General features: G+C 33.0%; 1 protein-coding gene across 1 annotated transcript; it reads right to left on the minus strand.

The window, feature by feature from the left end:
* Nucleotides 1–26,248: 26,248 nt before the first annotated feature.
* LOC114327479 (menin) lies at nucleotides 26,249–52,687 on the minus strand. The gene is made up of 5 exons (XM_050655983.1): nucleotides 51,878–52,687; nucleotides 43,844–44,081; nucleotides 41,202–41,469; nucleotides 36,887–37,139; nucleotides 26,249–27,308 (listed from the first exon to the last, which is right to left on the minus strand). Exons 1-5 carry the CDS (start codon nucleotides 52,650–52,652, stop codon nucleotides 26,989–26,991), a joined length of 1,854 nt encoding a protein of 617 aa, XP_050511940.1. The 5' UTR covers nucleotides 52,653–52,687; the 3' UTR covers nucleotides 26,249–26,988.
* Nucleotides 52,688–71,823: the final 19,136 nt, after the last annotated feature.

Below are 71,823 nucleotides of genomic sequence, written 5' to 3' on the forward strand. Positions count from 1 at the left end.
ATGTAGGTACATTTTGATTTGTAGATTTGTGATTGTCAATGCTGATTGAAAAATATATAAAATTAACTAACAATTATTTGAGAAACACAGTTTATATTGTATTGGTTACTGTTTTGGATAGGTCTACTAGGCTACAATGATACAGCGATAAAAGACTTTTGACGTTTCGATTTCCACTTCGGAAATAGTTCGATTTCTTCCGAACTTTTAAAGTAAAATTGTGGCTTATTCCCATTGCAAATAGTAAATTGTATTAACATGTCACAAGAAAATAGCTTCAGAACAAAATATATATATTGCCTCATTTATATCATACCTGACGAGATCAAAATACACACTTTTAAAGAAACCTTTTTGGCTCGATTTTCAGCCCAGCTACTGTGAATCCGACTGAACATCCGTGTTCAGGGCTCCTACGTGCAACGCTGTAACTATTTAAATAATTCTTCATCAATAACACCCATCGTTAGTTATAGTTAACCGTTAGGATCATTTTGAAAAGGAGAATCATAATTTGTAACAAACCGTTGATACATCGGATATACATAATTTCGTGTTTTGGATCTGTGAATTGGCCCAAAGATAACAATTTGGCAATCATTTTATTTTTTACTGTTCTACATAGTCTGGTGGATGTTGCAAATGTGATAGTTCTTTTGCTTGCAGAATGTATTTTAGTAATTTATATTTAGTTTCATTTCTCACAATGTGATGCAACTATTATAATTTTATATGGTCTACTTTGTACATTATTTTTTCTTCATCTACTTTTATAGTAAATTTCTGCCTTAGACAAAATTTACAAAACACTAATCAGAGCTATAATGGCAGAAACATGACATGATACCGAAAGGACAAAAATAATGCTGAAAAGAAACAGCAGAGATAAAAATCCTTCGGAAAATCGATGGTCAGACACTATGGGATAGAGCTTGAAGTGCAGATATACGACGGATATGCAAGGTGAACAATATTAATAACTGGGTAAAAAACAAGAGTAGAATAGAAATCTCGACAAACAATTATAGAAAAAACTTAGTCAAGAAAAATAAATGGATGACAGACATCTTGAAATTGATGGAACAATGACGACTGATCAAATCTAACGAAACAGAATATAGACATCTAGAGAGAAGAATAAAAAAGGAGATCAAATTAGCCAAAGAAAAATGGATGAGAGAAAGGTGCGACGAAATGGAGGATGTGATATCTAGACACGACTTATTTAATGTGCACAAAAAACTAAAAGAAATAAGTAACATATTTAAAAAACGAGTTCCCTCTGTGCTCGTTGGCAATAATAACAAAATTATTGTAAATGAGCACGAAATATGAAAAGAATGGCAATAGTCCAGAGAAATAAGATTTTTCTCGTGACACATCCCCCTCCAGGCCGAAACCAAATTTTTTGAGTAGTATGGACATCTATATTATTAACCTATATCTTTCCTGCAGCCAATTTTGATGATATACATAGTTATAAACAAATGAAGATCAAAAAACGCTAAATTTTCGCTTTTTTCGTCTATTACCAAAAAGTTAAGCACTTTAAACAAATTTGAGTGTAAGAAACTCATAAATCGTATAAAAAACTTCAATATGGCGTTCGCTTAATATGTCCATCCTTATTGGTTGCTTAGAAAATTGCCAAATAAATCATAAATTTTGAGTTTTTAAAAATATTCATAACTTATGTAAAAATTAACTTAGACCTTCTTATTACACGGAATGCTGATACTTCTTGTACTTAAATTATATTTTAAATTTCAAAGCAATTGGTCAAATAGTTTAAAAGTTATTTAATTTGTTTATCCCAAATTCATTTTTTTTTGCAACACTACAAGTCAGAAAATTATGAGGCTACAATCATACTTCGGACAGTTTATGAAAGAAGAACATTTATACTATTACCATTATTAAAAATAAATGACAAAAAATAATATTAAACAGTATAAAATTATTTTGAAAGAACATGTCGATTTTTTGCTTACTTATAAACAATTAGAATAACTTTTTAACCATTACCTGTAGAAAAATTATTTTTTCATATTTAGAAAGACTGAATTTTTATACACATTTAGAAAGAAAAACAACTGTCCTAGGACAATTAGGGACAAAGTTAGCCCCCCCATTTATTTAATTCACATGTTTTTTCAAAATAATTTTGCAATATTTATAATTGTTTTTTGTAATTTTTTTTTAAATAAATTAATACTGTAAATTTCCTTCTTCCATAAACTATCCAAAGTATTACTGTAGCTTCATCATTTTCTGACTTACAGTGTTGCAAAAAAAAATAAATTTGGGATAAACAAATTAAATAATTTTTAAACTATTTGACCAATTTCTTCGAAATTTAGGGTATGAATTAAGCACCATAAGTCTCAGCATTCCGTGTAATAAGAAGGTTCTAAGTTAATTTTTACATAAGTTATAAATATTTATAAAAACTCAAAATTTATGATTTATTTTGCAATTTTCTAAGCAACCAATAAGGATAGACATATTAAGCAAACGCCATATTGAAGTTTTTTATACCGTTTATGAGTTTCTTACTCTCAAATTTGTTTAAAATGCCTATTTTGTTAGTAATAGACGAAAAAAGCGAAAATTTACCGTTTTTTGATTTTCATTTGTTTATAACTATGTATATCATCAAAATCGGCTGCAGGAAATATATAGGTTATTATTATAGATGTCCATATTACTCAAAAAATTTGGTTTCGGCCTGGAGGGGGTTGTGTCACCAACCGGCTATTTTTTTTCCTTATTTCTCTGAACTACAACTGTATATATCAGAGTTGTTTGAAGATGACAGGAATAATATTGCCGAATTCTACCAAAACTGTACTGACGGCCCAGAAATTATGAAATGCGAAGTAGAACACGCTATAAATAGTGCTAAAATTACAAAAGCTTGTGGTCCAGATGATACACCAACTGAGTTGCTGAAACTAATAGAGGATGATAACATAAAAGTAGTAGTAAGACTTTTTAATTCAATATATAACACCGGAGTGATTCCCACAGATTGGCTCAAGTCCATCTTTGTCGCAATACCTAAAAAACACAATGCGAGAAAATGCTCAGAATATCGATTAATTAGCCTAATGAGCCACACTTTTAAGATTTTCCTAAGAATACTTCACAAAAGAATTAGACGCAAATGCGAAGATCTCGAAGATACCCAATTTGGTTTTAGAAATGCTATGGGTACCAGGGAGGCACTTTTTGCGATTAACATCCTATTACAAAAATGCCGTGATCAAAGAAAAGATGTATTTGCATGTTTCATGGACTTCAAAAAAGCATTCGATAAAGTACAGCATGTAAAATTAATGCAAATACTGAAAAATATCGGAATAGATGACAAAGATATTCGTGTCATTAAAAATTTGTACTGGAATCAAACTGCTACGGTAAAAATTGGAGATAACTACACCGATGAAATCTCCATACAACGAGGAGTCAGACAAGGTTGCATTTTGTCACCAACATTGTTTAATGTTTACTCGGACCAGTGATTTAAAAGGCACTTGAGAGACAGCCATATGGAATAAAAATCAACGGAGAACTACTTAATGTGATAAGATATGCAGACGATACACTAATTCTGTCAGATAATATTGAAGGTCTCCAAATTCTGCTTGATCGTATTCATGAGGTAGGAGAGGAAATGGGCATTAAAATAAACTCAAACAAAACCAAATTTTTAGTGTTTAGTCGTGACCCACATCCCGATGCAAAGCTTCAATTAAACGAAGTTCAAGTTGAGAAACTTCACAACATGACATATTTGGGAACTGTCATAACTAGTGTGACCAACTCCAATACAGTCGAATTCGGGACAAGGCTGAAAAAAAATGCCTAAAATCCGGGACTGTTGAATAAAAATCGGGCTATATTTTTATATATTATAACTTTAATATCATCTTTTTATTGATTATTTAACATTTTTATGTTGACAATGATATTTTGATCAGATTAAGCCACAATTGTTTGTAATGATAATTATTACATTTTTGATAGTTTATGACGTTTCGACTGGTTTCGACTTCCAATCCGGAAATAGTTCTCAAACACGAAAAATTAGAAAATCAACTGATGTTGGATTTTTATGCAAATATAAACTTATAGGTCTGGATCCCGCGTAAAAAAAAAGTTGATTAATAGCAAGCTGAAAATTTGTTAATAGCTTAAGAGTGTCTAGTCGGACAAACTTCGATATATGGGAACACTGGAACAGGGGAAGTTTTAATTGTGGAACAGGTTAAAAATTTGGAACCGTCATACCACGAAAACGTCACATGTATTTTGTCCGACAGAACTTCCAATTGATTTGTTACCCTTTCATTAAACTCTAATGCAAAAATCAGACTGGTATTTATCACCAAATGGGCATTTTAATAAGTGGAACACGTAGAACATGTCAAATGACAAGAATTATGACAGGTGATAAATAGTTAATGAAAGGGTAACAAATCAATTGAAAGTTCTGTCCCACAAAATACATGGGACGTTTTCGTAGTCTGACGTTCCAAATTTTTAATCTGTTTCACAATTAAAACTTCCCCTGTTCCAATGTTCTCATACATCAAAGTTTGTCCGACTAGATACCCTTAAGCTATTAACAAATTTTCAGCTTGCTATTAATGAATTTTTTTTTCATACGCGGGATCCAGACCTATTAGGATAATACAAAAATGTAATTATCATTACAACCAATTGTGGATTAATCCCTTCAAAAATATAATTGTCAAACATGCCACAAGAAAACAGCTTCAGAACATTTTTATGCTAATTCCTTGTTACTATCATATTTGTCGAACGATTCAATTTGCTTAAAAATGAAAAGAATTCGATTTGATGTGAATTCTTAGATGAGTATCGTACCTGTTCAAATTTGAAAATAGAATTTTGAGAAAGCGTTGAAAATTCGGATGGCCCTGAAGCCTTATCCGGGACGCCGGGACACGACTTCGTAATTCGGGCCATGTCCCGGATTTTTCGGGCTAGTTGGTCACACTAGTCATAACGGACCAACTAGATCCAGACATAGAAATAAAACGTAGAATAGCAATGACTAAAACTACTTTTATGAAAATAAAGTCATTTGTTTGCAATAATCATCTCAGTTTAGAACTAAGACAAAGAATGGTCAAGTGCTATGTTTTGTCCGTACTTTTGTATAGTGCACAAGTGTGGACGCTAAAAGTATCGATCATGAACAGAATTGAAGCATTGGAAATGTGGATTCATAGATGGATGCTGAAGATACCCTGGACAGCAAGAAAAACTAATGAAGAAGTACTAAGGAAGGTCAACAGAGATAGAGAACTGCTAAAGACTGTTAAACATCGAAAAATGTCTTATCTGGGACATATAGTGAGGGGAAGTCGATATAAAATTTTACAACTGATCCTTAAAGACAAAATAGAGGGCCGTAGAGGTGTAGGAAGAAAACAAGTTTCTTGGTTAAAAAAACATTCGTGAATGGACTCAGATATCAAATGCGGCACAATTATTCCATATTGCAGAAGATCGAGAAGCCTTCGCAATGGTGATCGCCAACGTCGGATAATTCTGATATGGCACGTGAAGAAGAAGAAGAATAGAAATGCCACATAAGCTAATGACAACAAATAGAGTAGTAAGGACGGCGAGAGACGGTTTCCAATAGGAACACGATCAGTGGGAAGACCACGAAAACGATGGAACAACTTACTGGAGGCACATTGAAAAACAGACAGAGCCATGTCTACACAAAAAGAAGAAAACTTTTAAGTAAACTGTTGTTTGTTATTTTGTACATCCATGATATTTTAAAGTTGTGCTCACAACGAGGCGCCGACCCTCGCTCCCTGGTATCCCTCGTACTGCTCGTACCATATTATCGATCGCCAGATGCATTATTTTAAATGCGAGAGTTCACCAAAATGAAGAGTAGGATACTAAGCTCGAGGCTAGGATACAATCCTTTGGTCTCCGTAGTGAGCAAACCCTAACAATCCTTTTAATTTCACATCACGAATGTTTCAATCTGTTTCCTGTTGCCTCAGTCAATATAGGGCTTTTCATTCACAGTCATTTGTTTCGAGCTTCTGTCATATGTCGTATAATCCGTGTATATAAATATTATACACAGATTATACAACATTTGACAGAAGCTCGAAACAAATGACAATCGATGAAAAGCCCTGTTCAAGACTTTCCTTTAATAACAAGATGAATAATATGCAACATCGGAGCTGTCTGAGTTTCAACTTTAAATTCGGGGAATGGCCCACTGTTTTATGGCCCAATTAATGATGTACGGGTAAAGCCTCGTGGACTCAACTGTATGTATGTTGTCATTGTTCTACCATTGTCTCATGTACTCCACTGTAAATTGTATCCAACTAATTCTCTCTTTGCTAATTATCTTAATTTTTGTTTTTTTAGTGTTAAGATCTAGACTTATTCCTTCCTTTCTGCTTCCGTGTATTCTAGGGCTTATCGGAAAATTGCCTGTGATTACAATTTGATTACAAATAATAAAATTTATCTATGTAAATGTCATATGTATATATTTTAGTTACATATTTCCCCCCTCCCAAAAACACCCATTATTAGAAACTATCGTATTGTACCGGAAGTTTTGTTTCATCTGGAATTATTTAGACTATTCTTTATAACGACTATTTCCTAGGCTCTCAGTAATGATCCACACCCCCAACTGTAGTTATTGTAAAATCTATTTTACACTGCGACAATGCAATATCGGGCCATATGAAATTTTAATAGAATGCATGTATCCCATTTGTATTGCCTTGATAGAATTACAATATGTTCAAAAATCCTTGCAATATTTAATTAAATTTAACATTCTATGGTGTGCATTTGTATATTATGATTCTATGATCGTTTTGATTTAACATTTGATTTTTGAAGTTATACTTCTTTACCGGCGATAGAGGGTAAATTTTTATATGGGAAAACCTAGCGACCGGGCGCATGCGCATTATAACTTTGTTCTGATTGGATGTTCAAATGACATGTCAAAAATTATTCAATATGGTGGCTGTGGCACAGCTGTAGTTAGATTATTTATGGTTGTTGCGTTTTAAAATTTGTGTGAAAAGAAACAACAAACAAAAGTTAGTTAATAGTTATACTGCCTTTTTAAATAGTTTTCATATACCTATATTTTTGGACTTTTGGACTATTTTGGACAAGGAAAACTCATTCTAATTTGGTAAGTATGTACCTAGTTTTTATTATAATCATATTGTAATTATACATTTGGATTAGGTTGAAATACATACATTTATTTTCTCAAGAATGCGGATTTTAGAGAGAAATCCCAAATTAGGTTCGATTTTTATTTTTAAATTATGATTTTTTGGCGTAGATTTATTTATCTAGTAGGTATGTAATGCTTTGATTTACATACTTAATTTGATTACCAACAAAAGTTCTACCAATCTTCATCTAATATATTGTTTTCTTACTGTTTTGTTATATTTTTATATTTTCTTCCACAAAATTTAACCTACATAATTTAATTTTCAAAACAACTGTCAAACAGTAAAACGTTCAGTTACCGTATTTTTCCACATGATAAATAATGTGGGATTGGACGAGTGAGTCTACGCTTCGATTACGAGTCAAAGCGGCACGAAATTCAAGGGTTCAATTCCCGATGCAAGTTTTATTTTTTTATTTTTTTATGCATATTATGATTGTAAGTATATTTGTTATAATTTTTTTTTTCAGCAAATGCGTATTTAAAATTTTTGCCAACAATTATTATCGTCCAGAAATAATTTTTTCTTTGTGGCATTTTTCAATGTGTTTGTGTGCGTTTTATTCTTTTATTTTTTTAAATTTTTGGTATAGTCTTAAAAATCACATAATATGTAGTAGAAGTATAACTTCTTACGTGCGTACAAAGTACACACACATTCTTGTTTTACCGTTACAATTTCTGATGGACATTACAATTTAATTCAAATTTGATCAAATACCTAAACGACTTTTAAAACGCTCTTTTTAAACGTCTTTTTAAACTCCTCACTTCATATAATGTCAGGTATTTTTTTACCTTTTAATTTTTAATTGTTCGTTCAGTGTTCGTTCGTTTGTGTACAATAATTTTTGGTAAATCTTGTTAGGGCTTGTTTACAGTTCCAATACAAATAGTAGTTAAAAATTAAATGTAATCGAATGACGTAAAAAATATACTCTTTCAATCAGCATTATGTCTTTACAAATAAAAATTGCACGGATCTATAATACACAAAGTGCTGTAACATACTGGAGTGACTGCTAAACAACATTTATGAGGTAACAGCGATTTTTATCCTAATTTGTTTCTTTAGGACTTAATTATTCAACTATTATGTGATGTATTTGTGTTTTGATACTTATATGTACATTTATTGTGAATATTACAGAAAATATAAATATTTTGTTTAACTTCATTTTAAATTATTACAGCGATGGATAAAAGCGAAAATACTATATCAGCAATACTTTTTTTTGATTTTTTACTTGTAGTTTTTATATCGAACGCAAATTAATGGCGGCGTTCATTGTTATTGATACAATTCTGCGAACAAACACATAATTGTACTGGCAAATTATACAGAGCACAAAGCAAAGCCATGTCAGACTTCTATATTATTGTATTTCCACAAAATATTTAATATTTTCAATAATATTTACCAAAACAAAATAATATATTATCCTATATAAACACATCACTTCGTAAATCAAAAGTTCTTTCGAAATATATCAACTATAGCTCTTATAAATTTTAAAACAAATAAAACAAAGAAAGACGATGAACTTGCTTTTGAAACAACAGCTAAAATTTGCAGTTTTTAAAGATGCATTTTTATGAGAGATAAAAATTATAGGTACGGTGCTGATGGCATTAAAACTTAAAGACAGATATAGTTCTTCCATTATACATTTGCACATGCATGAAATTATTCACGAATTACTTTTTATCATAGGTATCTTTTTTACTCACAGAAACTAGTATCACAAAATTAAACCGCTTGTTTACTATGAATTGTGACGTTTATCATTTTCAGTGACATTAGCGCATTTGTTATATTTATTGGAATTTATAAATTATATTGTGTTTATTTTAATAAGTTATATTGTGATAAATATATTATAACAGAGTTAAATATAAATGTACCATATTACTTTATAAAATACGTCCACCGATAATATCCATTTCCTAATTATTACCTTGACAGTACATATCAATGATATATAATACATATCGACGTATGTTTCACTTAATGTTTTGATTCAACTTGTTTGCAAATGAATCATGACGTTTGTGCAAAGATATCATGGAACAACTATACCAACTTATTTCCAATACGAGACGTGGATTTTGTTGACAAATTGCAAGTAATGTTTAACCCCTAATTATATAAATAGTATTTAGTAATAATATTAATTATACTAAGTATGTGTTAAAAAAATTCGTCCCCTAAAAAATCTGAAGAACTTTTGAGATCTGACTATATTATGTCAACTGTATTAAACAGTCAAATGAAGTGATTGTTATTGGACATTAAACATATTATGTATATCAGTAGTGTTTAAAATTTAAATTCAAATTTAAAAAAATCAGATCCTAACAATATTCCTTTTTTTTGTAAATATCTTTAAAGGAAAAACATTCCTATTGAAAAATTCTTAACGTAAGAGTAATAATAAATAGCAGTAAAGCAAAGATCAAACGTATTATTTTAAAACTGGATTTAACACTGAAATACTCACAGTAGAATACATAAAAATCCCTTCTAGACAGGATCTCATAAACTGATATTAACATAAAATAATATATTTTAATAAGTAATCCATAAGAAGCGATTTTTTGATTCTCATACACAATGTACCAATTAGTAAAACGTTTATGGAACCAATAATTTTGTTATCATTAGATTAATTTATTTATAAGAAAAGAAAACTACATATTTTTCCAGTTGTAGACTTTTTTTTTAGATAAACTTACTACAAGTGTACCTTTTAACGTTAAAAACACAAATATTCTCATTTGAAAGCTGTACAATTATTTAAGCAATCTGTCTTTAAATAAATTAAAATTTTTTGTTATAATAAATAAATTAATTTATTATAACAAAACAAAAAGCAACTTTGACATTCAGTAATGCGTTAGTTAGTATGGCTCTACTCGAGTTACTTGGGAACAAAAAAAGAACGAAGAATTGCTCCATGGGAAGCCGAGAAAATGCATTTTTTTTACGTATACCGATTTTGAACTTGGAGATTACATTTTCTCCAACCTAATTTTTGATTGGAATTTTGCTATTTTTGTAAATTTTCACTCGTAATATGGATAGTTTTTATTATAATAAAATATGTTATGAGTATTTCAAAGATATGAAAATTGGTGTGGAGAAAGAGGACCGAAATAAAAAGGTGATGGTTTGAAAATTATGATCCTGTTGTTTATATCTTTGCCGTAAATGCCGGTCAACTTGACGGGTTGTATCTCAGGAACCACTCATCACAATTAAACGTTTTTTCTTTTAAAAGAAGCGCCCTGCCACTTTCCAATACCGTTTTCATGATTTAATTTAATTTAATATTTCCCGAGATATTCTATTTGTTTATAAGTCAAAAAATTGTTTATAATTTTAAAATATTCCAATTTCAATTCTGTAATGTACATTAGATAGGTACAGTGTCTTTTTATACAAAAATCATAGTTATTCTTATGTATCGTAATTATTGTGGTTATTATAGCGACCGTAAATTTTTAATTAACAATTCAATTGTTGCTAAACTGTTCATTCAATTTCCATTGGCTTCTGGAATTATAATCTATACGAAAAGAGCTTTTATATTACCAAGTTATTTAAATATTGATAAACAATTACATCTAAAATTTTAGTTGAAAATTAAAGATTTTGTTGGAAAAACCCGCATTTTTCGGGGAAAATTTTCATCGAAGTAAATCGGGAAAAGCACGTCTCTATGCAGAATTTAATTACGGTGAATTTTTATTTGGGTGTTTTTGGTGTAAAGTTAAAATCTTTGGAGTTATAGAGCATAATTGAAAAAAAAAACGATTTTCGGGCGCCATTTTGTTTATAAAAAAAGTAGCACACTATCTGCGGACTTTGCATACCCATATTATTAATATATAGAATCATAAGATTCGATTCCAGCAATAAAATTGCTGGTAAATAACTTTTCCCAAAAATGACCTTTTCTCCGATAATCTGTCCAGACTAGATGTTGAAAACACGAGACGCCAAATTATGATAGTTTGAAATTTGTAAGGTTGAAAGCGAAGTGATTATTACGTTAAGTGGTTGAAGGAACCAGATGATAAAATATTTTTTGAATAAGTAATGATTTTCATTTCAAGGTCAGAATTATTTATTTTTTCTTATTGAAATTATTAAAAAAAAATGAATAACCATTTTCATTGCACTCTCTGATTGAACTGGAATAATGATGCGGCTGTAGTTTCGTGTTGCAACGAAATTGAAAATGGTTATTCATTTTTGATTAATGTTTACTACCATTGGAGTACGAAGGGAACCATTCTCGTTGGAACTTTACCGCGCTGAGCAGATGGGACGTGAATTATAAATTGTAAAATTCCCTCATCTTCCTTAGTCTCAGCATCCGATATGGCTTGTAAATTGTAGAAGCCTCGGAGGTGTTACCAGAGAAGATTCCCATTGTTTTCAGTCTGGTGGGATGTAGAATGACATTTTTGGATGTTGTTTTATGTGCCATTAGATTGAAAACTTAGTTTTTTTTTATTTTTTTTTAAATTTCTTAATCTCTTTTGTTTTAGCCAAAACAGCAATTAAAGTTTATACCAAAAATCTGGCAAATAAGAAAAATGTAATATTTTATAAAATGCGCAAGGAAAGAATTTTCCTGTAGCTGGCTGTATACCATTAAGGTGATACAGTAGCGATCAACAGGTAGCAAAAACGCGTTCCAAGATTGCGGCTGTAATTTTGAATATTTTTTCGAGATATTTGGCACACGTATTCGTAATATAATAGAGAATGGCGGTACAGAGCCCAATTTAAAAAATATATTAATATGTGGAAATTATTAAAATATTAAATGCCAATATTAAAAAAACGAGCCTGTACTGCCATTAAGAAGAACAAAAAAATACACTTTCTTCAAATAAACTTTTTTATCCAATGATTAGATTTTGTGTTATTTTGGAACTACTAAAATTTTTTATTTCATTAGTAGTTCCAAAATGACACAAAATCTAGGCATCGGATAAAAAAGTTTATTTGAAGAAAGTGTATTTTTTTGTTCTTCTTAATGGCGGTACAGGCTCGTTTTTTAATATTGTATTTAATTACAGAGTAATTTCCACATATTAATATATTTTTCAAATTGGGCTCTGTACCGCCAATCTTTATTATATTACGAATACGTGTGCCAAATATCTCGAAAAAATATTCAAAATTACAGCCGTAATCTTGGAACGCGTTTTCGCTACCTGTTGATCGCTACTGTTTCCTCTTAACAACAAAAAATAGGATTGAAAAAATCATTTATAAAAGATATATAAATTTAGGTCAGTCAGATGGCTCAGTGATTTACGATTGAGGTTCGAGCCCCAGCCCGGTCATTGAAAAATAAAAAGGACAACGTCGTAGTCTAAAATTCTATAGAATCTACGACTTGGTCTGGAATAAGCTGGTGTCTGATCGGCCTATGGAGGAGCGGTACGGCAAGTGATAAGGGCTTGCGGCTTCGTGATACTCCTCCGTAAATCCCTACCGAAGGGAGTTGACGCATAACAACGGTGTATACAGGGTGTTTGGTAGGTCGATGGAAATTTTTTAAGGGATAATAGGGGACGCAAACAAACACCCTGTATATATAATTTTATTAAAATTCCTTCAAGTGATACATCAAATCAGAGAACGTTTTAGATATAAAAATATCATCATCAGTGTTAATCACATGCTGAGCCACCAAAAATACCTGGGTATAAACCCTTTAAATGGTATAAAAATGCGGTAAATTTACATTGTTATTTAAAATTCCAGACGATGGATAAAATTGAAAAAAATATGGTCCTTAGGCACCGCATGACTCCCTCATTATTTATTACTTTTTGAGTTATTTGTGAAAAACCGTCTAAAAACGTGTTTTTTTTTTGTTGAAAAATGAACATGCTAACTCGAAAAGTGTTGACTTAGTAAAGATTCTCTTTAGAATAGTTAGAATTAGTCAGTTTATCGACTTCCGGACTTATTTTGAATGTATGTTTTAGGGCAAAAGCACACATCGGCACAACATCACTTTTATTTCTTTGACATGTTACCTATGTGTATACTAAATTTCATGTCAATCCAAGCGGTTCTTTAAAATCAGGATGTTTTACAATATTTTACCTTGATTGAATGGACCAACACAACTTTAAATAGTAGACTAATCTACGTGGTGTTTCCAATGTCCAGATAATAAATATATTTGATAACCATAGATATAATACAAGAACTTCTCGCATACAAAAAAACTAAAAAATAAAAGTTCTTCTTGACTAAGATAACAGAACTATTGGTTCCATTTAAATATTTACGGCACCATAAAACATTTATATGCATCAAAATGCATTAACAACCTAAAGAATACTATGCGATCTAATCGCACACGGAATGTATAACAAACATGACCTAACAACTAAAAGTGAAGAAATATCATACTTCAACAAAAAACGAGGTGCAATTGCAACATTTAAAAAGCTTTACAACTATTAAAATGTGTGTATAAAGTGTAGAAATATTAAAATCAAATCGTATAATGATCAAATGGTTTTAAAGTTTGGATGTAAGTTGGTGCTATTACCATAATATATGCAGTGGAAATACAGAACTTCATTATAGTCCATGTGGTGAGACCGCTCCCGTCTGAAAAAAATTTCTGATTCGGTTTCTTTGTGGATTCCTATTCAAAAATGTCCCCTTTAAACAAATCTGAAGGGTGCCGGGCAGAATTTTTGGGCAGAAATTGTTTAAACAATTTTTTTAAACAAATACAAAAGATCATGTTTTTTTGCTCTGGAACATATAATTTTAGATTTTTTGGGTCAATCTAAACAAGAAAGATATCTTGTAATTTTTCTCAGAAATTGATAGTTTTGGAGTTATAGGCGATTTAAAATCTGAAAAATGCGAAAATACGCATTTTCGAGGCTTAAAAACTCATATTTAAATTAGTATTTTTCAGGTTTCCAGATACTTAGATTGAAGACTGAACATTCAGCTTCAAGATTCTGAAGAGTGATCGCGTCTAACTTTAATATATACCGCTGTTTTTTAATTGTTAAATATGCGTGTTTATCCGATTTTTTTGCCGGTGCGGCGCGCTCCAATTCAAAAATTTCCTATTTTCATCCGAAACATATTTTTTATAGATTCTTTGGGACATTCTAAATAAAATAAGTTTCTTGACATTTTTCTCAAAAGTTAATAGTTTTTAAGTTATATGCGATTGAAAATCCGAAAAATGACAAAAAACGCATTTTTGGATTTTAAATCGCTTATAACTTTAAAACTATTAACTTTTGGGAAAAATGTCAAGAAACTTATTTTATTTAGAATGTCCCAAAGAATCTATAAAAAATATTTTTCGGAGGAAAATAGGAGATTTTTGAAACAGCGCGCCGCACTGGCAAAAAAATCGGATAAACACGCATATTTAACAATTAAAAAACAACGGTATAAATTAAAGTTAGACGCGATCACTCTTCAGAATTTGGAAGCTGAATATTTAGTCTCCAACTTAAGTATCTGGCAACCTCAAAAATACTAATTTGAATATGAGTTTTTAAGTCTCGAAAATGCGTATTTTCGCATTTTTCAGATTTTAAATCGCCTATAACTCGAAAACTATCAATTTTTGACAAAATTTACAAATACCTTTCTTGTTCAGAATCACCGACAAAACTCAAAAATATATGTTCCAGAGCAAAAAAACGTGATCTCGTGTATTTGTTAAAAAAATTGTTTAAACAATTTCTGCCCAAAAATTCCGCCCGGCACCCTTCAGATTTGTTTAAAGGGGACATTTTTGAATAGGAATCCACAAAGAAACCGAATCAGAAATTTTTCCAGACGGGAGCGGTCTCACCACATGGACTATTATGTTTTTACGCGGATTGTATGTGCAAAATCAGCTAGTTCTATTGCACATAATATGCACTATATTTTAACACATTGCGTGCCACGCTTTAGCCCCGGCGCAAATTAATGCTAAGCGAGACACAACCTGTACCGGCGAACTGCGTGGACAGTTTTTTGAAGCACGCTTAGAAGCGAGACACCGCAAATTTAACCCAACCTGCGATCAGTGCTTGCGCTCGCAGGTCTCATTTAGGAACGTTTGTCATCGACATACAGCTTTCTTGGGTCGTGGGACGCGTGACTCACTGCCAGATGTTTATTTTTACTTGTTTTTGTTTGCGAGATGGGCATATCTAAGCTAATTGAACTCATTCGGGATCATCCCGTGGTATAATAGCAGCCACGAGGACTATATGAGGACGAAATTGAGAGACGAAGGATGAAAGAAAATAGGAAATGAAATGAATACAGTATTTTGTAATCAGTATGTGTACTCAGTACCGCTGAGAACAGATATCAAAAGTAACCGTTAAAAGTCCTCATTGATTTTGCCCGTTTCTACTCGTTTCTACTTGACACAGCGACAGCTGAGCGCAGACAACGGTTGGGTTCAATATGCAGTGCGCTAGAAAAATAAATGCACGGGTCACTCGTCCCGCCGGCGCAGGTTGTGTTTCGGTTAGGTTCAATTTGCGCCGGGCCTTAATCGGCCCTTAATGTATATATGTAGTAATAAAATGGTTGCCATTCAGTGTTGCATGTGAAAATGTGTTTCACTCTCTCCCATTTATTATACTAGTGCGGCAGATTCGTGCAAATATTATAAGAATTGCACATTTAATGATACAAGCATATAATTTGGTCCACATATACTGCACATATACGGGTTCAAATTTAGATATGAGGCCATCTCATATTTTGACTTTTACAAAAATGGCAGTCATTCAAAATGAGCGACTATACATATGTGACTAATAGCACGATATCTTTTGAATGAAAAGTCCGATTCCAACCAAATTTGATACATAGGTTCTTTTTGTGATTTACCAGATCGATGTCGTGAACTGGAAGAATCGGTTAACCAGAAATTGTATTTTTCCTGGTTTTTTTTATGTAAAACTATTTTATATTATGTAAATAATTTATTTTCAATTTTTTCACCCTGTATATATTAATTTTTTAAAATGGTAATACCACCATTGAAAAGAGCGTACGAATATGTTTTAGGAAATATTTTGAACTTTTTAGTTATGTTAATTACCATTTAATAAATGCATAACGTATCTTCAGATGTACTTATGTGTGGCAGATTCGTGCAAATATTATAAGAATTATTGTGTATATAATGGCAGAAGCAAATAATTTGGACCACATAAACTACACATACAAAAGTTCAAATTTAGATATGAGGCCATCTCAGATTTTGCCTTTTAGAAAAATGGCTAGCATTAAAAATGACGGCTATAAATATGTGACTTATATCACGATAACTTTTGAACGAAAAGTCCGATTTTAGCCAAATTTGGCATCAAGGTTCTTTTTTTGATGAATAAGATCTAGTTCTTGAACCGGAAGAATTGGTTTACCAAAAGTTGTGTTTTTACTGTTTTTTATGTAAAAATATATTGTTTTTCTTTTCAATTCTTCCACCCTGTATATATTAATTTTTCAAAAAGGTAACACCGCCATTGACAAGAGTGTTAAAATATTTTTTATGAAAGATTTTGAACTTTTTAGTTATGTTGATAACCATTTAATAAATGCATAACGTATCTTCACATGTACCTATGTGCGGCAGATTCATTTTGGATGCCCGCCATTTTTGTAAAAGACAAAATCTGAGATGGCCTCATAACTAAATTTGAATATTTGTATGTGTAGTGTGTGTGGTCCAAATTATATGCTTTTACCATTAAATGCACAATAATTCTTATATTATTTGCACGAAACTGCCGCACATTAGGTTCATAGGTACATGTGAAAATACGTTATGCATTTATTAATTGGTAATTAATATAACTAAAGAGTTCAAAATATTTCTTAAAAAATATTGTTACGTTCTTTTCGACGCCGTATTAACTTTTTGAAAAATTAATATATACAGGGTGAAAGAATTGGTATACAACATGTTTTTACATAAAAATCAGGAAAAACACAACTTCTGGTAAATCAATTCTTCCGGTTCACGACCTTGGTCTTACACATCAAAAAAAGAACATATATACCAAATTTGGTTGAAATAGAACTTTTCATTCAAAAGTTATCGTGCTATTAGTCACATATGTATAGTCGCCATTTTGAATGGCCGCCATTTTTGTAAAAGGTAAAATCTAACATGGCCTTATCTAAATTTGAACCCTGATGTGTGTAGTATATGTGGTACAAATTATATGATTTTACCATTAAATGCACAATAATTCTTATATGTGCACGAATCTGCCACACATGGGTACATGTGAAGATACTTTATGCATTTAATTAATGGTAATTAACATAACTAAAAAGTTCAAAATATTTTCTACAAAATATTTTTATGTTTTTTTCAATTGCGGTATTACCATTTTGAAAAATTAATACATACAGAGGGAAAAAATTGAAGAAAAAAAAAACATATTTTTACATAAACAACCAGTAAAAACACAACTTGTGGTAAACTGATTCTTCTGGTTCACCACATGCATCTTGTAAATCAAAAAGAGAACCTATATACCAAATTTGGTTGAAATCGGACTTTTTGTTCAAAAGTTGTGGTACTATTAAACGCATATGTATAGCCGCCATTTTGAATGCCCGCCATTTTTGTAAAAGGCAAAATCTGAAATGGCCTCGTATCTAAATTTGAACCTTTATATGTGTAGTGTATGTGGTCCAAATTATATGCTTGTATCATTAAATGTGCAATTGTTTCACATATCGGCCGTACTATACCTATTTAATGATACTCTGTAAACTTCTCCAAAAGATACAACCAAACTTTAAATTCCCATTTGATTTGTATACCGGCATCTAACATCAATAGAGTGTCACTTAAAATTATTGCAAACATAAAGTACAACAGCAATTATTAGCTCTACGATATACATTCAGACATTGTTTACATTATGTGCAACGGGTAAATTTCGAGTAAAATATTATTTTGTTAGCGAAAAACTAATACTGGACTATTTAACATCGAGATACAGTATTATACACAATGTACAATAATTATACAGTATACAATATAGTATCAAAATATATAAGAGCCAAAGCAGAACCTACAAAAATCTTACTCTGGTTTGGGTAAGCGAAAACTTAACATGTAAAAGTTGAGCCTATTTCATCATGAAACTACGGTTTGTAGAGTACCCCACTGACCATGGTGAATGAGAGGAAATATAGATACAGTTCCTACTCTTAAAACCGGATCTATCAATAATGTAGGCATACGAATGGCACAAAATATCTAACTATTATTAAGTGTCTTTTTCTACTAAACCGGTTGTATGTCATCTATTGACTGTCCAATTTGACATTATCATTTCGGCACAGAGTTGCCATATTGTCCGGATACTCGAAAATATAGGAAAATAATGAAAATGTGAGTTATTATTATTAATTCATAGGTTCAGAGGACAGATGCCAACTGACCATTAAAAGTATTAAACGTCTTCACCATTCTCAAAACCTCTTTTGAGTACATCAAGGCTTTAGATATTTTACGTTTGTTCAATGTAGATATTTATCACATATCTGTCAATACTATAAATTTTTCAATAATATTTAACGTAACATTTGAGTATTAAGCTGATCACGCATGGGGAGCTATACTATAACATATATGATAGCTAAATAGTGAATGATAATATATATTATAGTAATTATACATACAGACGATAGCAGATATATTTCAGAATATTATATAAAATATGTTTAGTATCTCATAAACAGACAATGGCGGCAAGTAGTATGTGCTCTATTTTGCCCTTTGACCAAAACAGAACAAACCGTACTTCAGTTTGGTAGACTGGAGTGTACCAGAAAATTGTTCTTCTTCTTCTTCTTCAGGTGCCATCTCCGCTACGGAGGTTGGCAATCATTATAGCTATTTTAATTTTTGAGGCAGTAGCTCTAAATAGTTGTTTTGAGCTGCATCCAAACCATTCTCTGAGGTTCTTCAGCCATGAAATTCGTCTTCTGCCGATGCTTCTTCTGCCATCTATCTTTCCCTGCATTATGAGTCGCAGGATGCCATATTTCTCGCCCCGCATCACATGTCCGAGATACTGTAGTTTTCTTTCTTTAATTGTAAGTTCAACTTCCTTCTCTTTACCTATTCTTCTCAGTACTTCATTGTTCGTAACTCTATCTACCCAGGAAACCCTCATAATTCTTCTATAGGTCCACATTTCAAAGGCGTTAAGTCGTCTCATTGTCTCTACATTTAACGTCCATGATTCCAGTCCATAGTATAGTACACTATATACGTAACATTTTGTTAGGCGTACTTTAAGAGCTAATGTTAAATCTTTGCTACATAGGACCTTTTTCATTTTCATAAAATTAGAACGTGCTTTCTCGATTCTGACTTTGATTTCTGCAGAGTAGTCATTATTTTCGGTTATAAGTGTTCCTAGGTAAGTGTACTTTTTTACTCTTTCGATCTGCTGGCCCTCTACTATCAAGATTTCGTTAGTATTATGGTTGTTTTTACTAATTTTCATAAACTTCGTCTTTTTGATATTGAGAGCGAGTCCGTACTCCCTACTACACCTTACTATTTTACTCATGAGTATTTGCAGGTCTTGTAAACTATCGGCTATTATTACTGTATCATCTGCATATCTGATGTTGTTAACTAAGACTTCATTTACTCTTATGCCGACTGTTTCATTTTCCAGAGTTTCTCGCATTACCTCTTCAGAATAAGCGTTAAATAATAGAGGTGATAGTATGCAGCCTTGCCTGACTCCTCTCTTTATTTCCAATTCTTCAGATGTTTCTTTTTCTATTCTTACTATTGCTCGCTGATTGCAATAGAGATGTGTTATTAGTCTTAAATCTCTTTCATCTAGGTTTTTAGTTTTTAGAATTTCCACGAGTCGGTCATGTTTTACTTTATCAAACGCTTTACTGTAGTCTATAAAACAGACGTAAAGAGAACGGTTACCATCCAAACATCTCTGTGTCAGCACGTTGAAGGAGAATAATGTCTCTCTGGTGCCCATACCATTGCGGAACCCATATTGAGTGTCACTAATATCCAGCTCCAGTTTAGAGTGTATTCTGGCGTGGATAATTTTCAGCAGAATTTTCAAGGTATGTGACATTAAGCTTATGGTTCGGTAGTCACTGCATTCTTTGGCATTCACTTTTTTTGGCAAACACACAAATGCTGATGTCAACATTTCTCTAGGGATGATTCCCGCAGTATAGATAGCGTTGAACAGTTCTACTATTATGTCCAGGTTTTTCTCGTTGACCAACTTTATCAGCTCGCTAGGTAATTCATCTGGACCAGCAGATTTATTAGTCTTCATAGAGTTTATTGCCTGACTAACCTCTGATTTGGTTATCTCTGGGCCTACGTCTCCGGTTTGGCTATCTACGGATGTACTAGCTTCTCCATGGTCATGAAATAGTTCCTCGATGTACTCTTTCCATCGTCGTAGTTTTCGTTCTGTCTCCATTATAATATTTCCGTTTTTGTCGAGCAATATATTTGAGGTTCTTCTATTTCCTATTCCGGCTAGTTCTTTGACTTTTTTTTATGTAGGTTGAAGTTGTCATATCTGTTTTGAAGTTCTTCTATTTCTTTACATTTTTCAGAGAAGTAGATTTCTTTAGCCTCCCTAATTTTTCTTCTTATTTGGTTTTGAAGCTGTTTATAGAGGGTCTTATTATTTGTTTTGTTTTTTCTTCTTTTATTCATCAACAATAGATATTTCCTCCGTCATCCATTCTATTTCTTACATTTGGTTGTTGTAAGTACTTTCTTACTTGGCTCTAATATAGAGGTTTTGAAGAATTGCCACTGCTGTTCTACGTTGCAATTATTTCCTGGGTTTCTATCTAGATTTGTGTTGATTTCATGTTTCAAATTTTCTTTTGTTTCTTCTGACTTAAGTTTCTGTATGTTAAGTTTATTGTTGCTGCGGCTTTTTTACGTCTTTTTTAGTTGAAGTTGAAACCTAGCAATAAGAAGACTGTGATCAGAAGATACGTCTGCTCCTGGATATGCCTTTACTGCCTGAATTGAGTTTCGATATCTGTGCTTTATTAGGATGTGGTCAATTTGATTTCTGACGATTTTGTTGTCTTTGTCAGCTGGCGATTTCCATGTATAAAGGCGAAAATTGTTGCCAACGTACAATTACCAACCCATCAAGATATACCACACATCACAAAAGAGCACCACCGACTAGATCGAGAAACCGACCTAGATCTAGAAATCCTCCAATCAGATCTGCACGAAAAATTGGTGATTCTTATGATATACATTGGCAAAGGTCAACAAGATGGAAGCCAAGAATAGAATCAGATTATATTCCGATATCCACCCAAAGTCAAGGTTTCACCGGATCAAATCTGCCTCGGTCCACCTGGATGAGGCTTAATCGCATACGTACCGGACATGCTAAATGTGCTGATTCGCTGTTCAAATGAGGTCGTGCGGAAAGTCCGCAGTGCGATTGCGGATCACCTATACAGACCATAATCCACTGTGTTTCAGACTGCCTAAATCGTGCCTACCGTGGAAACCTCCAGGGGTCCTATTTTCGAATTCATTCGAGCATATTTCGCATACGAAATTAGAAGAAATTCGCTCAAAATCCAGTTTTTTGTATTTTCGAATACTTCGTGTACGAATTTTTTTGTATACGACAACTCGAATTGGTATGAACCATTCGAATTTGGATGCTCGTATACGAATTGTTGTTGATATTTCAAGGTCATTTCAGTTGTCATTGATAGTTTTAGCGGACAGTTTTAATCGTTGTTGTATACAATATTTTTACATTGAACTTTCTTTTCACTGGCTGGTTTAAATAATTTTTTAATAGAAAGCAAGGACATGTTGTACGAGAATGCATTGAATATTTAACCTAATCTAACTTTATGTATGTATTTTAGCATTTTGCATAATTGTTTCATACTATCACATTACATAAAGTTGCATTTCAAAAATTGTTTTGAAACCAAAATAGTAGTAAAATATCAGTGTAAATACTGGATACAAAAATAATAATAAACAAAATAGCGGACTTTGCAATCCGATATTACCAATATATGCAATCTTAAGATTCGAGTCCAGCTAAAATAACTGCTAACAACTTTTCCCAAAAATGGCTTTTTTTCTATAATTTGTTCAAACCTTTATATGTTTATATTTTAAACATTCTTATACAATCTTATTCTTGTACATTATACCCCAGTATATATTATATAACAAATATAACATTTGTTTTTAATACTGTGACTATACCATTGATTGAAATTATACAAGAAATAAACAAAAAAGTATGGCAACACTGTGACTCTTCAGATGCCACATAAATGAAGGTTAAGTTCAAAGTTATTCGAATTTGAAGTGTTGCCGGTGCAAATTCTTCTCGTATACGTAAAAGATTTCGAAGGACGTTCAAAAATACACATTCACGTTCGTATACGAAATTTTTCATTCGAGTTAACTCGTATGCGAAAATATTCGATTGAATTCGAAAATACGACCCCAGGACTTTGGCGAATGTTCCCCAGAAGCAAATTGAATAACTGTGTAAATTAGGCATTAATATTTAGTTTTATTCATTCCATTTTAATGCTTGCATAATATATCGTATGTGTATTTATTGTACTGTAAAAGTCCATACGCTAAATAAAGTAGACTAAAAAGTAAGGAGTATGGCGTGGAGCGAAATATGTCCTAATATATAAAATATCGCTCGACCAGGCATATTGCACACATAAAAATATATATTTTGTCTCCGTTTATGCAGGCTCACTCATTACTATAGTGAGTGACATTTCTGTAATATATGAGATATAATATATTATAGTATAGCTCCCCGTGCGTGACAAGCTTTACACTTAAAACAACTTCGTGTAGGTTTCGTAATATTAACTTGAGGAAATTTTAAGCAGTTGCTCTGTGAGGGCATAGAAATCTCATTGATGAGGTACAAACGATTTGTAGAAAAAAATCTATAAAACTATTCTTCTGTATAAACCCGTCGCACACGTATCTAAATTTAATGGAGGGGTGTAGTAAAATGCTAACATACTTAAAAATAAATATAAGAGAATTCGTCAGTTCTTTAAAATCATAATAATACTGTTCATATTATCAAAATAAAAAAAATTAATAATAATTACACTGTGGACGTTAAAAGCTAAGATGGCAAGGTTAAAAACATTTAAAAAGTGCGATCACATCAATTTCTAGATACAAAATTTTACCTTCGAAGATAGCACTAATGGTTTTTATCACTCAATTAGAGGGCAATGATTGGAGATCATTTTACGTTACAACGAGATAATACCCTGTAATAATGCTGTTTTAATCGAAATGTATCAATATCTGACAATAAATAATTTTTTAAAATTATCGCTACATTCTAAAATCGAAAACTATTCACAGATAATATAAGTATCTACCATGATCAAAAATTTGTCACTATCCAAACTTACCAATATCATAATATCATTTGTAATTGAATAGTATAGGATGGCCCTAAAAAATCCAAAATTGTCAAAATGTACAAATATGTTGAAAAGTCTAATGATGGACTACCATCGACTGATTGTACAATAGGACAATAGTATCGATCGATCAGAATTATCTACTGTTATAGTTGGACCATATTAATAGCTATTATTATCGAAAATTATAAATAGTGCTGTCATCTAGAATAACTAGAAAAATCGTTGGGACAGAACGATTATGCTGCAACCAAGACATCAAGCGATATATAAGTTACACATCTAAAAAGAGTCAACTGTAACGTCGACAAATAACGAGAGCCAAAAGATAAATCTTATAATAGTCTCCCCTAACACATCTAGAGCAATTTGAGAGTATAGCTGGATAGTCTGCTATTTTTTAGACCTATGGTATATAAGGACTTCAACCGCCTATTATTAGCCGTCGTTTTACACAAGGTACTCATTTTATTCAGGCTGACTCGACCTGGGGCCTTTAGATATTTTAAAAATAAAAGATGTTTTTGATCCTCAGACTTTCTACCGTTTGAGCTATCCGGCCCTCTTGAAAGGCAAAGCTTTCTCATTAAAAAATATGACATCACGTACATCTTCAGACCGACAGTAAATATTGGCCCAAGATCCAAGGGAACCATGGTCCACTTCAAAAATTTACCACATTACAGTATGAAGAGAGTCACATGATGATTTAGTCCAAGAGGCAGCGCTGAAAAATCTTTTTGAATTTACTAAAGATAGATTTTTCACAGTTGATTACTGTGATTGTGTAGAGAAACATACTGCGATCGGTCAAGCGAAACGTAGAACAGGGGTTACTGAGAGGGTATCAAAGTTGCTTTCCTACGAAGGTAATTAAATCCATTTACTAAAGCTGATAATCAGTACACACATTCTAAATTAAATATAAATAAAAGTTATTATAGTCGGTCAGCTGTATGACGGGACAGAGCCGGTCGGTCGGCCCCAGTGAATGTACGGAGTTATTCACTATATTTTGACCCCCTTGTAAACTGCTTTATTTACAGAATTAGAAAAAAATGTAAAATACAAAAGTTATTCGATTTTTAAATTATGATTTTTTGACATATATCGTACTAGTGACGTCATCCATTTGGGCGTGATGACGTAATCGACTATTTTTTTTTAAATGGGAATAGGGGTCGAGTGCTAGCTCATTTGAAAGGTTATTCAATTTCCTATTCAGTTATATAAACATTAACATGATTAATTATAGAGGGTGCCCAAAAAATTTTTTAATTAAATGAATTGTTTAATTAATAATTCAAAAATTGTTTTGGAGACCCTGTATAAATAATGACCTTAATATTTATAGTACTGTATAGAGAATTGAACATTCTTTCAAATGCGCTAGCACACGACCCCTATTTCCATTTAAAAAAATAGTCGATTACGTCATCACGCCCAGATGGATAACGTCACTAGTACGATATATATGTCAAAAAATCATAATTAAAAAATCGAATAACTTTTGTATTTTACATTTTTTTCTAATTCTGTAAATAAAGCAGTTTACAAGGGGGTCAAAATATAGTGAATAACCCTGTACATTAATTGGGACCGATCGACCGGCTCTGTCCCGTCATACAGCTGACCGACTATAATAACTTTTATTTATATTCAATTTAGAATGTGTGCACTAATTTTCAGCTTTAGTAAATGGATTTAATTACCTTCGTAGGAAAGCAACTTTGATACCCTCTCAGTAACCCCTGTTCTACGTTTCGCTTGACCGACCGTAGTATGTTTCTCTACACAATCACTGTAATCAACTGTGAAAAATTTAGCTTTAGTAAATTCAAAGAGATTTTTCAGCGCTGCCTCTCGGTCTAATTATAGAGAACTATTTATTCACCAAGCTTTATAAATTCTTCTGAAATGACAGATAGTCCCCTAGACCATTATTCGTCATGAATGCTGGTGCAACCATTCTTTTAATACTGTGTCACATTTTGAGGATTCATTACATCTAAGTATTGGTTTTCATGAACTGGCTATAGATATTGTCCACTGATTCCTTGCCCAAGGAACCAAACGGATGAATCGCACACCAGCCTTAGGTAAGTAAAAGGAAGACGAACTCGTTGATGTGTTAGGCAAGGCGCTCACCAAACCTTAGTGGACAGAGGAAGATGATGACTTATTTTGACAGTCTGGAACCATTCTAAATGTCTCGAGTTTCAACTTAAAATATCTGTCTTACACAGCCCTTGTCTTCATACTTTATGAATCTCCCCATACTAACATAATACATTAATATGCGTAAAGCTACATTCTGCCTTCTCTATATTAAATTTTTATCCAAACATTCCCTTTGTTGATAAATACCATTTTGCTATATAGAGATATATACTAAGATTCTATATAAAAAACACTCTGTATATATTCAAAAATTCTATTCAGGTAAAATTTCACAATCTTAGTTATATATATTTTTAACACTAATGCCCTGCATTATGTTGTTTGTACCTACAGACAAGAACTGCTACTTTTTCACAAAAAGTAATACAAACGGAATATAAAATCATGAAGTAGCAGTCAAAATATTTGTCTATTTTTGTTCAAGAATTGTGAGAGTAAATTATCGAGTTCAACAAATATACAACAATATTAACAAAAGCTGGATTTTTTTAAATAAAATGAGTCATAAAGATACGTATCAAAGTTTTGGCACACCCTGTATATGCTAAAAATAAAGTATAGGTAATATCACCATTTTATTAGTTTATTTTCATTTATGTAACACAGTTCTTTACTTAATTGCTCAAGAAACACTAATAAAAAAGAATATAGTGTTAATTTTGTCCAATAAAATGAAATCAAAATTTTTATTATATAATATGTTTAAAATAAATATAAAATGTAAGCTCGCAAGATTCAAATATAATTAGAATAAATATAAAAATGATATCAAGAGAAGACCTGCTCCTCACATATAACATATTTCTATGTTTATGTATTATTTTTGGACTTCGATAATTCACAATCATTAAAATTTATCAAAATGACTCAAAAGTTTCCCGCACTAATGACTCAAAAATAAATTGACAAATTAATTTTACCTGTCAGTTTTACAACAATGAATTAAGTACCAAAGTTGTATACATGCTCTTCCTCTCGTTTATTCTCGCCTTGCCCTCTTAGGCCTGATGTTATCACCATCTCCTCTGCCTTTCTTTCCAATCTGCACCTGAGACTGTGCGGTGAGATGTAAAGATATAGCTTGTGTGTTGAGTTTTTCTGCCAGAAGTAAGTCTTTCAGCTGTTTCATTTTCTGGCTGTGAAGAACGATGGTAGGCCTTGTGTCTTGGGGAGGGGGCTCTTCTGTTGATGAGGAAGGACTGCCGAGAGGATCTTGCTTTGAGGTACTTGGTCGGCCATTTATTTTTTCTTCGGATTCCGACGGTGTATTTATTGGTGCAGGATCTGGATAGTCACCACCTGTACATTTTTTAAATTATGAAATATGTTACTGAAGCTGGTAAATATGTCCTCGGAAAATATAATTAGATTTAAGTGAATACAAAAAAGGAAACAATGACAGCAAACGAAAATAGATATTTAAATAAACATTAAATCACGTCTGCAAGAAAAAACTATACCACATATCTGCTTACCAGTGCCTGAGATCACGATAAAAAATTATATTCATGGACAATAAATGGGAAACTAGAACAAAAATATTTCAGAGAAGAATGAAAATATACGAGGTTTGTCTTTTTAGTTTTGCATATAGCCGCTTAGAGGGCGCCATTAATAGAACCTTCCAACACAAATGTAACCGTAATCTTTTGTTGACATAAATCCAGCCAGAGTTTTATTGCGATACAACAAGTCGTGTAGACACAGTCAATTTTTGAAATTAGCAAGTTGGTCGAAAAATGAATCTTTAGCCGAGAACATTTTTGAGTAATAATTTTTTACAATGTTCGGAGAGGATTATCCCAACAGTCATTTCTCACTAAAATGGTTTCTATATTTGGGAATGAAGCATCACACCAGTCACCTATTGCCCGCTGGTATTGCAAATTTTAACGTGGTCGCTCTAGTCTCAGCGACGAATCCAGGCCAGGTCCACCCAAAATAGGAGTAACAGCACACAGCAAAACATTGATGCTGTTCGTCAGCTAATTAACACTAGAAATTCTGGGTTAGCATACCTACCTAGAAAGCCTGAAGGGATCATTTTGGCCACAAGTTCTTAAATCAATAAAAATTCAGTTTAAAGAAATTATATCAACTCTAGACGATAGAATCTGATTTGATTTTTTAGTTTCATTGTTTAACACGTTCGCTGCCTATTAAAAACATTTGGAACACCATACAGTTTGTAGTTTTTGAAATTTACCATACATTGCCTTGTCACAGCCGTGGCACTGATTGGAAGTATGATTTCCTTTACAAAATATTTTCAAGTGACATTTTGTTCGTTTTTGGATAGAAACAGTGCTGGTTGATGGTAGAACTGGTGTTGCTGGATGTAGTAGCTACCATATTTTGGGAGGTAAGGTATGGAGCCCATAATTCTTCACACAGTCGAAGATTGAACATATGAAGACTGAGTCTACGTCCATCTACTTCTTTATAAATATGCATTTATTGCTCCTAAATCAAGAGTATAATAAAACATACACCACTGTCTTGTAACAACTTTCGTAGTATAAAGACGCGCCATTTGGTCCTCTACACTCTACACCAACCCCATATTATGGTTTGTTTATAAAAATATACTGTTTCAGGAAGTTTTTTTCCACAAACAGCAACATCGACTGATTGATGTAACGAGCTCAACAAAATCACATTTTTATCACTCTTTCATTGGTATTCAGTAAGTGTTATTTTTTGTCGTTCTGGAATATAAGGGTAATATATACAATTCTCTTTTGATGCAGAATGCGAAATCAAAATTAAACAGAAAAACCAAGCAAGAGATAAATGGATATAACTAAAGAAGAACATCATCGAAACGAATATAAAGAAAAAAAGAAAGTAGCTGATAAATGTTGCAAGAACAAAAAAACTGGATGGAAGAGCCGTTAAAGGACCTAGAAAAAAATAGTAACGACAGCGCCAAACTATTTGGATACCTAAAACCTCAACAAAGAAAAGGCAGACCAGTAGTTAAAATTGACAATAGATCATGGGAAACACATTTCACAGAACTATACAGATGCAAAGAAAGCTAGGAAGAAGAAGTAGGCGCAATGGAAGACATTAGAGATAATGAAATAGGAATACCAACATGATGAATATTTAGAGATTATCCAAAAAATGAAAAAGAAAAGAACACCTGGCCCAGATGAAATTCCCAATGAGCTAATTAAAAACGGAGGGGAAAAGTTATTAACAAGCATCTATAACCTAATAGTTAGAATATGGGAAGCAGAAGAAATGCCCGAGGATTGGAAAGAAGGCAGAATTATACCAATATTTAAGAAAGAAGAAGTAAGAAACTGTAACAACTATAGAGGAATATCTCTACTGAGTACAACATATAAAATTCTAACAGCCCTCATCAAACAAAAACTCACTCAATTCACAGAGAAAAAAATTATGGACTACCAGCAAGGATTCAGAGAAGGCAGATCCACTACAGATGCGATCCACATAGTTACACAAATAATCAAAAAATGCCACGAACACAACATAGAACTCCACATCCTCTTCGTATACTTCAGCCTTTGACTGTATTGGAAGAAATAAATTATTTATTGAAATGAAAAATCAGGATATACCAGCAAAATTGCTCATGTGACGATAATATAATTTTATCGTCTAGTGACGTCTAGAGTACGCCAATGAATTAAGTAAAACGTGTTTTTGTACCGTCTTGGACGATATAAAAGTCGGATCGAAAAGCCTAGTTGATTATTATTCTTGGAGCGTTGATCGAAGAATAATAGACAACAGCGAGGTATAAGAGGTGAGTTTATGTAGGTAGTATTTCCTGGCCATTTTCCGCTGTCGTTTTGGCGAGCTGAGCGAATCCGACAGTTTTCCTCTTACTTATCCTTATACGAACGGTGATTGTATATCCCTAATATGTCCTTTCGCATATTTTCGTCGAAAGCCTAATATGGCTTTCTAACAGAAAGCTCGATGCGTAGATTATACATAATATATATTTTATAACGAAATTAACGAGTAATTAAGGTTAATTACCTTATCTTTTGTATGTTTTGATTCCAAATAAAAATGTCTTAAAAATCGAACTCTTTTCTTCGACTGATTTAGTTACCTGGAGCAACAACGCAACGACCTCGTTACAATCAGTAAGTAAGTACAATCAGATTAACAAAAATGACCATGTATGGATCTCGAGCTAAAGTAACAACAGAAGAAGGTAGCACAAAATCAATTGTAATAGAAACAGGAGTGCGACAAGGCGATTCCCTGTCAACCACATTATTCAACATAGCAGTAGAAGGAACAGTCAAGGCCAGCAAAATTAAAAGAACTATAGCCCACGCCTAAACACAAATAGTTGCATATGCAGATGATTTAGTTCTTATGGGAAGAGACTAGGAAAGATTAAAAGAAGCAGTATCTAATAACAATCCTGGCAAAAGAAGCACGGAAAAGAGGTCTAGAAATTAACGAAGGAAAAACAAAATATCTACTCTGCTCTAGAAGAGAAGATAACGGGACGAGAGAAATCAAAATAGAAAACTACACTTTTGAAAGAGTCAAACAATTTAAATATTTGGGAGTAATAGTGAATGGCCAAAACAAGAGAAGTGAAGAAGTAACGGAACGAATACTATCAGGCAACAAAACATATTGGAGATATCATAGGCTTATGAAGGACAAGAACTTATCCAGAAATACAAAACTGAAAATATACAGTTGCAATCAGACCAGTAGTTACGTACGCAGCTGAGACAATGTGCCTCACGGAAAAAGATGAAGAAAAATTGAGAATATTAGAAAGGAAAATCCTCAGACGGATTATGGGCCCGATAAGAATGGACAACGGAGAAATGAGAAGAAGAATGAACCATGAACTAAGAGACATAATGGAGGGAGAAGATATAGTTAGATTTATTAAAGCACAGAAGCTGAGATGGCTGGGACACATAGAGAGAAGGAAAAACGACTTACTGATTAAGAAGATCACCAGATGGAAACCAGAAACTGAAAGACCAAGGGGAAGACCCAGAGAAAGATGGGAGGACCAGGTCATTAGAGATATCAAAATTCTGGAAGTGAGAAACTGGATGGAACTATGCACATATCGAAATGAGTGGAAGAAAATTGTAACGAAAACCAAGTCATACAACAAACTTTGACAACATACAAGTGGAATGCGGAGTGATTCACCGCAATAAGCGAATCAGAGAGCTCTAAGTAAGAGCGGCAAACATTCCCCCGGAATGAAAAGCCACGATAATGATGATATACAATAGGCCGGGCCGAAAAAGGGCAAAAAAAATTTTTTTGGGAAATTTTAAACGGGCTAGTAAAAAAAAGTTGTGTATGGTAGTCCTAATACTGTGTACCAAACATAGGCCGAATTAAATTATTTTTGACCGGGCCCCCGGGGGCCTAAAAAAATTATTTTTTTTGCTTTATTTTTGGGGCGGGCTAGTGTCATAAGATATTAATATCAATGATACTATCTTATTAAAAAATTTTCATCATGATCTAAAAAGATTTAACCGGCCCCCAGGACTAAAAATATAAGAGAGGGGTAACCAATGCATATTTATTTACTATTTTTGCGCTGTGAACTGTGTAGCTTTTTGCTTGAATCAAGATTCGGCACAACAGGTTTTTATATTGAACTATTATGCACATATTTAACATTATTTCGTATATTCATTTAACCCAGAACTCACCACGATGAGGTTGCTGCACAGTGAGTTCCACTCGCCCACCCTCCTTTGCTCAACATTTTTACTTACTTATCCCTTGAAGCATAGTGTCGACATTTACTTTCAAATATTGGCTAATTCTTTCTGGCATCAAGTTTAGCTCGAATATAACCATCTCTAGATTCTTCACCACACACTTTTATTGATGCATCAGTAATTATCTTCACACACCTCTCCACCGATTGAGTATGGCAAGGAAAATTGTCAAACTTTGGAACTTGTTTCACCATGTCCCACAATTATTCTTCGTCTGCTGGATGCTGTATTAGAGGAGGATATGTTACAGTACTATTCATCCAGTCTATGAGATCTATGTAATCTTCTGCATCGAAATTGATTTAGGGATTTGGGATACTATGAAAGCGCAATTTTTATATTGGCCTTCCTACATTTTAAAATCCTTCTGAGAGCATCCTCTCTAATACGTTGACGTTAATCTGTTAACATAATAATAATAGTCTCCCGTTTTATACCGCTCACGTGGCTTTGGGAGTATAGCAGGGTAGTCTGCTATATCTAGGGCCTACGGTATACAAGGAAGGTAACAGGGCCAGTGCTACGCTTCAACCGCCTATTATTACCCCTGGTTTTACCCAAGGTACTCATTTTATTCAGGCTGAGTCGACCTGGGGCCTATAAACATTTTAAAAATGTATAGCTGCTCTTGCCGGCGGTAGGATTTGAACTCCAGACCACCGGCACGCTAGCCTAGCACACTACCACTCGGCTACGCCGGCCCATCTGTTAACATACAAATTTGAATGATTTCCGGGTGCGCAAACTAAGCATTGTCTTAAATAACTTTATTGATAAATTGATGAGACATTATTCGGAAAATCTCTCGAGGGTTGCATTGATTTCCATAGATCCCTGGCACCATATTCCAATTTTGGCTGTGTTTTTATCTCAAACCTCATACGTGAATATACTTGTATTACAAACTCAGCTAAAATCTTTAAGCTTTCTCAAGGATCAGTTGTAGCTACATAAACTCTAAGAATGCGGTTAGCTGTCGTGAACCAACGTATTTGTGCCATCTTCCCTGAACTTTTCTCTGCCAAACTTTGAGAATGTATTCCAGGATAGTTTGGACAAATACTATTGATCTGAACTTGGATCATTTTCATTTACAAGAGGCAGGACAGCTTCTATGGTGTTAAATTTAATAACAGGCATTTTTCGTAATTGGAAAGAAGGGATCCAATCGGCTCAGAATATGAATAGAGTCCTTTTGTGTGGTCATCTAGTTTTTGCAGCAAATATCGCAAAATAAGTTCATTAGCGTGCAACGGGCATATACACTGTAATGGTTTATTTACTCGCCTTTCTACAATTCTTATGATTCCACCTTCCAGCCCGTATTTATATGTATTTGAACCATCACATCCCATAACACCTAATTTGCTTAGATCTATATTATGGCTTTGTAAGTAGTCTAATATTCCTTCGACAATATCTATGACACGAGACTGGCTAAGATCCAAGTACCCAAAATATAAACTACCGGGTCCTTCAATTAAAGCTATATGGTCTTTAGTTTTCATAATTCGTCTCGGCTTTCCGAATACCATGGTTTGACCTTTCCTTTCATCAAAGTGTAGCCCTTCATTATTGATTTGTTTAAATTTTTATTCCCATGTTGGAGTTGCCGTCTGTTTCCCTTAACTCCTCTCCGAATTTTATTTTTGTCGATGACCAGCACTGTATTATCTTTGAAGATTTAGTTTAGATCTTCTAAAACGGTATTTAAAAGCTTAAGTATTTTTCCTGTCTACTGTATTATCTTTCTTTTGCTTAATAATAGAATATGACAACAGAAGCTTTTTTAATAGCCCCAAACATTTTTTAACAATATAAAAATTCTTAAAAGGCCGGGGGGCCCGGTTAATTACTTTGTAAATCATCCCAAATTTGGTATAGGATTATATAAATACTAGTTACAACTTTTAGCAACTAGCCTTGTACAAGAATTTAAAAAAAAAAAATTCGACCAAAAAATAAATATTTTTTAAACCGGCCCAAATTTGGTATAGGATTATATAAATACTAGTCCCAACTTTTGGCAACTAGCCGTGTATAACTTAACTCCTCTCCGAATTTTATTTTTGTCGATGACCAGCACTGTATTATCTTTGAAGATTTAGTTTAGATCTTCTAAAACGGCATTTAAAAGCTTAAGTATTTTTCCTGTCTACTGTATTATCTTTATTTTGCTTAATAATAGAATATGACAACAGAAGCTTTTTTAATAGCCCCAAACATTTTTTTAACAATATAAAAATTCTTAAAAGGCCGGGGGGCCCGGTTAATTACTTTGTAAATCATCCCAAATTTGGTATAGGATTATATAAATACTAGTTACAACTTTTAGCAACTAGCCTTGTACAAGAATTTAAAAAAAAATCGACCAAAAAATAAATATTTTTTAAACCGGCCCAAATTTGGTATAGGATTATATAAATACTAGTCCCAACTTTTGGCAACTAGCCGTGTATAAAAATTAAAAAAAAAAATTCGGCCCGGCCTAATATACAATTCTCTATTTTCACACTTTATGCTTAGAAAATCTTCCATTCTGTTGCGATTCAAAGTACCCACAAGACTTGTTAATTTCTTTTGCAATGCCTTGGCCAATTTCAAAGAAGTAAAGTGGTTATCTATCGCAACATTTTTGCATTTTCGCAGTTGATTTTCCATTATTCGCAAAACAATGTGTTCACCAACCATTGTATCTTTATTGCAACCATTTATAATAAATAAACAACAAACATACATAAATATAACTTTACCCATCCGAAAGGAATTTAAAAGAAAGGCTCGTCGAATTTCTGAGAAAACGATAATAACTTACACAGGGCCAATTTGGCCCCTTCAGACTTCTATGGTAGATTTGTTAGAAAAAGCATTTAATAAATTTAGTAAACAATATTTTTTTGTGTTAAATAAGGCTTTATATCATAATATTAAAAGTCAAAAAATATAAAATTATTATTGCCTCGAATAAAAAAACTACAATAACTTCAAATCGCAACAGGGGACAAATAGGCCTCTCCAACTTTCTAGTGTTAAGAATGACCGTCGTGTAACATACCAGGAGATAGAGGCATCTTTGGGCATTTCAAAGACCTCGATCCAAATGATCCTACATGAAGAACTGGGTGTTACAAAGTTGGTTTCCTGTTGGATCCATCATTTGCTCACAGAAGGGCAAAAAGCGGTTCGCTTCAATTGGTGTAGAAAAACATTGGAACCGCACAAAGGAAGCTCAAAAAACGTTTATAGTATTGTTAGCGGTGATGAATCTTTGGTTTACTCCTACGAACCAGAAAATAAACACCAATCCGCTGTGTGAGTGTTTCACGATGAGAAAAAACCATCAAAAGTGATCCATTCTCTAAGTGTGTCAAAGAAAATGGTCGTAACTCTTGTGTCAAAATCTGGTCATGTGGCAACAATTGCTTTAGTGGATCGAAGAACGGTTACTTCTGATTAGTATAAAACATTTGTTTGCCAGAAGTTATCGCCAAACTTCGACAAAGCAACACAACAGCTAATCATCGTACATCAGAACAATGTAAGTCCTCACACTGCCCGAAAGATAATAGAGTTTTTGGAGCTTCAAAACATCGACTTGTTAAAACATCCACCTTATAGCCCCGACATAAGTCTTAACGACTTCTTCACGTTCCCAAACATCAAGAATTCAATGCGTGGGCAGTGCTTGAAGTCGCCACAAGAAGCCATCGATGCCTTTAAAACAGTGATTTTGCAGGTGTCAACTGAAGATTGGAATAAGTGTTTTACCAATAATTGGTTTGAACATATGCAACAGTGTATCGATCTTGATGGGACATATTTTGCAAAGCAATAAAGTACTTTAAGTCTATATACTTTTTGTCTTTATGGGTAAATGCAAAACTAAAAAGACAACCCTCCTATTATGGTGATAAGGCCAGTCCTAGCCTTGTAACAACAAATGAGTTAAAAATATTAAAATGTAGCTGCTGTATTCGAGAGACGAGAACAACTATTGGTACTTATGCTTTAGAGGAAAGTCGCCAATTATGGAATACCATTTTGTTTTGGGGATATAAAAAAATACCTTTATAGAAATGAAAACAGTTTAATGTTATGACAAATCAGTCATACATTTTCATGTAGTAATTAAAAGCCTTCTATTAAATATCTTAATTAACAAAAAAAAATCGAGCAAAAAAACAAAATCCCAAATGAGTAACCAAATATAGAATAGGTACCCATATATGGAATATAGGCATAAACCAACATATCAATAACAAAAATAGACATAAACATCTGAGATCAAATAAATTTAAATAAGAAAATTGTGAAAAATGAAGGAAGTAGCGTAATTCACTTGCAGACATGACAGATCCATGTATGAAACTCTGGACCAGCACAATCATAATGAGCCCACACATAATGCACTTACCACTATTCCATAATTAGGCACCAACGACTGTCCGTTCTGTCAAGAACGTTACGGCCTTCTCCAACTGATTCTCCAAGGGAAGGTAAATGGTAAAAGTGGATCGGGAAGAAGACGCATTTCCTGGCTTCAAAATTTACGAAAGTGGTATAACATGACTACCACTGAACTGTTCCGCGCTGCGGTAAACAAAGTCAAGATAGCTATGATGATCGCCAACATCCTGAACGGATAGGCACTTTAAGAAGAAGAAGAAGACTTGTCCATATTTGGATTTGTACATTAGTTCAAACTAGTATCAACATTTTTTTAAGTGGTAATATGTATTTTAATTACAGCAGGTCATAAAATATTAAAATAAAGGTACTATTGATATACTCAATAGCATAACAAGTCTGTATTCCTGCATAATAACCAATAATACTCGTTGAATATATTTACCTTTCAAATTTTCTGCGAGATGATAAAACAAAATGGGTCTGCCAGACACGTATCGTTCGCGCATCTGACACAGAGGTGTGAATACGATAATAAAGAGAGCAACTGAAATAGAGGATGGTATTGTAGTGTGCCTCCAACTTATATTTTCGGAGAAATCAAGGAATTCCATATCAGGACACTATTCCATATTTGGTTACTTTCCTCTATATATTTAAAAAAAGCATTCCAACTTTAAATTGTTTCCAAGTAAAACTTACCCACAAATGGTGAACCATCTCCCTGTAACAAATATTCTGGGTTCAGAATTTTCTCTGAACATGCTGCTGTGAGGGCCTCAATACTCGGATGAAATGGTGATTTGTCGACTTCTGCAGTTGGTTTTGCGGTTGAAGGTATGCTGTGATCGTTATTTGTAGATCCATTTTCTTTCTCATAGTTATTGTTATTAAAATATGTACCATTCTTCTTCAATATTTTGTCTTCTTCAGACTTATCACAGACAATATTTACCTGTAAATGTATATTTATATGAGCTAGCTATACCACTATGTCATACCTTGGTATAATACCTATGGTATAATAAACAATACCTTCATAAATGGGTTATTTCCAGACAACTTAAAAATAGCTGTAGTAAAACCGGTGTATAAAAAAGGTGATGACACTTTACTGGAAAATTATCGTCTGATAAGCCTCTTACCATCATTTTCTAAGGTTTTTGAAACGGTCATGTGTGTCAGGCTTCTCAGTTTTTTTTATAGTGAGGGACTGTTTTGCCATGCACAACATGGGTACCATAAGGGAAAATCTATTCGCGGTGTGCAAGTACTTGGAAGGGAATTGAGAAACGATCGTGCGCGAATAGCGGAGAAATATTGCAACTTTCTTAAATAATTCATATTGTCAATTGAAATTGTTAAATTGACGTACATTTCATATCTACTGTCATTTAAGAAGAAAAATTATATGTTGCTCCACAATATTGATATGATATGCAATTATTATATAAAGGTAAATTTAATTAATTGTATTTTGCTTGCAGTACTGCATTTTAATAGCTAATTTTATTTACTACATACAATTGTTTACGTTTTAATAACATAACCTGAATCTTATTTTTTTCCTATTATTTTTTTGGACTATGACCTTGACAATTATCCAGTAACCAGGACTAATATAATTGGCCAATATAATTAAAAGTGCGAATAAAGTTGCAGAGCGTAGAAATAGGTGTCGCTTTACCGGACTTGCACGGTCCCAATAGAGACTGCCATTTATGATTTTATAACAAAGATAAATGAGTGTTATGAAAACAAAGATACATCCATGGGCATATTTTTAGATTTATCAAAGGCATTTGATACTTTAAATCAATCAAATTACGAAATACTAATGGAAAAGCTTTACAGATATGGCATTAGATGGCCAGGTTATAATTGGATAAAATCATACCTATCAAACAGAAAACAGAAAGTAAAATTTGAAGGTCTGATGAAAGTCTCATTTCAGTGAGAATTCGTCAGGGAAGTATTATGGGAATATCGCTAATAATAGAATAGAGAAAGTACAGAGATGGCTCAATATGAATAAACTCATACTAACCAGAGAAAAAACAAATTATATCTGTTTCGCCACTAAAACAAATACTAGTACCTTACCAGAAACTGTCTCAATTAAATCGCAAATGGTTACTCTAAACGAAAGCACAAAATTTCTGGGGGTACATATTGACCAAAATTTAGATTTTTATTGCATATAAATCAGATTTGTAACAAATTAGCATCTTTCTGCTACTCTTTCAGAATAACATCAAATTATTTGGACGAAAAATGTAAACGAGTTATATATTTTTCAAATTTTCATTCTGTAATGCGATTTGGAATAATTTTCTGGGGGGAAGTAGTAACGCTGAACAGGTTTTTATATTACAAAAAAGAGCAATCAGAACTCTACTTAACTTGAAATACAGGGATTCATGTAGAGATAATTTCAAAAAACTAAACATACTAACAATGGCTGGAACATACATATATGAATGCTTACTTTTCATTTTTAAAAATAGACATAAATTCATGAAACAAATAATAAACCATAATTCAAATACACGAAACAATCTCATAAACTACAATGTACCAATACATAGACTAACAACATCTGAGAAAACTACAGAATATGCCTGTATTAAATTCTTTAATAAACTGCCTTACAGCATCAAAATAGAAACTGACATGAATAAATATAGAAAGTCTGTTCAACAGTTGCTCATACATCTAGAACCGTACAAAGTGGAAGGATACTTTCAAGCTGACCTGCAGGGAGACTGAGGGCTCTTATCTGTATCTAAATGTCACTGTTATTATTATTATTATATTTTAATATTATTTTTATGTTAAGTGTTGGTTGTTTCAGCAACCCTTATAAATTGTAATTGACACCATTCTCTCTATTGACAATTTTATTTTTGTAGCTTGTGAATCCTGAGAATAAAGATTTTTTCTATTTCTATTTAAATATATTAAGTATATTTGGTACAATATATTATAAATATATTTAAGATATTTTCAGGGTAAGAAATATTTATATACTACATAACATTATATTTCTCTGGCTCCTACACAATTTTCATGCAAATCAAAACACGGAAGCGTCCAACCACCCTTAATAATTATTTGCATTGAATAATAGTTCATTATCAATTCTTTATCAATTTAATCTATTCAATGTCTGCCATAAAGAAATAAATTATTCTGTTCAAGTACATTCTCTTCCTATTCTATTCCATTTCCTGGTGTAACTCCTTTAAAGAGACATTATAATGAGTTTTTAAGTCTTTTATGACGTATTCATATCCTAGTTTTATCATTTCACTTACAATGCCTTCTTCTCCAGGTTTTTTGGTGTTCTTCATATCTATTAACACTGATTCAATTTACTCCTCGGTTTTCAATTTTTTCTATTGCTGTGATTTCTAACTCTGAAGTTGTTCTGAAGCTATTTCCTTGTGGCATTTTTATAATTACGTATTTTTTATGGGAAATAAGCCACAATTTTACTAAAAAATGAATTTATTAACGTTTCGAAGCCCAAATCGGGTTTCGTTGTCAAAATACAAAATACTATTAAAATAAAACAAACATGTTGTTGCTAAGTAAAAAAATTCTTCTAATAATTTATTTAATCTGACTCATTTATATTGGCAATTCAGGCGTATATTATACATTTTAAAGTAGAAGACTTTAAAATGATATCGCCAATATTTATGAGTTGCGTTCCTGGGACGACTTTACTAAAAGATAGTTCATTCGATTACATGAAATTAATCCCAACTCAAGAATATCCGTCGCAAAAAAATCATAGCATGTGATCTGTCTTTAAAAAGACAACCAATGCAACGATGACAGTAACATTCTCGCGTTAGAGATTCCATAGTAAATCACGAGGTAGTAGGATGTGGTTACCCATACTGAAAGAGGAAGTCAATAGAAAGAAAATACCACGATTAGTAAGTCAATAACATATCGAGTTAGTACAAATTTTATATTTTAGTATTACTTATTGTATATCTATGTAATATTAATATTATTTATAATTTAAACATATTAAAGTCAGAATTTGGTATTAGTTTTTTGAAGGTAGATTAAATGTAAGACCAAATACTTACGATGTCGGGATAGTATCACGAGGTTTTTTCCTGGTTTTCCCTCGTGATTTACTATGGAATCTCTAACGCGAGAATTTTACTGTCATCGTTGCATTTGGTTGTCTTTTTAAAGACAGATCACATGCTATGATTTTTTTGCGACGGATATTCTTGAGTTGGGATTGATTTCATGTAATCGAATGAACTATCTTTTAGTAAAGTCGTCCCAGGAACGCAACTCATAAATATTGGCGATATCATTTTAAAGTCTTCTACTTTAAAATGTATAATATACGTCTGAATTGCCAATATAAATGAGTCAGATTAAATAAATTATTAGAAGAATTTTTTTACTTAGCAACAACATGTTTGTTTTATTTTAATAGTATTTTGTATTTTGACAACGAAACCCGATTTGGGCTTCGAAACGTTAATAAATTCATTTTTTAGTAAAATTGTGGCTTATTTCCCATAAAAAATACGTAATTATAACTCTGAAGTGTCACCATCTTTATTTTATAATGTTCCATAGTACTTTTCGATGATTTTCAGGAGCTCTTGTTCAAATATGGCATTTCCTTGTTTATTTTTTAACTTACTTTATTATATTATTCTTTATTCCTGACTAAACTTTCATTTAAGAACTTTTCGGCTTTTGTTTTGTTCTATGGTATTAGTTGTTCTTTTAATGTTAAAGTTCCTTACATATTTCCTAACGGCTTTTGAAATAGTTTTGTTTAAACTTCTTAGCCCTGCTAAGAAGAAATTATATAAAAGTTTATAAAAAAGTTATTCTATAACAGTTTGTCCACTTATTCAGTAACACCCGGTACTATCAATAACATAAATGGATAGACAAGTAAAAAATACCTGTATTCAAAATTTTAAATGTGAATTCAAAGATTATCCACAAGCCTTTATATTTCACTCACCTGAGCTCTAACATCTGCATCAAACTTGGATATGGTAAGAACCAATGGTTTAGCCCATCCAATGTGTAAAACTGGGGTTGCACTGCCTTCTTCCCATTGGCAAATACCATCATAGAAGCGGAGTAAGTCAGCAAAACATTTCGGCTTTTTTAATATAGTGTTAGCACTGAATCCTGAACTTTCTATTTTCATTATATGAGGAATCAACTCATTGGCAATTTCTAAAAATTCCTTGTATATTTCTTCATCATCCCTTGAGTAATTGTACCTGAAATTATAAGAGTATTCATTTATATGCACAGTAAACACGTTATACAGAGTGGGCCAAATAAAAGTGTCCACCTCGATATTTGGTAGTATTTATTAGATTTGAAGAAAATGACGAAACAGGTCGATTTTTGATCTAAGGGGGACACATTTTTACGGTATATACATCTGTCATTTGTCAACCCCCTCCTTTCCACATACCCCACCCCTTATTTTTAAATAGGGAATAGGGGTCGTGTGCTAGCTCATTTGAAAGGTTAGTAGTCTATTCAGTAATACGTATTGCCCAAAATAAACAGTACTGAAACTGAAACACAGATGTATCTTCGTGCGCGCTGTCATATTTAAATTAACTAGTATAGACCTGTCGAGTAATCTTTAAATAATTACTTATTAAGGCCTAATTGTTAAAAATGGTGTTAAATACAGAGGAGAAAGGGTTTCTCGTGGAGCATTATTTTCGCTCATACGGAATTGGCCGACGTAATAGTGCAAGTCTGCAATACGTGTGTGATCAATTCACACAACGCAATGGTTTAATAAACGTTCTAATGCTGGAATTTTCAACAACCTTCAAAATTACAGCATTACTTGGACAACGTTTATTAAACCGTTGTGTGAATTGATCACACACGTATAGCAGACTTGCACTATTACGTCGGCCGATTCCGTATGAGCGAAAATAATGTTCCATGAGAAACACTTTCTCCTCTGTATTTAACACCATTTTTAACAATTGGGCCTTAATAAGTATTTATTTAAAGATTATTCGACAGGTGTATACTAGTTAATTTGAATATGACAGCGCGCACAAAGATACATCTGTGTTTCAGTTTCAGTACTGTTTATTTTGGGCAATACTGTATTAACATTGGCATAATCATTTGTACAGGGTGTCCAAGAAAAATTATTTTAAATTAAATTAATTGACACAAAAAGAAGAATGTATGTAATTTATTTAACTCAAAATACATTCTACTGCTGACAGAAAACAGAAAAAAATGTTTATTTGATAAATAAATATTGTTTGTTGCTTAAATTCAATATTCAACCTACCAAGAGGCAGATGGGTGGCAGCTTGAACATTGAAATTAAGCAAAAAGCAATATTTAGATATTTACCAAAAAACATTGTTTTCTGTTTTGTGACAGCAGTAGAATGTATTTTGATTTAAATAAATTACATACATTCTTCTTTTTGTGTCAATTAATTTAATTTAAAAAAATTTTCTTGAACACCCTGTATAAAAAATTATGTTAATGTTTATATTACTGAATAGAGAATTGAATAACCTTTCAAATGAGCTAGCACACAACCCCTATTCCCTATTTAAAAATAAGGAGTGGGGGATGTGGAAGGGAGGGGGTTGACAAATGACAGATGTATGTACCATAAAAATGTGTCCCCCTTAGATCGAAAATCGACTTGTTTCGTCATTTTCTTAAAATCTAATAAATACTGCAAAATATCGAGGTGGACACTTTTATTTGGCCCACTCTTATATTACATTATATTTATTTTACAAATCTAGTTTTTTTTTTTTTAATAATGAACTGTTTTATTGTGGCATGTTTTGATGCGATGGTAATAATGATCCCTAAACGATTTAGTGTGATTTTTGAGTAAAAGCAAAATATGTTTGATCATTATACTTGTCGTTCAATCAAGGGTTACATTCAAAAATATTATGGATGAAAACTTTGGCCAGATGTTGAGAATCTAGTTGTGATCTCGAATATTGCAGGGACTGAAGGAGAAAACAAATCCACTCTAAAAGACCTTCAAAAGTTATCGGGTAACGAAGCATTACAGCCAGAAGATGTGGAAAATTGGATGATAAACTGTGATGATCAGCTTGAAAATGAATTTTTGAATGATGACGAAATCATAGATGTAGCAACCAAAGAACCAGAGGAATATGATGAGAGTAGTGACGTTGAAGAAGAGGAAACGGTTTCTCATGAAGAAGCCAAAAATGCAATGGAAATTGCATTAAAATACATTGAGCAGCAACATGAGTCAACGGCATTAGACGTTTTGGTGATTAGAAAATGGAGGGATGCCGCATACAGAAATTCACAGAAGGGTAAAAAGCAGAAGAAAATTACAGACTTTTTAAAAAAATAATTACTTTTTAAACTTGTACATATTTGTTGATGTATGTATGTAGCACATTATTGTATGTAAATACATATGAAATATGGACATAAATATGTAAAAAATACTTCTTAATTTTTTTATATGTACATATTATGTATGCAAGTAAAGTACACTTCAGATTAACCGGCCAAAACGGCAACCGGCCAGGTATGGAGTCCCGAGGTGACCAGTTAAGAGGAATTGTACTGTAATACCAAAATTACACTAATACTTACAGTCTAATAACATCACTTGCATTTGCCCAACTCTCAAAAGCTTCTTCATACATTTTATTGCGGTAAAAGTAACCTCCCTGATATGTGTAAGGATACACATGTTGATTGTTGTAGTAGTTTCTTGCTGAGAATATGGCTTCCTCAAAAAGTAATTTACATGGCACTTTGCCTTCTGTGGCTGAGATTTCCTCCAAGTCTCCTAGATTACCAATAGCCATTGGATATTTTTTCAGGTGCCCTAAAGCAAGAAATGATTGTGTTATATTTATAATCAACATTAGGTAAATGTTATTAAATACCAGGGGTAAGACACTCAGTGGCGGTTCCTTCATAAGTGCACTTGTAAATGTGCACTCCCATAATAATTATTTTCATACAAACATTAACCCCTTAACGTGTATGCTCAACTTAACTCGAGCAAGCATAACTGGCCAAACTATGCACACTCGAGATAATTGGAGAGGAATTGTATTTTATGTTGCTATAATTTTTCACACTTGAATGCAATCAGAATGGAAAATAAAAATTCAGTAAATTCAAGTAATCGGATAAATGCAAGTACTTGTTGGTCTGACCTGCGAACTAGGATCACTTTTTACATTAACCCTTTCAGTACAGACGATATTATTGTCAATATAGTCCTACCGACGGCAGTTTTTGTAAAGTAGTACGGCCTGATGACGAATATATACGTCATTCATTTTTTTTTTGTTATCTTTTGATTTTTAACAGCAAAATTTGTCATTTTACAGACGTTAAACATATTTATTAAAAATATCTAAAAATACACTGCAACAAAAAAACAAATTTAAATCAACAGAAACATGAAGAACGAAAATATTAACTCAAAAAATCAAACATATTGCCTGTATGTCCTTTTTTAAAACTCAGCTTGAAAAACTATGAAAGTGTCGTTATGTCAGCCTTTCATTACCAAGATCATAATGAGGCAATTTCAATTGTGTGGATTTATATCTAAAAACGTGCACTAATAAAACTTAATGAAATAATAAAATATAAATATAAAAATACTTTTCTAATAACTGCCGAATAACTGCTAGATGAAATTTTGCAAGTGGAATTTTCTTGGTGCATTGGGTTAAATACATTGCATGGGCATTGAGCAAGCAGATATCTAGTGTACGGAAAAATAATTTTTTTGTACCATTTCAGGCTCTTGCGAGTACAATCGATGCTGCTTATCATCATATCTGATCTATCTACTGCCCCCATTCGATTATTGTACTCAAGCACAGACAATGGTTTTTTTATGTTTTCGTTTGTAGTTGTATCTATTTTGGAAAGAGTAACCATTTTATTTTCATGCATAGTACTTAGCATAATTACGTCACGACGATCTTTCCATTTGAAGACCAATATGTGTTCACTGCTTCTCCAATCAGTTTCACCTCTTTTTAATTTCTGATCAAATACTGGCATATGCTTTCTATTTTGTCGAACTGTCCCACATGAATTGGTCTTATTATCAAAAAGAAAAGTTGATAAAGACGGGCTAGTATAAAAGTTGTGAACAATGAATGCCCTTTGTTTAGATAGGAGTTGCAAAGTTTGGAAACAACGGCACCAGAAGCGCCAAGGCCTAGGGCATCTTTTGTTTCAATATTGATTTTTTTACCCATGTATACTATAAAATCTAAAACAATACCCGTTTCACAATCACATAGAACATATAATTTTATTCCAAAACGATGTTTTTTAGTTTTAATATATTGTTTAAAACTTAGCCTTCCTTTGAAGAGGACCATACTTTCGTCTATAACAAGATTTTGGAATGGGTAAAACTGACTTTTGAACTTCTCTCTCAGCATATTTAATATATTCTTAACTTTATGCAAACGATTGTCTGACTGGGGCTTCTTCATTATTAGAAAAATGTATATAACGTATTTGAAAATATCTGTCTCTTGTCATTTGCTGACCAAAAATAGGCGTAAGAAGTAAAACGTCTTGAGACCAGTAATCTTTTACGTCAAGTTTTTTAATGCGTGGCATAAGCATAGTTAAGGCTACAAAAATATAAAATTGTGGAAGGTCAATATTTTTCCAGTTTTTTGCATTTTGCTGTATTGCATACCTATTTGTTTCCTGTACTATAATACATGCAGTTTCGTCAGAAAGTGAATTTAAAAAATAATCTATTTCTTTTGACTCTGCAGTCAGACTTTTATTTTGCAGGCCAGAAAAACTATTATCAAATTCGTGCAAATAAGGAGTAAATTCATTTTTTGTCCACAAAATTTCTAAATCTGTTTGGTCAATTACATTACCCACTACAAAATTTTCTCTTTCTTGATCCTGATTGTCATGTTCACTTTCTTCGGCATTTTCATCAAAGCTCTGAGGTTCGTCAACACTTTCAGTTTCATTTCCAGAAGTCGGAAAATATTCACTGCCGCTATCCACAAAAGGTTCATCCTCACTTATATATGTATCGTCCTCGTCTACAACTGTCAAGAGGTGTCGTACATCTTTTTCACTCAAACCACAGTAATTACCATCAATTTTAATCCTTTTGGCCATTTTAGAACCTCAAGAAAGACCTGCGTGTTGTACGAACGACACTATAAGGCAAACTGGCGTAAATTATTCATGAAACTGAGGCGAATCATCAACTTCAAACATGTGCTGCTTAATAGGCAGTTGTCGTAAAATTTCGTCAGTGACGAAGTTTTTCGACAGCCGTCTGTGGACGAATATTTTTTGAGCGTATACAATCGTCAGCCGTCTGTGCATCAAGTTAAGATTTTAAAGATGTCACATATGACTCTAGCATAAATATCATATTAAGCTTTTGAGGAATATATTCGTCAGCAGTCGGGAGTGCCAATTTTATATCTGACGGATATGTTCGTCATCCGTACTGAAAAGGTTAAAAAAAATGTTTTTTTTGCATAGCTGTTTCGTCAATACACAGTGGTACCTATGGACCTCCATGGCATATGGCATATGGGGAACTTCCTACATCAGTCCCTAGGTACTGCCATGGCACTGAATTTACTATGTAAAATTTATCATTCTATAAATAATATTTTTATCTTACTATACAGTAATATAATAATAACAATAGAACTCTTCAGAACCTCTGCAGACAGAGTTAAATGGGCCATGATGATCGTCAATGTCCTTAAAGGATGAGGCACATGAAGAAGAAGATACAGTAATTGAAATCAGAAATTAACCTTTAACTACATGCGCTGGCGTACTTTGTAAGCCAGATATAAGAATTCTACTGCAAATATATTTAAAAATTTAATTTTTGACCTTGTTTATCCCTCTAACCTATCACTGAAATGTGCTTTACAATTTGGTTTTAGTTTCGTTATAATCGGCGTTCTGGGAAGATCGTAATTTACAGTTTATTATTTGTTGTTTCCGGTGGTGGACAATATACGCCACGATTATATTAATATAAGTAGTAATTAAGTACACATTTCAATTGTTTTTTAGTCATTATGGCACAAAATATATTTTTCTTTATAAACAATACTTTTTCTCCTGTAAAAAATCACATTTCAAAAAAAAATTTATTAGTAATTTTATTTATCATGGAATCCAGTTATTCCATGATTCCAGTTATAAATCCCAATTGGCTTACTGAGAAGAAACTCTAAGTATTCTCTGATACCGAATAAGGTTTATAACAAACAACTAAGTGTATTTTTTCAAAAAAAAAAACAAATCCACTCTTTTTAAGTGAGTTTTCTTGTGGCGTATAAAGTACGCCACGCGTGTAGTTATGTTATAACTTGATGCGCGGGTAGTTAAAGGTTAAAGATCTAAGCAGTTTAAAAGTAATCAGTAATATTCAATTATTTTTATTCTATTTTGACATGCGGAAACTTTACAAGATGTGAGACACAATCTCCCATGCACTGCTCTTGTATACTTATAGTGATAAATTGGGGTTCCCCAGGGCTCTGTTCTGGGACCCATTCTCTTTCTAATTTATATTAATGACCTTACGAGCATTAACACAAATGCAAAGTACACACTCTTCGCTGATGACACCACAGTGTCTTTTACAACTGATACACTTGGGGAGTCACTTGAGGGTTCTATGTCTGCACAGTCAGTGACCAATGAATGGTTTTGCTTAAAACCGATTACTGCTCAATGCAGCAAAAACCAACAGAGTTGTTTTTTCTCTCAGAGACACACAGAATGTAAATGATGGTATGAGCAGTGTCAGATTTCTGGGTGTATTATTAGATCCCAAGCTTCAATGGGGTGAACATATCAACAGTCTAAGTAAAAAACTAGCAAAAAATCTGTTTGTACTCAGGAATCTGGCATCTAATGTTTCACATAAAGTCTTAATAACAGCGTACCATGCAATTTTTCAGTCTCATTTAGCCTATGCCATTTTAGTCTGGGGTCATTCAGCAGAAATGTTGACAGTCTTTGGTTGGCAGCGTAAGGCAGTTAGAGTTCTTGCTGGTCTTTGGTATAAGGATGATTGTAGGCAAGCATATAGGTCCCTAAGAATTCTCACTGTTCCATCTCTATATATACTTGAGAACCTAATGTTTATCAAGAGGGGAGGGGCGCACTTTGAAACCCATGAGAACATACACCAACATGACACCCGATATAAACACCATCTCGTGCCAGCCTACTGGAGATTGAGGAGGTGTCAAACTGGGCCAGGATACTGGGCTATTAAATTTTTCAACAAACTTCCAGATAGTTTAAAGTGTCTTCCATTAAATCAATTTAAGAGTACAATTAAAGATATTTTGTTAGAAAATGTTTTTTATAGTAATGAGGAATTTCTTGCATTTAAATTTTAGGATTTTATGACTTTAAGCAATGTCCATTGTTAATGTAATCAAATTTAATGTGATTTTAATGTTAGTATTTAATGTTATTAATACTCTTAGTCGTATTGTGCATCTTTTTAATTTGTATTGCGTCCAAATCTTTGTGTAATTTTATTTGACATGTGTTAAACACTTGTGTTATTGACATGAATAAACGAATCTGAATCTGAAACGAATCTGAATCTGAATCTGAAAATTCTCATAGGACCAAATACCAGCAAGTGGACTTCCATTTCACTGCAATAGCCGGGTTTACGCAGACTGATGTGCACAAATTTCATGTGATCCTATTGCGATTGTAACATGTATGGCACATTTACATTTAAATTTGCTGTGTTACTTATAAGTTTCGAATTAAGAATGGAGGGATTTATGTCAGCGTGGAAAGAAGGATTAAAAATGTCAATGGCCTAAACCAAAATTCCTAAACCAAATTTGTTAATTACGAATGTAACAAAAAGTCGGGGTTATAAACTTGTATTAAAACTTATTATAAAATTGTAATTGAACTTTACTCATTTATAAATAAATATAATAAAGTGAAATAAATGAGCACTTAAAATGGAGACTTATGAAAAAAGTGACTGGTTATGTGGGTGTGCTATTAGCAATACTGATTACTGTTTTTAGTGTTTATGTTTATGAACTATTTGGAGATAAAGAATCAGAATGGACAAAATACAGTGTTAAAGACTGAATTGGAAATTATTTATACAAGATCCGATTTTAAAGAACTTTCAAAATTTTTTTTGCAAAATTTTTCTGAAATAATTTGAATTTTTTAAGTACAGTAAAAGCTCCTTATTCACGCTTCCTTTATTCGCGTTTTTACTATTCACGGATTGAAAAAATGTGACCCAATTCCTATATTCGCTGCCTAAGATTTCTTTATTTGCGGATCTAATTTTATACATATATGTACATTGTATATAAAAAAATACAAAAAATAAATAAAAAAGCATTTGGTATCAATTTGTCAATGAGTCAGCAAATTGAATAATAAAAAAAAATAAAATTGACGTGATTACAACTATGCCTAGATTGAGTTCCAAAAGCTATCAGCGGATCCTTGAGGTGAGCTGCTGTCGCTGTGGTCAGTGTTTTTGAAAATGTAAACAATAAGAATGTTTAGGTAAAATAAATTATTACTCAAAACGTAGGGTATTAACAATGGTATTAAGTTCAAACTTTAATTGTAAAAATTGCCGAAATTGCGAGTGGAATATGACAAGATGGGTTCGAACAGATAGAATCAAGTCAATGATGTCCAAGAGTTACTTGAATCGCAAAATGAGGATTTGACTGAAACCGACCTGGAGGAAATGTTAAATGCACAACCAATTGAAGAAGAGGCTTTAACAAGCACTAAAAAGGTGATGTTTAATTCTAAAAATCTTAGTTTAAAAATGGCAAATAAGCTTTATGCTTTCTCTATGAAAATTGCTAATACCAGTCTGAATTAAAGGAGTTTTTAAAATCTGCCAAGCAAGAGAAAATTACTAAATTTTGTTGCTACTGTTGCCTAAACCTGAAGATAATATGTAATTAATCAATCTGTATGGACAAAAACTTCAATTAAACTGATTTTTTATGTTTTTGCTTTTTTAATCTATCACCTGGGAACGTAACCCCTATAACCCCATATAAATTATCAATCCACATTCACGGTTTCCGTATTCGCAGCATATTTACAGAATGTATACCACGGGAATAAAGAGCTTCTACTGTACTTGTTACTAAGCCAATGACAACCACCAGAAGCAGAACAATGTTTCCCTACATTAAAACATATCAACACTTTCCTAGAAGTACTATGGGCCAGAATCCACTAACTGCACTCACAATGTCAATTGAAAAAAACGATTCAAGAAATTCCAAATTTTAAGGCATTGGTTATTGAAGAATTTATCTAAAAAAAAAACAGGTGACTTGACTTTCAATACAAAACTTGCTTGTAACATTGAAAAACTAAATTATAATTCTGGACCTCGGAGGTAAACCGGTATGTCATTTCAAGCAACTGTGCAGTATGTGTGTGTGTGAAAAAATGGCTTGGATGCGAGTCCGTTAGCCACAGATTTTTATTTTATTTTTACCTCAATTTATTAGTTTTGTTATATTTATACGTATTTCACTTAAATGATTATATTTGTTTCTTTCAAGTAGCTTATGAGTAATTTAAATATTTCCATTTTATGACAACTTAGTAGATATTCTATACTAATTGGAAAATGAACTTGTGTTTGTCGTAAATTGTAATATAATTGATTTATATATCTCTCATTAATTTTGCAGTAGAGCACTTTAATGTCTACACAAGACAAAATAGAATAAAAATCTGATATACATATACCACAATTGTTTGAAAGACTGTGACCATATTTTAATGACAATATAACCAATTTGTATAATCCAACTAATAAAATAAATGAATTAAAGAAACATATTCAAAACTACACCATGTTGACATAGTGTAGTCTACCCCCAAGCCCCAAGGTCCAGAATTGTAAGTTCTGAAGATATTTCTTTGTGGCATCTTATGCAATTTACTACTTTACTTTTATATGATTGTAAGTTAATAAAATACATATTATTTATTGTTATTTCTTAATAATTTTCTTTGATTTTTACAATTTGGCTACACTCAAAAAATTTTGCCTAACGAAAAAGGCTCAAGCGAAGGCCTATGGTGTTATCTATTTTTATAATTTAATATGTGTACCCCCAATACTTTACACTAGGCGCCGCCACTGAAGACACTATAGTACTATTATAGTGTCATACATTGTTTATTATTATAAATTCATTCACAAAATAATATTACAGTTTATTTGCTTGAGACATGCACTAATTGTAAACATTAGTTGACAACAATGTCATCAGCAACATAAGAGATGGTTATTTCTGTTCAGGTTTTGAATATTTTTGGATAATGGTTACTTGTATAACCGAGTAAATTATTCAATTATTTAATAGGATTTTTTTTTCACTATGTATTCGATGACTACAGTAATTTATATACTATACAGTAAAATCTAATAACCGAGAAAAAAGACAAATTGATAACATGATGTTATTAATAAACTGTTACTATGGAACGAGTAGATTCGTTTTGAATACGTTTAACAACTAATCTTTGTTTACATGCACTGCATGTCTTATTTAAATTTAGTTTAGTTATTTTTAAACTGACCTAGATCATATAACAACCATAGAAGTTCTTGCTGGAGCAAAGCAACTTCATAAGCATCATGGGTTGAGTTTAAGGATGGATTTATAGCAGAAACTAAAGCTGCCACTTCCATGTGTCTTGTACACACTACAGGTTTGTTGTTTACATACAACCAGGATCTTGCAGACACTCCTTTACCAATCTCTTGTCCCCTCTTATCTTCATTGCCTTTTCCATGCCAAGTAACTTCAGCAGTTTCTGTCCCATTCTCTCCAAAAACTACCCAGGCATGATCTTCTGATAGAGCCAGGTGTACATCATTGTAACCCAAACATTGGCACCCTGCGACAACAGCGAATGCCACACCGAAACAATCTAACTTACTACCACTTAAATAACTATATAAGCTCTGTAAATGGGCCCTGTCTTTATAATAGCTTCTGGTAAGGGAATTCCAGATAACATCTGATACTTTCTTGACCAGTTCTCTGGTAGCAAAAGATTTGGACTTATTTTGATCGACAGCATTTGTCATAATACTTTTGAACTTGTTATACAAGAGTTCTACCGCTTTTACTTCTAAAATCGGTAGATTGTTCTGTTCCACTGGTTCACATACTTGAAGCGCGCCATTAGACCGGCTTGTTAAAGAATTTTCGATTATTCCCGCAACAATTGAAAGTAATGCAAGATCGGGATCCGAGAGGCCCTCTAATTGATTTCTGAAGAGTTGTACCACTGTGTTAATGCTTTTTATTGGAAATAATGCTTTGTCTATATCCCGGAAACCAGCCATGTCGTAATTTACATTTCTTTCTTTGTTTTTTGACATCAAACTAAACAGATTTGCGCACCTGCCAACATGTCAATGTCAGTTTTGTTTACCTGTATTCAGTCTAGCCAACATACTGGCAATTAAAAAAATTTAAAAAAGATTTCCTAAAATTTCTTAAAGATAGGCAAACAATTATACAGAAGATCGGCAATAATTTTGTGATTTCTACTTGATAGTCTTCTAGTCGCAACATGGGGTAGTGGCAGTATGGGCACTATTATTTAGGTCGCCTCGATTTTATGGTGATATTATAGGATTTTTGGGTCGCTTAATCCAATGGAAGTGGTCTGGAAGCTCAAATATGGTGCGTTTAATTGTTAATAACAAATTATGGTAAAATTAGGTGTTTTTCAGGAATTATTAGAAGCCCTGTAAATAAATTGATAGTGTTAAGGTCTTCTCTGATGTATTTTTGGTCGCTGAATCGAAATAGACTAGTTGCGATTAATCAAAATATGTTCTTATTTTGTTAATAACAAAATAATTGTTTATTCGCCGAAAACATGGACGTATAAATAAAGAACGTCCATGGCCGAAAAGCTCGAAATGCGGCATCTACAGCAAGTTTGTAGTCTTTTTCGTAGTATTTTTATACGCTAAGGTCGACTTTACACTACATGATTTATCATGTGATTTGTCATATGATTTTTCCCATGACGAGCCGCATGACAATGCTTATGACAAAACGAGCCGTATAAACAATGCAAAATCATATGACAAATCACACAGTGTAAACATGTAAATTTCACTCCATGACCAAATCATATGACAAATCACATGATATATAATGTAATGTAAAGTCGACTATCGTTTGTCACTAAATAGTCGTGATAGCTTAAACCACGTTTCGACTTTGTTCTTAATAAATTATTGCAAAAATATCGGTTTATAGGTTTATTGGCATACACGTAGCTAATATGTCAAACAAAACAAGTGATATTGTGCCGATGTCTGCTTTTACCCTTTTTTACCCCCGTTTCGGAGGTAAAAAAAGAAACCTTTAAAATAAGTCCGGAAGTGGATAAACTGATTAATTTTAAGTAACTTTTGTTCTATACAGTTTTTCCACTAAGTCAATACTTTTCGAGTTATTTTTGTTTTTTTGTTGAAAACACATTGTTTGGTTGGTCGTGTGCCCATTGAACTGGCAAGTACCTAGTTTTTCGAGCAGGGAAGCATGTTGTCCTTTAAGCATGTACTAATTTAATCCTTCAACATCGACTGGTATTCACCATATTTTATTTAAATCTATCATGTAAACCATATATTATAATGTTACCACTCTAATTGGTGTGCTAGTTTCAACTACTCAGCAGAATGCACTGAAGATGTTCTGAATTAGAACGAAAACGTTTTGCACGACTTTTTATGAAGTTTTTTAATAAACCATTTTATACCAGTATACAACTTGAAGTTTTTACTTCTGTATGAGTTTTTTTAAACTATGGTATACAGCCAACTATTAGAATTTTTCCATTGATTTTAAAGGAAATACCTTTAAAATATTAATTGATTTTAAAGGATATAAAGGAAATAGAATTATAGTATATTATTCAAAAACGAAGTTCAAGGAAAACGAAGGTCAAACGGAGTTCAAGGAAAAATAAAAGAGAAGGGAACATTATATAAAAAGTGGCAAGAAACCAGATCCAACACAGATCTTCAAAACTATATGGTCGCGAAAAAGGAAGCGAAAGTATCAGTAGCAAAAGCTAAAGCAGAAGCGTATTCAAACCTATACGATCAACTTGATACCGGGGAAGGCGAAACGAAGATATATAAAATAGCCAAACAGAGAGCAAAGCTAGCAAAAGATTTTAATCAGAGAAAGTACTTTGACAGCTTATTAAATGAAGAATTTGACAGACAGCCTGTGGAGTCAACGGAGACAGTAGCAGCAATGGTCACCAAAATAACAAACGAGGAAGTGGCTCAAGCGCTTCAAAAAATAAAGAAAGGAAAAGCGGTAGGACCAGATGATATTCCTGGGAAAGTATGGAAAGCATTGGGAGAGACAGGAACAAGGTGGCTAGCAGGTTTATTTAATAGAATTATGGAAGTTGGACAAATGCCAGACGAATGGAGAAGCAGTATACTAGTACCTGTCTACAAAAACAAGGGAGATATACAGCAGTGTACAAACCACAGGGCTATAAAACTGCTTAGCCACACCATGAAAATATGGGAGAGAGTAATTGATAGACGGATACGTGAAGAGACCGACATACCCGAGAATCAATTTGGCTTTATGCAGGGCAGATCAACAACAGACGCAATTTTAATTATAAGGCAGTTGATGGAAAAATACAGGAGTAAAGAAACAAACGCTCATATGGTATTCATTGATCTTGAGAAAGCACATGATAGAGTTCCTCGAGAGATTTTGGTGGTGGGCACTCAATAAAAAAGGAGTCCCTGGTGCATATGTAAAGATTGTGAGGGATATGTTGATATGTATGAGGGAGTAACGACTAGTGTTAGGACAGGTGTGGGAGAGACTGATAAATTTCATGTGAAAGTAGGATTGCACCAAGGCTCGGTGCTTAGTCCGTATTTATTCTCATTAGTTTTGGACCAGATAACAGCGAAACTACAGGGTAACATTCCATTGTGCTTAATGTATGCTGATGATGTCGTGTTAGTAGGAAATAGTGAAAGAGACTTAGAACAAAAACTGGAACAGTGGACACGAGCTCTGGAGGAAAAAGGTTTAAAACTTAGTAGGACAAAGACAGAGTATTTGGAATGTTCATTTAAAGATGGAGTTACTACAAATAAAATGGTATCTTTGGATGGTGAACTGATTGTAAAAAGCAATAGTTTTAAGTACCTGGGATCGGTATTACAGAGTAATGGAGAAATAGATATATAGATGCATGCAGTAAAATTAGGGCTGGATGGATGAAGTGGAAGGAAGCGAGTGGTGTGTTGTGTGACAGAAAAGTTCCAATGAAGCTGAAAGGAAAATTCTATAAAACAGCCATAAGACCGGCTATGATGTACGGAACTGAATGTTGGGCAGTGAAAAAGAAAGAGGAACAACGAATGCATGTGGCGGAGATGAGAATGCTTAGATGGATGAGTGGAGTGACAAGAAAGGATAAAATTAAAAATGAGTATATTATATTAGAAGAAGTCTAGGTGTGGCACCAATTGATGCCAAAATGAGAGAGCATAGGTTGAGATGGTTTGGTCATGTTCAACGTCGAGACGTTAATCATCCAATACGAAGAGTAGCTGAAGTGCAGATTCCTGGAAGGAGTGGGAGAGGAAGACCAAAGAAGACGTGGGGGGAGACGATTAGGCAGGACATGTTGGTAAAGGGGATTAATATTGATATGACCCAGGATAGATTTGTGTGGAGAAATGCAATTAGGGAAGCCGGCCCCGCATAGGGATAAGGGAAAGAGAATGGTGAGTATATTATTCAAAAAAAGAAACACTGAGTCAGACCTTTTAACAAATCTGGCTTTATTAAACATGGAAAACTTAACTAGTAAATATTGGAGAATAAAAAATTCACCACCACTAACAGATGCATTCATTGAAACCAGGAATTATACAGATTTACACAAGAGTAAATTATTACCAATTTCTAAATTTCTGTATAAAACTTTGATAAAAAAACCCAGAATCATAATTCCTAAATATACAGAATCAAATCATTTAAATAATATTTTAGTAAAATCTATACTGAGCGACTTTGTGGATTACACAGTAATTTATACAGACGGTTCTAAAAATCAAACAGGAGTAGGATGTGCTATGTATGTGCAAAATACCCATCAACATAATAATTACAAATTATCTAGTATTAGTAGTATTTTTACAGCTGAGATTATAGCCATCGAAAAAGCTCTAGAATGGATCAAAGAGAATAATATTGAAAAAGCTGTGATAATAACAGACTCCAGATCTGCAATATATGCAATTGAAAATACTGATTTTAGTTCATACAAATCAAAAATTTTATGTAATATAAAAAATAATTTGTCTAAAGTGGAATTAGTATTTATATGGGCAAAAGGGCATGCCGGTATACTTGGTAATGAGAAAGTGGATGAGTTGGCCAAAGATGCAATAAAAAAAGGTGAGATACTAACTCACATCTTATCGACAGATGCAATAAATGACGTCAAAGTTAGAATAAATAAAATATGGAAAAAAGAATGGAAAAATATTACAAGCATGTCAAAAAATTTATATTTTTCTTTACATCAAGAACTTCCTCCGCCACCTGAATACATATTTAAATATAACCTGCCAAAGCAAGATATTTCTACTATCGTCAGATTAAAAACTCGACACGGGAAATATGAGGCACATCTGCACAAATTAGGAATAATTAATTCATCAGTATGTTTTTGTGATAATGTTTCGATTAGAGATTTAAACCATATTTTCTTGGAATGCAAAATTAACGAGAGATATATAAATCAATTATATTACAATTTACGACAAACACAAGTTCATTTTCCAATTAGTATAGAATATCTACTAAGTTGTCATAAAATGGAAATATTTAAATTACTCATAAACTACTTGAAAGAAACAAATATAATCATTTAAGTGAAATACGTATAAATATAACAAAACTAATAAATTGAGGTAAAAATAAAATAAAAATCTGTGGCTAACGGACTCGCATCCAAGCCATTTTTTCACACACACACACACACACACACACACACACACACACACACACACACACACACACACACACACACACACACACACACACACACACACACACACACACACACACACACACACACACACACACACACACACTCACACACACTCACACACACACACACACACACACACACACTCACACACTCACACACACACACTCACACACACACACACACACACACACACACACACACACACACACACACACACACACACACACACACACACACACACACACACACACACACACACACACACACACACACACACACACACACACACACACACACACACACACACACACACACACACACACACACACACACACACACACACACACACACACACACACACACACACACACACACACACACACACACACACACACACACACACACACACACACACACACACACACACACACACACACACACACACACACACACACACACACACACACACACACACACACACACACACACACACACACACACACACACACACACACACACACACACACACACACACACACACACACACACACACACACACACACACACACACACACACACACACACACACACACACACACACACACACACACACACACACACACACACACACACACACACACACACACACACACACACACACACACACACACACACACACACACACACACACACACACACACACACACACACACACACACACACACACACACACACACACACACACACACACACACACACACACACACACACACACACACACACACACACACACACACACACACACACACACACACACACACACACACACACACACACACACACACACACACACACACACACACACACACACACACACACACACACACACACACACACACACACACACACACACACACACACACACACACACACACACACACACACACACACACATTATTCAAAAAGCATGTTGCCGGTCCGCAATAAGAATGACGTAACTGCAAAAAGCCAAATTTCTTAGAAGAGCAAAAAAAAAACGATTTTTAAATATTTAAAATAGGGATTAGGACGAGGAATGAGGAGTAATCGTCCAGGAGCATCGGTATGCCGTTTATTCTTACAATAATGGCTTTTATTTATATCCATATTGGTTCGAATTTTATTATATAATTTTAATCCCCCCATTTGCAACCCTTTTTAGAGTTGCGTCATTCTTCTTCTTAATTTTAAAATTTTTCTGTACAAAAAACTATTTTTAAATGTTTAGTATGCCGTTTTATTCTCACAGCGATGGCTTTTATTTTCATTCCTATTGGTCCGAATTTAATTATCTTAATTTGGTCACCCCATTTTCAACCCTATTTACAGTTGCGTCATTATTCATTTGAAACAAGGTCTAAAATGGTGGGTATTTCAATAACGACGCAACTATCCTGTAGTGGCTCAGCACATAGTTACAATTTTGTCACATTTGTATCATCTTTACACTGTATTTTAGAAAGTTATTTACGCAATAAACAGGAATTGACAAAATTTTCAGTTACGTCATTCTTATTTCGGACCGGCGATGTAATGGCTATTACTCAAGATGGTGAAGTTTTCATCAGAGTGAGTATAATAGGCATTACAAAAATTATTATCCTTGTACTTTAAAATGCATCGTTTACATGTGCATTACGTTAAAAACGGCGGTTACATGGAACACTAAGTAGATGAAGAGTAAGAGTCCATGATCAAGAAAGAAAAATCTTTTTGGCGCCAAGTACGCTCTAGACTCCTTGATGTAACTCTAAAGCTTTCAACGTGTAATTTAGCCTTTTGTGGCCATAGAGAAAAGACGGATAAGCAATGACCCAAGTTCTTGAGGAAACTTTTTGGGTATTGTTGAGTTATTAGCAAAATACAGAAATATTTAATAAAATATTTTCATCTCTTTACAACTTCCGGTTATACCGGAACTTATAACTTCGTTTTTTTAAATGGGACACTCTGTATATTTTTACATTTTTGGATTCTCTTTGATGTCTTCTTTCTTAAAATATGAGGTTTTGTAATATTATACAGGGTATTTTAAAAGATAATTACGAAAGATAATTACAGAAAACGAAATCGCTCAAATCACAAAAGGTGCCCTCACTTACTATACTGATGGGTCAAAAACAAACGAAGGAGTAGGAATAGGGATCACAGGTCCTAATATTAGGATATCCGCAGCCCTTGGAAATGCTCCAACAATATTTCAAGCAGAACTAATAGCAATAGAGTTCTGTGCTCAAGAGTGCCTAAGAAAAGGCCTCAACTCAGCAAGAATATTTATTGCATCTGATAGTCAGGCTGCTTTGAAGGCTCTGAAGTCCACAACTTACAAGTCAAAAATAGCCTGGAATTTCAAACAATCCCTTAAACAACTGGCTAGTCGCAACAAACTAACGTTGCTATGGGTGCCAGGGCATAAAGGAATTGTCGGAAATGAGATTGCCGATAGTCTCGCAAAGGAAGGAGCTTGTACTCCTTTCATCGGACCTGAACCATTTTGTGGCATACCAAAAAGCCGCATAATGGAAGAAGTTCGAAAATATGAAAAGGAACTCAGTGCAGTCTACTGGAAAAATGTTCCAGGCCAAAGAAAAGCAAAAAGGTTATTACGACCCTCTGCCCGCTACGCGAAATTACTCTTAGAGCTTCAGAAATCTGATCTCGGAGTAATCACAGGAATTCTCACTGGACACTGCTCACTCAGATACCATTTCTGTAAAATGGGCATACTGGACAGTGGGACATGTAGATTCTGCGATGAGGCAAATGAGACGTCAGAACATATTATCTGCAATTGCAGAGTAATTGTTCGGCAACGCCATAAATATCTGGAACAGGTATTCCTTGATCCTGATCAGATTACAAACCTAGCTCCAAAACGGATAATGGTCTTTCTTAGAAGCCTAGACCTTTTGGACTAAAATATAGATGTAGGGTATACACAAAAGATCTTATAGGTAGCAGTGTAGTAAGGTCAACTGGGCCAATCGACCCCTTTTGCAATCTACAATCTACAGAATCATGAAAATTGGAATAAAGGGGTTTTGAAGGATGATATATTAAATGAAAATATTTTCATCTCTTTGCAACTTCCGGTTATACCGGAAGTTGCTTATAACTTCGTTTTTTTAAATGGGACACCCTGTATATTTTTACATTTTTGGATTCTCTTCGACTTCTTCTTTCTTAAAATATGAGGTTTTGTGATATTGTACAGGGTATTTTAAAAGATAATTACGTTTTTTTATTAATTTCGTAGCAACATTCACACCCTGTAGAATTGTAGTAGTTTGACATCTAAAACTCTACTTACGTTCAAATGATTTTTATTATACTCTACTATTGTTAAGAATCATTAGTATAGCTAAATTTTTAATTTTAGTATACAGGGTTGGTCGAAACTCGGAATGAGTATTTTCTGAGTGTTCTTAAATGGAACACCCTGTATTTTTGTATTGTAGTGAAATAATATTTTATAGTACTTTTTATTTCTTAAGCATTCCCTATACCTAACTGCTTTAATTTGTGAGTTATTGATGATTCAAGCTAAACATTAATTGCAACAAAAAATACGTAAAATTTTATTAGGTTGGCCGTGAAAATACTCAATCCCAAATAATTTTTCAGAAATAAATACATATTAATCCAGTGGCGTACTGAGCATGGTTCCGCGGGTTCCGTGGAACCAGGGCCCGGGCGCATATACGTAAACTGCAGACGCACAAGGCATGGGCGAACGATTCGGCTTTTTCCGATTAGCGGGTAGTAGAGTGCAGACGTACTTAGCCTTTATACGTCTGCTGTTTACTACGATTGATCGTGATGCCAATATACGTCTACAATTATTTAAGCCTGTTTAAAAAATGTAAATAAAACACAGTATATATTCGTATTATCAACGTTTTTAATTATCTTTATGTACAAATATCGAATTTTACGAATTCGGAAAGGAGGAAGACCCAACCCTTCGGTCCTAACTTAACTTTCGGGTATTAGAGTGTAGCGCACTCTACTACCCGCTAATCGGAAAAAGCCGAATCGTTCGCCCATGCCTTGTGCGTCTGCAGTTTACGTATATGCGGCCCGGGCCCCACAGGGGCCCGCTCTAGCACCCTTTTTGCTTCTTTTGTTTGTAACTTGATGTGAACATTTTGAACCACACAAGTACCTATACAGTACACATTCGGAAATCTAACTGCTTAATCAATTTTAATTTTTGTGTAAGAACTTATAAATAAAAACGAAGAATACCTACCAATATCAAAATAAAAAAATTTAAAATAAATATTTATTAAGAAACACAGGGACTAGATAAGTCCGGAATTGAATGAACTAACTAATTCTAAGCACCTTTTTTTCTATACCGTTTTTTCACTAAGTCAATACTTTTCGAGTTATTTTCGAGTAATAGCTATTTGTATAACAAGGGAGGGAAGTGCTACTTTTCCTCCCGAGAATGAAGTTTACTGCTCGACGCGTAGCGGAGGGCAGTAATCATTCGAGGGAGGAAAAGGCACTTTACTCCCATGTTATACATATGGTTTTTCCATCTTCCTCAAATAACAAGTAATTTTTTCATTTTTACTTAATTTAATTATGTAACTAACCAACAAAATTTATTAAAACTAAAACTAACAAGTAGGTACAATATAACTGTCAACTGTCAAATATAAGTCAAATTATTAATGTAAACATTGTTAAATTAGAATAACAATTTACTGTTTTTTACCATTCTGCAAAATACAGAGTGTTTTTAAATAAACTTTAAAATGTATAGATACTTACGTAATAGAAAATAGATATTGTACAGGGCGTTAATAAGTTATATTATGAATGAAATACCATGACGTCACTTTTACTTTTCCTCCCTAGGGAGGAAAATGTTCCGCTACGCGTCGGGCAGTAAACTTCATTCTCGGGAGGAAAAGTGGCACTTTCCTCCCTTGTTATACAAATAGCTATTATTTTTCAACAAAAAAACACGTTGCAGGCGGTTTTTCGCAAATCATTCAAAAAGTAAGTATTTTATCAAAAAAATATTATTAGCAAAAATATAGCTTATAAAAAGTGAAAAAAATGGTGTATGTATAAAGTTTTTAGACCCAGTAGAAGCACAGTTGTAGCTAATGAAAAGTGAGTTCTTACTAGTCAAATTCCAAATCGAATATTTCAACGTGAAATAAATAAAAAATCAAGCAATTTTCGGGGAAAACTCAAATTTTTTAAAGTATTTGAAAAAAGCTTTATTTTAGTATTTTAAAAAAGTTTCCAACATCAAAAGTAAGTAACTCACGATCAAAAGAATGTTGGTTCATTATTTTTGTTGGTAAAAAAAATCGTGAAAATCACTCCCAATTAGCATCAAAAATTAAATTATTCGTTACCGCTTCAGAAATTACTTTTTATTTTTTAATAAACAGTAAATTTTAATGTTTATTAAAAACTTTGATATACAATGTGTGTTTTTTTTGGCGAGCGGGCCCGCATCCCAACTGGAACCAGGGCCGGCTGATCTATCAGTACGCCACTGTATTAATCCAGACTGGTCCTTAAAATTACCAATGATGGTTTAGCTATCAAAATACCTACGTAGTTAAGATTGTTGGTGCGATTAACAATTAAGCACAAATTAAAGCAGTTAGGTATAGGGAATGCTTAAGAAATAAAAAAAGTACCGTAAAATATCATTTCATTACAATACTAAAATACAGGGTGTTCCATTTAAGAAAACTCAGAAAATACTCATTCCAAGTTTCGACCAACCCTGTATACTAAAATTAAAAATTTAGCTATACTAATTATTCTTAACAATAGTAGAGTATATTAAAAATCATTTGAACGTAAGTAGAGTTTTAGATGTCAAACTACTACAATTCTTACTTACTTACTTAAGCCGTCCTCTTGTACCTTACGGTGTCGAGGTAAGTGGAGAAATGAAACGTCTCCATGCCTTTCGGTCGGTAGCTAGTCTTTCTGCTTCTCTCCACCCAATATTTCTTTTTCCGCAAACCTTTCCAATATTTGCATTCCACGTTCTTGCTGGCCTGCCTCTTCTTCGTTTGTTGTCAGATGCCGCTTTCCATACCCTCGTTACAGTTCTACCTTCACTCATTCTCGCCATATGTCCGAACCACGATAACTGTTTCGTTTCAAGTCTGTCTAAGGTCCTTCCAACACCGCACCTTTCACGTATGTCTTCATTTCTTATACGATCACGTCTGGTCACCCCGGATACCGCACTACTACAATTCTACAGGGTGTTAATTTTGCTACGAAATTAATAAAAAAACGTAATTATCTTTTAAAATACCCTGTATAATATTACAAAACCTCATATTTTAAGAAAGAAGACATCAAAGAGAATCCAAAAATGTAAAAATATACAGAGTGTCCCATTTAAAAAAAAAACGAAGTTATAACCGGTATAACCGGAAGTTGTAAAAAAATGAAAATATTTTCATTTAATAGATCATCCTTCAAAACCCCTTCATTCCAATTTTCATGATTCTGTTGCCTTTAGTTCTCGAGATATTTCTAATAGGCCCTTTATTTGCCTCACCCTGTATACGAGTAATTATATCTGTACTTATAAATAAATAAAAATAAAAAATATTGTGTAATAGTGTATTTCAAAGGCTAACCGATTTCGGCACTCTGGTGCCGTAGTATAGGAGCGTTTGTAAATATGCTACCCGTGTTGAGCTGGCCCCCCACTTGCAAAAATTAAAAAACAAATAGCCCTGATTTATGAGCTATTTATGAGCTTTCATTTTCCGCAAATTAAAATTTTTGAGCTCGTTACACTGAGCAGGAATTTAATATTTTGGTGGGGGTGGGGCTGAGTCAGCCCCCCTCCACTACTTAAAAATAGGGATATTGAATCGATTCTTGCGGCAGAATTACGAGCTATTTATGAGCTTTGAAATCATATAGTTTCGATTTTTGAGCTCATCCCCTTCACCCCCAAACAACCCTTTAATTGATTTAACTTAAGAGAAACATGCTGAGAAAAATTAATATATATCGAACCGCGGATATAATTTGTATGTTGTATATTCTAAGAATAAACTCTTAAATCACGCGCATTTCGATTATTGAGCTGCAACCCCTTCGCAAGAAAACCACCCCTTCTTCCCGGCTTAAAAGAGAGTTGTACTTAAAATGCATTCAATTAATTATTTGGCGACTACATATCATTTAATAATTTATGAGCTTCCAAAATACGCGCATTTAGATCATTAAATTGCAATTCCTTTTATATAGTGCAGTCACTGAAGGTAAAAATAAACTATTACCTTCAATTTCGGTGAACCTTAATCGATTTTCACGAAAATTGGTGAGTGGTTAAAGGAAACCTCAAGAAACAAAGGTGACATGGTGCCATCTTGCGCCTTTACCCTGAGGGTGGATGCCACCCCTTCTTGGAGGTGAAAATTATTTTATCAAAAATAAGTTCACAAATCGATAGAAGGACAAATTATAAGCAAAAGTTGTTATATAAAGTTATTAAAATAAGTCAATACTTTTTGAGTTAAGAAATTAAAGATTTTAATTTATTCGTGAAAAAAAATGCATGTTTTAAAGCGGTATTTCATAAATGACTGAAAAACTGTAAGTTTTATATTCTAAGAATAAACTCTTAAATCACGCACATTTCGATTATGGAGCTAGAACCCCTTCGCAAGGAAACCACCCCTTCTTCCCGGCTTAAAAGAAAGTTGTACTTAAAATGCATTCAATTAATTATTTGGCGACTACATATCATTTAATAATTTATGAGCTTCCAAAATACGCGCATTTAGATCATTAAATTGCAATTCCTTTTATATAGTGCAGTCACTGAAGGTAAAAATAAACTATTACCTTCAATTTCGATGAACCTCAATCGATTTTAAAGGAAACGGTGAGTAGTTAAAGGAAACCTCAAGAAACAAAGGTGACATGGTGCCACCTTGCGCCTTTACCCTGAGGGGGATGCCACCCCTTCCCGGGGGTGAAAATTATTTTATCAAAAATAACTTCACAAATCGATAGAAGGACAAATTATAAGCAAAATTTGCTTTATAAAGTTATTAAAATAAGTCAATACTTTTTGAGGTATGAAAGATTAAAGATTTTAATTTATTCGTGAAAGAATGCATGTTTTTTCATAAATGACTGAAAAACTGTAAGTTTTTACAAAAAAGTTAAAGTAGAAGATTAATTCATATAGCTTATATTCTAAGAATAAACTCTTAAATCACGCGCATTTGATTATGGAGCTAGAACCCCTTCGCAAGACAACCTTCCCGGAACATCTTCCCGGATTAAGAAATAATTTTACTTAAAATGAATTAGATTAATTATTTGGCGACTACATATCGTTTAATAATTTATAAGCTCGCAAAATACACGCATTTCAATTATTGACATGCGTATCACTGAAGGTAAAAATCATCTATGATCTTCGATTCCGGTGAACCTCCATTCATTTTCACAAATATTGGTGAGTGGATAGAGGATACCTCAAGAAACAAAAGTAACATGGTGGTTAAAACCAACTTGTGGTTTTAGCCTGGGGTAGATATCACCCCTTCTCGGGGGTGAAAATTGCTTTATTAAAAATAACTCCACAAATCGATAGAGGGACAAATTCTAAGCAAAATTTGTTATATAACGTTATTAAAATAAATCAATACTTTTTGAGTTATTAAATATCAAATATTTAAATTTTTGTGAAAAAAAAATGCATGCTTTAAAGCGATTTTTCATAAATAACTCTAAAACTGTAAGTTTTTACAAAAAGTTTTCATCACTAAAATTGAAGCTAATAATAAATGTAATAAATTCCTTTGTACTAAAGAAAGGAATTACAACGTTAACTATAAAAACTTACAGTTTTAGAGTTATTTATGAAAAATCGCTTTAAAGCATGCATTTTTTTTTTCACAAAAATTAAAATATTTGATATTTAATAACTCAGAAAGTATTGATTTATTTTAATAACGTTATATAACAAATTTTGCTTAGAATTTGTCCCTCTATCGATTTGTGGAGTTATTTTTAATAAAGCAATTTTCACCCCCGAGAAGGGGTGACATCTACCCCAGGCTAAAACCGCAAGTTGGTACCATATGTTACTTTTGTTTCTTGAGGTATCCTCTATCCACTCACCAATTTTTGTGAAAATGAATGGAGGTTCACCGAAATCGAAGATCATAGCTGATTTTTACCTTCAGTGACTGCACTATAGAAAGAAAATTGCAATTCAATAATTGAAATGCGTGTATTTTGCGAGCTTATAAATTATTAAACGATATGTAGTCGCCAAATAATTAATCTAATTCATTTTAAGTAAAATTATTTCTTAATCCGGGAAGATGGGGTGGTTGTCTTGCGAAGGGGTTCTAGCTCCATAATCTAAATGCGCGTGATTTAAGAGTTTATTCTTAGAATATAAAACTTTTCAGTTTTTCAGTCATTTATAAAATACCGCTTTAAAACACTTTCTTAACTCAAAAAGTATTGACTTATTTTAATAACTTTATATAACAAATTTTGCTTATAATTTGTCCTTCTATCGATTTGTGAAGTTATTTTTGATAAAATAATTTTCACCCCCAAGAAAGGGTGGCATCCACCCTCAGGGTAAAGGCGCAAGGTGGCACCATGTCACCTTTGTTTCTTGAGGTTTCCTTTAATCACTCACCAATTTTCGTGAAAATCTTTGAAGGTTCACCGAAATTGAAGGTATAAGTATATTTTTACCTTCAGTGACTGCACTATATAAAAGGAATTGCAATTTAATGATCTAAATGCGCGTATTTTGGAAGCTCATAAATTATTAAATGATATGTAGTCGCCAAATAATTAATTGAATGCATTTTAAGTATAACTCTCTCTTAAGCCGGGAAGAAGGGGTGGTTTTTTGCGAAGGGGTTGCAGCTCAATAATCGAAATGCGCGTGATTTAAGAGTTTATTCTTAGAATATAAAACCTATACAAATTATATCCGCGATTCGATATATTTTAATTTTTCTCAGCATGTTTCTCTTAAGTTAAATCAATTAAAGGGTTGTTTGGGGGTGAAGGGGATGAGCTCAAAAATCGAAACTATACGATTTCAAGAGCTCATAAATAGCTCGTAATTCTGCCGCAAAAATCGATTCAATTTTTAAGTAGTGGGGGGTAGTAGTAGTAGTAGTAATAAAATATTAAATTCCTGCTCAGTGTAACGAGCTCAAAAATTTTAATTTGCGGAATATGAAAGCTCATAAATAGCTCATAAATCAGGGCTATTTGTTTTTTAATTTTTGCAAGTGGGGGGGGGCAGCTCAACACGGGTAATCAGCATGCTATGTAAGGTTGTTCTCTTGTTAGTCGATGTGAACTCTTTTACTTTTTTATGTGACTAAAAAATCGTGTCCTTTTTACAGTTCTTCTATTTCGATGCATTTCATTTCCAGCCATTTCTCCTTTGCCTCGCATATATTTTTTAAATTATTCTATTCAGTGTTTTGTATTCTCTGTTCTTGTCATATTTTCCTTTGGATCCTTTCATTTGTCTATTAATTATCTTTTGTTCTGCATTTCTGTTTATTCTTTCTTGGTATTGGTTTTAGGTGATATTCTAACAAGAAGTTTACGTCATCGTGCCTGGTAATTCTATGGTGGTCAGTATTTCCTAAATTTAGTTTAATTCTTTGTGTACTCTATTGTATGGTACCGTTTTTCAATAAGTGAATGTCTAGTTTATCTTGAGGTTTTTGTTTCTTGATTTGGTTACGAATGTAACCGTTTCTTATTGTGATTTGGTTACGAATTAGGTACTCCATTTTCATTATGTTGTGGTGAAGTATTATACTCAGCATCAGCGGGGATGTAATTTAAATCATGTATTGGTCGCTACCATGTTATGTTGTTGGCAGAATTCGGCTATTCTCTCTCCCCTGTTGTTTCTTACTTCAAGTCAGAACGTCTCCAATCAATTAACGCCTGATTTCATAATAAAGTTAAAGGTGACTTTAAATTAAAGGAGGCTTTAATCAATACATAATCAATTATTTAAAGCCTCCTAATTTAAAGTGTCCTTTAACTTTATTATGAAATCGGGCGTAAGAAACTTTTCCTCTACCCAACTTGAACGACTAGCATTAAAGTTCCCTAAGATAAAAGTTAAGTCTCGTATTTTGGTTATATTTATTTTTTTATTAGCGTGGTACGCTGAGGTAGAACAGTTTTTCTGGGCTTATCAGCCGTAGGGACATAAGTCTGAATGATGTTAATATTTACTGGCTTTTTGGATAGTTGAATAAGTACACATCGGTCAGAAAATGGCACAAAGTTTGTGACAGCATTGTTATATTTGTTTTCTAAAACTACTCCAACTCTGCTACGATGAACTGGATCATTACCTATTAGCAGAGTAATCTAAAGTTTTTTTCATGATTTAACTTTACCTGAACCTGCAAGCTGGCGATCTAACTTCTCTCAAACCCAATATATGTATTTCCAAACGTTTCGTCTTATGGCATGCGTTTGCGAACAGGCTTAAATAGTTATAGTATACAGGGTGGTTCATCTTATTCGCCTCGGTCTCTGTACGGAAAACCACTTGATATTTTAAAAAAATTTCTTCACAGAAATATACACGGCCTTTAATACTACAATCTAAAAATTATGTGAATTATACAGGGTGCTCCAAGAAAGAGTGGTATATCAAAGTTATAGTTTTTCTTATGGAATGCCCTATATCTGATGACATTATTGAATTGACCTTAAAAAATAAGCTCTACTTTCATAAGGGTTCCCTATACCTAAATACAGGGTGTTTTGATTTATTTCGATTTTTATAAAAATGTAAGGTTTTAGAAAAAAATAAATATTTACGAATCTAAGAAGCAGTAACAAATTATTTCTTGGATATTAATAACAGACTATTTAGCATACTTAAACAGATGCTTATTGCAACAAAATTTCTTACAGGGTGGTCAAAATATGAGATTGTTCTATTAACAAATTCAAGCTGTAATAACTTACTTATTTTAAATGGAACACCCTGTATCTTACTAGTCTATCGCGTAGAAAATTTACTTAGCTTTCAATTTGTATTAGGGTTTCTTATACCTATTTTTGACAGGGTGGTCAAAATATTAGCTATTAACAAATTCAAGCTGTAATAACTTACTTATTTTAAATGGAACACCCTGTATCTTACTAGTCTATCGCATATAAAATTTACTTAGCTTTCAATTCTTATTAGGGTTTCCTATACCTATCTCCCTTCATTTTTTAAATATTTAAAGATTTCCTAATTTGTAAGCTTTATAAATTAGAATTAAATACCTATGTCGTGGTTATGTACAACACATCACCAACACCGCCAATATACTTAAATATCTTAGTCAAGATAGTTTCATTAATAAAATTCACATTATTATCATTTAATCACATAGAGTGTTTTTATTTTAAATGACATACTCATCGATATTCTATTCTTTATAATGGAAGATATTTAAAATCTCTACAATTCCATGTAAATATTCTCAATACACATGTTATTCTGTAAATATAAATTCCATGTTATTCTGTAAATACCCATTTTTACATATTTTTGTACAATAGGCTCGTTTTCGTGAAAGTAGCCATTACATTTAATTGTTTGTAATTGCGATTTAAAGATTCAAAAAAAAAGTGGTGTTCTTAAATTTACTTAATAACCGTTGGGTTAAGATATGGAAAATATTTATACGGAATGAAATATAATTTAAATGTCTTCCAGAATACGGCATCTAATATAGGGTTTGCAGTTTAATATAAACTTATTATTCAATGTCACATGTAGGCCAAAATCAACTAAAATAATACAACAATCTGTGTGATTACATGATAACAATGACAATTTTATTAATGACAGTATCTTGTCTAAGTATATTGCCGGTGTTGGTGATGTGTTGTACATAAACACGACATAGGTACTTAATTCTAATTTTTAAAGCTTACAAATTAGGAAATCTTTAAATATTTAAAAAATGAAGGGAGATAGGTATAGAAAACTCTAATAAGAATTGAAAGCTAAGTAAATTTTCTACGCGATAGACTAGTAAGATACAGTGTGTTCCATTTAAAATAAGTAAGTTATTACAGCTTGAATTTGTTAATAAAACAGTCTAATATTTTGACCACCCTGTAAAAAGATAGGTATAGGAAGCCCTAATAAGAATTGAAAGCTAAGTAAATTTTCTACGCGATAGACTAGTATGATACAGGGTGTTCCATTTAAAATAAGTAAGTTATTACAGCTTGAATTTGTTAATAGAACAATCTAATATTTTGACCACCCTGTAAAAAGATAGGTATAGGAAACCCTAATACAAATTGAAAGCTAATTAAATTTTCTACGCGATAGACTAGTAAGATACTATTTCTCCGTCTCTGCCTACTTCTTCCCATTTTCAATCAAAAAAAACCAAATCTTCACATAATCCCATCATACCAAATCCTCACAGAGATGACTTTATCCAATATAAGGAAAAACTAACAAGTCAGATAATAACCGTAGTTAAACAAGTAGTTAATTCAGATTCATCCGAAACAAATTACAATTTAGAAGAAAATATTAGAAATATGATCTCCTCTATATTAAGTCCTTCAAATCTAATTCCAGAAATCGATATTGAATCTTGTTCTGATGATTCAATCCACTAATAAGATAAGTATACCCAATAGTAAAAACATTAAAGTTATCCAATGGAATATTCGTTCTTTCTCTAAAAACCATCCAAGTTTATTAAATTTTTTACACAATAATCCTGTAGATATTATAGCTTTATCAGAAACCTTCAAAAAACCAAACCATTCTTTTAAACTAAAAGGGTATAAGATTATCCGACAGGATCGTGCAAATGGCTTTGGCGGTGTTGCCATTGCAGTTCGCCAAGACATTAAATTTATAAATTTTCCTATTACTTTTGCATATAAAAAAGATTTAGAACTTTGCGCAGTTAAATTTCCGTCCTTAAATATCATACTAGTATCGGTGTATAAACCACCTAAATTAAATGTTTCTAAATCAGATTGGTCAAATATCTTTCGGCAATTTAATTCTCCTGTTATCTTCTGTGGCGATTTTAACAGCCATCATACACTTTGGGGATCTCATATTAATAAAGCTTGTGGTAATCAATTAGTAGAAGCCTTAGATGACAATAACTATGTTGTTCTCAATAATGGTAAACCAACTAGAATTTCTCGTCCAGAAGAGCTACCTTCGGCGGTAGACATTACATTTTGCTCTGCTAGTTTGGCTAGTGATTGTTGTGTATGGGATGTCGTACCAGATGCGTTAGGTTCAGATCATTGCTTAATCAAATTTGAAATTATTAGGGATAGAGTTATAATAAATAAAAATCCAGCATCTAAATGGAATG

Source organism: Diabrotica virgifera, chromosome 1, assembly GCF_917563875.1.
Source record: "Diabrotica virgifera virgifera chromosome 1, PGI_DIABVI_V3a".
NCBI lineage: Eukaryota > Metazoa > Arthropoda > Insecta > Coleoptera > Chrysomelidae > Diabrotica > Diabrotica virgifera.

Excerpts from the sequence above, each read along its gene's own strand:
- LOC114327479 (XM_050655983.1), bottom strand. The coding sequence starts at position 52,652 with ATGGCTGGTTTCCGGGATATAGACAAAGCATTATTTCCAATAAAAAGC. Across the intron at positions 44,082-51,877 it reads ATGGTTGTTATATGATCTAG|GGCACCTGAAAAAATATCCA; the intron begins GTCAGTTTAAAA and ends TTCTTGCTTTAG. Across the intron at positions 37,140-41,201 it reads ATGCAGATGTTAGAGCTCAG|GTAAATATTGTCTGTGATAA; the intron begins GTGAGTGAAATA and ends ATACATTTACAG.